General features: G+C 38.0%; 2 protein-coding genes across 2 annotated transcripts; one reads left to right on the top strand and one right to left on the bottom strand.

Moving 5' to 3' along the window:
• Window positions 1-2,566: 2,566 nt before the first annotated feature.
• LOC104222704 (protein CHROMATIN REMODELING 20) lies at window positions 2,567-46,802 on the top strand. The gene is made up of 25 exons (XM_009773976.2): window positions 2,567-2,882; window positions 2,971-3,033; window positions 3,129-3,224; window positions 3,299-3,391; window positions 4,042-4,232; window positions 4,323-4,575; window positions 9,607-9,720; window positions 9,976-10,059; window positions 18,030-18,494; window positions 18,976-19,274; window positions 19,897-19,987; window positions 20,060-20,275; window positions 21,938-22,057; window positions 22,610-22,776; window positions 26,031-26,172; window positions 30,497-30,646; window positions 30,726-30,781; window positions 30,859-31,162; window positions 36,316-36,451; window positions 36,944-37,002; window positions 37,215-37,438; window positions 43,218-43,421; window positions 43,504-43,582; window positions 43,663-43,931; window positions 46,086-46,802. Exons 1-25 carry the CDS (start codon window positions 2,739-2,741, stop codon window positions 46,507-46,509), a joined length of 4,443 nt encoding a protein of 1,480 aa, XP_009772278.1. The 5' UTR covers window positions 2,567-2,738; the 3' UTR covers window positions 46,510-46,802.
• Window positions 46,803-46,991: 189 nt separating this feature from the next.
• LOC104222703 (hypothetical protein At1g04090-like) lies at window positions 46,992-50,387 on the bottom strand. The gene is made up of 2 exons (XM_009773975.2): window positions 49,873-50,387; window positions 46,992-48,796 (listed from the first exon to the last, which is right to left on the bottom strand). Exons 1-2 carry the CDS (start codon window positions 49,982-49,984, stop codon window positions 47,190-47,192), a joined length of 1,719 nt encoding a protein of 572 aa, XP_009772277.1. The 5' UTR covers window positions 49,985-50,387; the 3' UTR covers window positions 46,992-47,189.
• Window positions 50,388-52,804: the final 2,417 nt, after the last annotated feature.

Raw genomic sequence — 52,804 nt, 5'->3', positions numbered from 1 at the left:
ATGAAGAATATGAGATGCAAACACTTATCAAAAGAAGGAATTACACAATATACCACCTAAAATGAATTATCAATCTAATGTACCGCCAATTTCAACCCCATAATCAATAAATTAAAAGAATGAGACTTTGAGAGAAATGAGGAATAAGGGAGATGACCTCTATGTAAGGAATGAAAGAAAAATACGTTGCAATGGAGGATTCAATCGTGGAAAATGCGGACTGGGAAGTGCTGAAACGACGAAAATCGTTTTTTCTTTTTTAATTCTAGAAATATTACTTTTATATAGGTTGGGGCTAAAGTGTAATAAGTAAAGCATTAGGGATAAAATGTAAACTTCCCCCTTCACTTTATAATTAACCCAAATCCCATTTAAGCAATAATTAAGCAAGAAGGTCATTCCTACAATAATTAAAACTTGAAGGTCAATTTGCAATATCACGTTATAAAAAGGATCAGGTGGCCAGAGGTCCTAGTTTCATTCATTATTTGGGTGCTATTTTGGTTCTCCCAATACCTACGTAAGCTATGCGGGAATTTATATATTATTTGACGTGGAATAAAATATGAAGTATACTAGTATTATCAACGCATGAATTAAATCAACTAAAATGACAAAATATACCCTATTGATCTTATAACTAATTTCTTTATTACAACAAATTAAATATTTCATTACAAATAATTCCTATATTATGATTCTTACATTATTAATATATGCATCAATTCATCCTTTACTACGTTCTACTTACAATCCTTACATTATTAACTTTGAATCCATACAATTATTAATTCATGTATTTTTTAAAGCTTTATAGAATGTCAGGATAAAACTTAAATAATTTTTGAGGGAATGCCATATCCTTGTAATTTTTGGAGATGTTATATGGAATGGACCAATTGGGTGGTTTAAATTTTTTCCCCAAAAAATTAAAGAAAAATAAATTTTGAAAATTAAAGATAATATTAATCTTGTAGCCTATTTGGCCAAGCTTTCAAAATATGCTTATTCTATTTTTTGACAGAAGTGCTTATCGAAAAAATACTTTCATAAAAAAATATTTTGTGTTTGATTACTTAATTTGAAAAGCATATTTGTTAATGTTAGAGCAACAATTTGTGCTTGTCTAAGGTCCTAAAAATATTTATGAGGAAAAACTACTTCTTTTAGCTTTTGAAAAACAACTTCTACTTGCTACTCAAAAACATTTAACTTTTCCTAAAAGTTTAGTCAAACACAAGACCACATTAAACATCATCACAATACATAGGTTAAGTGAAAGTTCACCCCTTGCCATGTCCAACTCTATATTCAACATAGTGTTTGATCTAATGCAAATTTAAGATGGGAAACTTATGTATTATTTTAAGGAAAAATTTCACATTAGAACAATTGGGTTCCATACTTTTTAATTTTATAACCCATATTTCAATTTATAACCAACTAGCCCAAAAAATTCAACATCCAACTCCAATAGGTTCTCAAAATTACTATTTAATTTTTGAAAAGGATTCCTCAAACTTTTAAATTAATTTTCAAATCAGTAACTTTGACTCAAATATTAATTCAACAAATCAAATTCATTTGAGTGGTGAAAATTAGATTTTTAACAAGCTTAAATATGTGAATTTAAATTTTGAATTTGATTTTGTGAAAAATTTGGAGTGGGAGTTATTTAGACATGTTAGAAATAGTATAAGGAGGTTGTATATAAAATTTGAAGTCATTTAGTGGAGATTTGGACCGGTTTTGAAGAAGAATTGCAACTGAAAATCGTGAAAGAAGTTCGTCTACAAACGCTAGTATAAAGGTGTATAATAGTGTATAAGGTGTGTTTCTACACTCATATACACTATTATACAAGATTATACATAATTATGCAAAAAACTGACTTCGTCTTCTTCCTTGCGTCTTTTCTGGAATTTAACTCAAATCTTGCTCAAATTTACTTCAAATCACTTCAAACTTAAATTTTGAACTCCTTTTGATATTTTCCATCAATTGGAACAATACCCAATCCAAACAACTAACAAATTCAAAAAAATCCATTTTCAAAAGCAAAGCTTTGAATGGCCTTCAATGGTGGACTTCAACTATTTAATTTTCTTACACTGCAAACAAGTGACACAAGAGGAGAAGCAGAAAATACACGGCACCTTGAAGCATATGTAGAAGATGTGAAAAGAAGAGAGTGTGAAAGCAATGGTTGCGAGAACAAAGAATTAACTCCATAGCTTTTAGAAGTAATGATTGTAAGAACACAAATTTTGAATTTGCAAGTGCTTTCAAAATATGTACAATATGGGCTAGGTAGGGTAAACTTAAAAACATGGACCATTTTTTGTTATGGCGTGGAGTGATGTGTATTTCCTTGTAATTCTTTCTTATTTTAATTGTAATGAAAGAGTTAATAAAATAACGGTTGAACATAAGCTTGATTTGATAAATAATATTGTTAATTAAATTAAATATTTTAAAACTTCTGAGATCGCGTGTAGAGTAAAGTAGAACAGTAGAACGAACCCCAAGATTCCGCTAAATCTCGAGTGCAACGACGTCGTCCGCATCAAACGATCTTTACCAAAAAAAGGCAAAAACCCCGTTTTCTCGTTTCTCTTCTTACCCTGCTTTCAAGGCTCCTCCGCCTAAAATCCAATTAACCAGGAACTGTCCTCCTTCCCTCGATTTTGAAAATCAAGAAAAAGTTAATACTCCGGACAAAGAGAGAGAGAGAGAAAATGGAAGATGAAGAGGAAAAGCTCATTGAAATGGAAGAACAACAACAAGATGTAGTAGAAAAGGCTTCTCCTTCTGCGTCCGATGATTCTTTTATTAACGATGATGATGATTCTGATGATGGCAATCAACAATCTCCTCCTGAGGTTTAGCATTACCCACCCCTTTCCATATTTCTTTTTTATTTTTTGGTTTGGACGACTGATATTTTGTTTGCCTTGATTTGGATTGTAGGAACCATTAACTGATAAGGAAATTGAGGAGCTCATTGCTGAGCTTTTAGAAACTGAGAGTAAGGTTTGGCATTTTACTGCTTTCTTTTTTTCCCCTTAAAGATTGAATTTTGTGGGCTGCACTTGTCTTTTAGCTTTTTGGGGTTATGAATGTTATAGGCTGCAGAGGCTCAAGAGGCTTTAGAAGAAGAGTCAATAGCTAAAGTGGAGGCTGATGTTAGGGCTGAGTTGGCACAATCTCTTTCAGGAGATGAGGTACATTTTCAGTCTTCCTCCCCCCCCCCCCATGTATATAAAGCTATAAACCCCTTTAAATTTGGTCATTGCAGTTGGAAAAAGCTGTAGCTGATGAAATGGCAATCTTTAAAGAAGACTGGGAAAATGTTCTTGATGAACTGGAGACTGAGAGTGCTCATTTGTTGGTAATTGCTTTACTGCTTTTCTGTTAAATGGGTTTGTTGATTTTCTCGTTATGAATTAAATCAACACTGAAGGATGACTACAGGCGTAAAAGGAGCTTTACCCGCTTTGTTTTCAAACTGGAATATCTGAATGAACACAAATGAATATCTTTTCATGCTAGTTCTGATAATAGCATGCTTAAGACATTTAGTTTACAGCAATTATGTATTGGGCAACGGGTAAAGAACACGGAAACAAGAGCATTAAAGGATATCGTTTGCTTTTAGTGAAGTTGATAGGGGGACCTAGCAGTAATTTTATAGTAATAATTTTTTATCACCACTACTATTTCTACTACTACTACTACGTCTACTACTATAATTATTATTATTATTATTATTATTATTATTGTTGTTATTATTGTTATAGTGCCAGTATTTGGACCAAAGTGCCTAACATTTACTAATACACTAGGTACCTGTACCTCCCACCAACATAGGTATCAAGTAACATTGTCTACAATGCTTAGGCAAATAGGAAGAGTTCACCTAGTGTCGCTTCTGCTGAATCCAAATCTTGGTTCTAAGTTCCCTACTTTTTATTATTTATGATGTTTGGAGCTCTTCATTCAGGTTTCTGCTTAGTTTTGTTCACATGCTGATATTATTAGGAGCAACTGGATGGTGCTGGTATTGAACTCCCTAGTCTCTATAAGTGGATAGAGAGTCAGGCTCCTAATGGTTGCTGCACTGAAGCATGGAAAAACAGGACTCAGTGGGTTGGTTCTGAATTGACAAATGACATCACTGGAGCAATTGCTGACGCTGAGAAGTATCTTCAGATCCACAGGCCTGTAAGAAGGCAAGTGACTCTACCTATCTTAGTATTATTACTAACTCAATGGTAAACAAGTCGTGTGTTCTGACTTCGGCCACTGTCTTTTTTGGGCAGGCGGCATGGAAAAGTTTTGGAGGAGGGTGCCAGTGGTTTCTTGGCAAAAAAACTTGCTGGAAATGATGGCAGTGAGACGCAGGGAGGGAGCAGTGATGTTGATTGGGGCTCTTTCAGCAAATTATGTTCTGATAACTCGTCATCATCCATGGGTACCATTTCATTTGGCAGCAAAGATTGGGCCTCTGTTTACCTCGCTAGTACACCACAACAAGCTGCTGAACTGGGACTAAAATTTCCTGGAGTGGACGAGGTGAATCAATTTGATTTGATTTTGTTATGATTTGTTGAGGCACGTCCTTCTTGCACGTTTTCACATTTTAATACATGAATAACATTCTTTTATTTAATTTTCCTTGCATGGTTCAATTGCAACCTCTATATCTTACTGAAGTTGCGCCTGAAACTTGACCTTTAATCTTCCTTACCCTCGCCTGGTCATTCTTTATTTTAATACTGCTCTAGCTCACTGGAGTTGCCTCTTTCGTTCTTCGTTACCCTCTTCTACCCAATAGCTTACAAACTATTACAGAGAGTGGCCTTTCCACTTAACACCACATGGCCAAAGGAATGTTGACCACAATTCCCAGTGCCAATGAGCAATGTAAGAAAATTTTGGTCTCATGAGCATAGAGGTCTTTGAGCGAGGATCTATATATAGACCGGAATCATTGATGCTGTGCAGCCAAAAGAAGCGACAATGGAAGGAAAATAAATGTATATTGCTGAATATTGTGGCAGTTAGTTTGAGAAATGCTAAATGCTACAAAATCATTGGTGTAGGGAATTTGACCAGGATTTCCCATCTGGAGGTGTAAACAAGCTGAGCCGAGTCAGAAAAAAAGAAAAGCCAAGAAAAATTTAGCTGGCCCGAGCTTGAGTGAGCCAAATATTTAAGGCTTGAGCTTGACATGGTGCTATATTTGAACATCTCATGTTTCGGTTTCAAAAATATAACACCATCAGTGTAACCAACCAAGGTCTAGCAATTTTTTCAATCAACCATAGTAGAACAAAGACCAAAACTAATTATCTTCTTATCAGCTACTCCTAATAAGAATAAAAATCTTAGAATGTATGGCTACTCTTCTTTAATTCAAAGGAGCTACCGTCTTAGAGATTTTGAATATAGATGGTGAAGAAAGCGAGATGCTGGGAGGGACTTTGCATCATCAAAGGAGGCATTTAGTGAGGAGAGGCATGAGAAGGTAGCTCATGGTGTTGTTGTGACGTGCAAAGAGAGGAGCAAATGATGGTGTACTGATAAAAACATGTTAGGTTATTTCTTTCTTTTTGCCTAATCGTAGGAGTCCAACCTTATTTAAAAAGAGGTGCAGTGAAGCAATGAATGAGACTAGGAGTCGAGAAGTTGAGTAGAAACAAGGTCGCTATTATTGTATGATGTGCAAGATTTTTAAGATGAAAGAGATGATGCCTACAGTTAGTATCGTGTTGGGTGTACTCTATCTAATCAAGTACTTTTTGGATTTCTATTTATGGAATTTCTTTTATTTTTATGTATTGAGATAATGATTGGGGAGTTGTTGATTGTGGTATAGAAGAAAGATTGTAATTGAACAAAAAATTGAAGCTCAAATACGCCTATATCCTTTCAACTTCAAACTGCGTATTTTGAGGTTCGAGATGGTTGTATCCATCCTCTAGCAGCTCGAGCTTGAAATGGTTCAGTGCAAGCTTGGCAATCATTCAATCTGACTTGGCAATTTACACCCCTAAGAACAATTTCCTTCAAGGGCTGGTGTATAGTTTGTTAATATGGAAGTGATTAATTACATGACATGTAAAAGAAAGAACAACAAAGGAAGGCAAAAGCAAGAAAACAATAGAAAAAGAAGCACGGGTCTGGAAAAAACATTGTTGATTGATCTCTTCCATACTTAATATCAATGTTCTGCCATATGCTTCATTTCCGTACTGAACCTCCACAACCATTTACAAAGCAAACTTTTTTTTTGTGTAGTTTGAGGTTCTTCACCCCTAACCAACCTACTTCTTTAATACTGCACACTGTACTTCACTTCACTAAATGACTCTTTTTTGCTGAGTAGCCGTCCCATAGAAATTCCCTTCTGATTTTGTGAATTTGCTTCGCCACTTCTGCTGAAATGGGCAATAAAGACGGTAGATAAGCGGAGATACCATCTATCACACTATTATTCAAAGTAAACCTCCTACCAAGAGACAAGTATTGCTGCTTCCAGGGGGCTAACTTCGTCTCACACTTCTCAATAACTCCTTGCCATACACTTCTGTGATTTTGTCTTGCACGCAATGGTATCCCTAGATAGGTAGTAGGGAACTTCTCAAGTTTTACCTCTGCCAAAACTCCAATGTGAATTTCAGCATTAACAGAGAGGATGAAACTTTTGGACAGATTTACTTTCAGGCCAGTAACAACTCTCAAATGTAGTATTTGCTCCTTGTCTGCTTCACATAACAACATGGTGTCATCGGCATACAATAATTGAGATATTTCTACCTATCTTCCATCTGAAGTAAAACCTTTAATCCATCCCTTTTCAGTAGCATTCTTTAACACACTGTCTAAAATTTCCATCACAATGGAGAAAGAGTATCACCTTGCCTTAATCCCCTTTGTGACTTGAAATATCCTTCTGGACTTCCGCTAACCGAGATTGAAAATCTCATTCTAGAGATGCGCATCTTAATCCATTGAGTCCACTTATCACCAAATTCATCCACTTTAGAATCTTAAAGAGACAAGACCTACTCACGTGATCATAAGTTTTTTCTTAGTCAAGGTTGCATTGATACACCCCAGATGTACCTCTTTTCCAGTTTTGATCAACGTCTTCATTGGCCAATAAGCATCCACTTTCTGTCTTCCCTCAGGAAGCCTTTTGGCTTCCAGACACGAGCTTATTCATTACCTTCTTTAGCCTCTTGGTGAGGACCTTTGCAGTGATCATATATACACTTCTAAGCAAGCTTATAGGCCTGAAATCTTTAATGTTTATAACATCTATCTTTTTAGGAATAAGAGCTATAAAAGTGGCATTTAAGCTTCTTTTGAGTTACCTTTTCGGTAGAACACGTCAAAATTCTTCATTATATCTTCCTTTACTATGTGCCAACATCTTTTGGAAAAAGTCATATTGAATCCATCCGGGTCTGGTGCGCAATCCACCATTTTCACCACCTCTACCTCTTCTTCCGGAAAGGCCTCTGGATTCACATTTTGATGGCCTCCATTTACCTTTTAAGAAAACAAACCTTGATACAAATCTAGGATCTGTTCTTTAATTACCTTTTTATCTTTAGAGGCACTGCCTTGCACTTCAAGTATCTCAATACAATAGTACCTTTTGCGCATTTGGTAATCTATTGGAAAATCTGCATTTTATCCCTTCTTTAATCTACAAAAATGTTGATTTTTGCTTCCATGATATCTCCTCAGCTCTCTTAAAACTCCTTAGTTAATAATGTTTTCCCAGAATTTACAGCAGCAACACCAGCAACAACACCATTTTCTGGTTCCTGCATCTGTTCCATTTCTTCTAAATCCTTCAAAATCTGATTCTTTCTAACTTCCGATCAATGTTTCAAAAGCCGAGGCATTTTATCTATCATAGAGCGAGGCAAAAACCTAGAGACTATTTGCATTAAAATTGTAGAAAATTGTAAAAGTACTAATAATATATATCTGTATAAACATGCTAACATGTGTATAAACTTGATAATTTTTTTCTACAAGGAGAAGTGAAAGGGGTAAAGATGTTTTACACCTATAACTGACTATGATCGAACATACTTAGAGTTGTAAAAATGATACTCTAATTCCTAGTAGGTCAAAAAATTTAAAATAAAAATATTATAAAACCTAAATCTAGAAAACAAATCACGAATACTCATTATAATACAAACAAAACTTCAGGAATAGATTTTCCAAAACAATATCTAAACTAGAGTGATACCAAAATTAATTCTAAAATAAAAAATAACTTTGAAAAGAATAAACTAAAGAGAGCCAAAAAAGTAAAAAGAAACTTGAGGAAAATGAGGCATAAATAAGGATGATGCAAGCGTGGAAGCAGATCAAGCGTTGGAGGACAAAGCTCTTGCTTTTTATAGTTTGTGCTTTGAAGGCAAAAGGCCGAAGAGTATTTGTTACTCAGTAAACGACAAAGAGAAATGATTTTGAAATTAGGGTAAGCAATTAGAAAAAGCCTTTTTCTGAGATGGAATTTCTTTTTTGAGATGGGAGTTAGAAAAAACCTTTGCCTTTTGAGGTTTTCCAGTTTGAAAATTTACTGAGTTAACTTTGAGTTTAAGTATTAATAAAAGGAATTATTAAGCAATTATGGCTCTATTCTGAATAAATTCTCTGGGGTGTAACCCAATGAATGCCCAGAAAGTTGGGACTTACGCCTAAGAAAACGCCCAGAAGGCTGGGACTTGCGCACCCACAAGGCTTGCGCCCCACGTGTATGCCGCATTGCGTTTTTAGTGTGCCTCGCTGTAGGGCTAGCCCGTAAAATGCCTTTTAAAACACTACTCCCAATCTTCCGTAGACTTCTTGATTCCATTCCTCAAATCTTCAATATTTTCTATTTTCTTGCTAAAATCAGATCTTGCCTGCATTGAATATCGTAAGACTTCCACCAACTCCAGTGATTACCAAGAATTTCATGCTCTAGCCACATTTTCTCGAATTTAAAGTATACACTTCCCCTAGAAAGATATTGTTGTTTTCTTTTAATATATTTTTACTGAATTGGGGAGTCCTAGAAAGATATTATTGTACAAAATAGATTAATAGATTGTAAAAACGATTAAAATTAGAGTATAAAAAAATAATGAAAGATCATTTATAACGAAGCAAATGATATCAATTTAATCTTGCAATTTTATAAATTTTTTATTTTCTATTTGATCTCTGTCGGAAACAACTGTCTACCTCACACAAGGTAGGGGTAAGGTTTGCTTGCACGCCACCCTCCTAGACCCCACTGTTGTATTATTTTTTCTTTGGTCTATTTATTTTGAGATAGCCTTGATGCTACTTTGCTTTTGCTTTTCATAATTGTCAAGTGGGAATTTATGAAATTAGTTCCTGATTTATACCAGCTTCATGACAAGTATATCTGTAAACTTACATGGTATATGAAATGCCAAAAAACTTTTGCCGCATAATCACAGTTTTGAGTTTTATATCATTTTCTTTACTTCAGAGGGTCTTTGTTTAATTTGCATGGCCAACTAATTAAAAAGTGCTTTGGTCGTATATGCGATTCAATCTCAGGTTGAGGAGATTGATGATATTGAAGACAGTTCTGTTGATCCATTTGTTGCAGATGCCATTGCAAATGAAAGAGAGCTAAATCTTTCTGAAGAGCAAAAGAGGAAGTATAAGAAGGTCTGTGAATGGTATATTCTAGTTCTTTTCTTTGACATTGATACTTCATTTCTTGAAGATATGGAGCCGGATGAAGTGTTCATTCACCTTTTTTCCCCCTTCCTTTTTACCACTCTTTCTTTTTCTTTTAAGCACCCTTTAAACGACCATTTGTTTCTTCTTCAAATTCTCTGCTGATGAGAGGTAACTTCTGCTGTTATAACTGGGCTGTCGATTCAACTTATGACAATTTTTTTTTACTTCTCTCTCTTCCAGGTTAAAGAGGAAGATGATCTAAAAATTGATTTGAAGCTTCGGAGACGTTTAAAACAAAGAAGACACAGGAACATGCAGAAATTGGTAATGAGCATGCTTTGAGCTCTCTTTTTAGTATCTAATAAGTTTCTTAAAGTGTTATTAGGAAAAGATTTCTGAAAGTGTATCATTCGCGAAGGACTTGAGCCGTTTTACTTCAGGGTGATCTGTTATGAGCTAACAATATGACCCTCTGAAAATTCACTACTGCCGCGGGGGATATCAGATAGACTTTATGTCACGACCCCAACCAGCGTTAAGTCAAGCATGGTTCACCTAGCCACTTGGCCATTTTTGGCACAAAACTCTGATAGTCTCCTCTGTGCTTAGAGCATTCTGATAATCATGTTATTAGCCAATCACAACAACACAAATTTTATGCACCAATATCATTAGCTACAAACCAAAGGTACTAACAATTAATTTTTAATAATCAACTGACACAAGACTCACAAAATCAGTTCTATAATCTCCAAGAATGATTAGTGGAGCATAATTCTAGAGTCTAACAAAATAATAGAAGATACTGCCCACACATTACAAGTTAGGCTTACTTTGATAACTATCTACTAGTTGTCACGCGGTTGGAGTAGTACTAACCATGTCAACTAGTGAATAATGATGATGAGAAGAGGGGGTTAGTCACACTGACAAGTGAGTGGATAACTCAACTATAACCGTTTTATCATGGATAAGTATATACATACATATAACATAAGATTCTGGTAGTAAAAAGTTATTAGTGGATGCCTTTGAATATGCTCCTAGGCACGAGTTCCGTCAAGGAAAATGACAGACCATATCAAAATGGGGGAATGGAGATGGAGGAACAAACTGCTGATGCTTGAATGGTGGTCGCCGACAATAGGCTGTTATTCGGCTGAGGCAAAGCTGGATTGGGTTTGGGTGAGATACTGGTGATTCCTCTTCACATGTGGTCCTAGAAAATCTTCCTCATTGGGGATAAATGTGGGAGATGGATTGAAATGGAGGAGGAAACTTCTCTCAGGAATCATTTAAAATAGGCTCGAATCAAAGTGAAGGGCCTATTCGAAAGAATCCCAAAAGTCAGAGAGGTGGAGAAAAATGGCATAATTTTATGTGCCGATCTGGTGTGAATCGCCGGCGACCTGGTGCAGTGATGAAATTACATCAGAGATTTGAAATTTCTAGGGGTCCTAACCCTAGAAATACAACTATGGGTCTGGAAAGTAAGAGGCACGTGGCTCAAGAGTCACGTGACATTGAGGTGGGACCTTCTTTTAAAAAAGGTTCACATGCTATTGCCGAGTCATCTAACGGGCCTAGTAAAATTAAAAGTCCCTTATTTCTTTCACTAAGCCCATCCCGACTTCTACTATAATAAAAAACAGATTCTCAGTTCTCTTCCCAGGGGATAGACCCGACCCAATGTTGGAAGAACTCTATGCAATTCATAACTCAATGGACATTGTTTTATCAGAAGATCCATCTGAGACAGAAGATCCACCACGTCTCTTAGATGCAACAGAGGAATTGGCTTTGCATGGTGGATTCGAAGAAGAAGGTCAAGCTTTAGAGGGTGGCGAAATCATTTCATTCCTTTCTCTCTTCTACCCAAGAATTCCCTACAATTGTCAACGTATGAAGATCAAGAGCCATTGTCTGATGATGAAGTAGAACCCTTGGACTCTCAATTTCTAGAGGCGGAAATGGAAGCTTCCTTATGGGTGCACAAAAATGTTTTGAAGATGAGCAAAGCATACTGAGTTAACTTTCAGGGGTGCGAGGGAGAAGCTCCGTCTCTCTTCATGAAAATCGATAAGCGCAGATTAGAGATAAGAGAGAAGCTGCTTTAAAGATAGTATCGACTCCAAAAAAGAAGAAGGGGAGCATGGAAGTTCAGAATCTGGTGTTCAACATGAATTTCCAAGTCCAGTACAAGAAGTAGGGGGAAATCTACCTTCAATTATTATCAATGAAGGTAAAAGTTATTTCTTGGAACTTGAGGGGATTAAACCGAAGGGATAACAAATCTATTGTCAAGTCTCTAATTGAGAGTTGGAAGGCCGATATCTACTGCTTACAAGAATTGAAATTGGAAGGAGATGTGAAGAGTTTTGTGAAACAAATTTGGGGGTTCAGGTGGGTCAAATTTGGCTGTTTGAAAGCTAGTGACAATATAGGGGTATCTTGGTTTTCTGGGACAGTAGGTCCTGAAAAGGGGAAGTGATTAATGTAGGTAGTTATTCTATCACTGTTAAGTTTGATGCCCAGGGCTATAATTTCTCCTAACACTTGATTGGAGTTTACTCTCCGCATTGTAGACTTGAAAGAAGGAACGTTTGGTGGGAAGTTGCTGCTTTTAGGGGATCTTTCGATGGTCCATGGGTTGTTTGCGGAGATTTCAGTGTTACTAGGTTTATGGAGGAAAGAAGGGACAACAACATCATATCAAGAGCCATGATTGAGTTCTCCAATTTCATTGAGGAAGTTGAGCTCTTCGACCCTTCGCTTTTAGGGGGAGTGTTTACATGGACCAGGAGCAACAATTCTCATATTCCTTCTAGAATGGACAATTTTTGTTCTCTTCTGATTGGGATGAGAGCTTTAGGAACAAAAGGCAGTCCGTGCTTCCCAAACTTGTCTCTAACCACACCCCCATTTTGCTTAATTGCGGTAACCGGGAGAACTCTAAATCTTATTTCAAGTTTCAGAACATGTGGTTGGGAGTTGAGGGCTTTAAGGACATGGTAGCATTGTGGTGGTCATCCTTCAATGTTAAGGGAGACCCCACTTTATTCTCGCCCAGAAACTCAAGCTCTTAAAAAGCAAATTAAGAGATTGGAGTTTACTGCAAATTAAGAGATTGGAGTTTAACTCAAGTAGGGAACCTATCAGCTTTGAAAACTGATTGTCTTAATAATATCCTGGTACTACAAATTGCCCAGGAGACCAGTAATGTCTGAAGACGAAATGATATAGTTGGCAAGCCTCACTATGGATCCAGAAGAAATTGCAAAGCATGAGGAATTATCCTGGAGACAAAAATCAAGAGTACAATGGTTGAAACACGGGGGGGCAAAAACACAAATTTCTTCCACAATGTGGTAAATGCTAATAGAAGGTTCAATGCAATCCATAGACTCATCATTAATAGGGTTCATGTTTAGGATTTAACTACAATCAAAATTGAGATCCTTAATTTTTACCTGGATAGCGAGTCAGAATTATGGAGGCCTGAGTTCAACTATAGTCAATCCCCTCAACTAAATAACTCAGAAGTGGAGTGGTTGGAGCGGGATTTGATGAGCAGGAAATTTTGGATGGGCTTAAAGCATGTGCAGTCGACAAAGCTCCTAGACCTGACGGATACACCATGGGTTTCTTCTTACACCGTTGGGATGTACTAAAAGATCTGGTGAATACTTTTCAGAATTTTCATTTACAAGAATATTTTGAGAAAAGTTTCAATGCTACATATATAGCTTTGATTCCTAAGAAGGTTGGTGCAGCTGAGTTGAAGGATTTTAGACCTATTAGTCTGATTGGCAGTGTCTACAAAATCATTTCTAAGGTGCTGAAAGACCGAAGAAGGTGGTCTCTAAACTTGTGGACTCTCAACAGATTGCCTTCATCAGAGGCAGGCAAATCATGGATGCAGCTGTATAGCTAATTGAATGTGTTGACTCCAGAATTAGGGGGAAAGATCCGGGGCTGCTGTGCAAACTTAATACAGAAAAAGCTTTTGATTACATAAACTAGAATTACCTTATCAAGCTGTTGAAAGATACGGGTTTCGATTGCAAATGGATTAAGTGGATTCACTTCTGCATTAGTAATGTTAGATTCTCCATTCTTGTGAATGGCACTCAAGAGGGGTTCTTTCCATCTCAAAGAGGATTAAGGCAAGGAGACCCCTCTCACCTTTCATCTTCATTATTGCCATGGAAGGTTTGAATAGCATGATCAAGAAAGCAAATCTTGAAGGTTGGCTGAGAGGCTTCAGGGTGCTCAACAATGACAGAAGTAGTCTGGAAATTACTCACTTACTATATGCTGATGATTCACTGGTTTTCTGCGATGCCAAAGTAGAGCAAATTACACACTTGGGGTTGATTCTTACTGTGTTTGAAGCTGTGTCAGGTTTACATGTAAACTGGAGAAAATCCCATTTGTTCACTGTGAACGAGGTTCCAAACATTCAAAGACTAGCATGATTTTTAGGTTGTGAGGTGGGGACTCTACCTACTACATATCTGGGGTCACCTCTAGGGGCTGAAAATAAGTCTCAACAGATATGGAATAGAATTGTGGAAAGGTGAGAAGAAACTATCTAATTGGAAAAGCAATTACTTGTCCCTGGGAGGTAGGGTTGTCCTGGTTAATAGTGTTCTAGATGCTCTTCCCACTTGCATGATGTCTCTCTTTTCCATGCCAGTCAAGGTTAATCGACGCTCTGAGGAGGAATTTCATTTTGGCAAGGAAACAAGAAAGAAGAAAAGTTACCACCTGGTCAAGTGGGAAGCTCTCACATGCAGCAAGAAGGAAGGGGGCTTGGGTATTAGAAACCTAAGGCAACATAACAAGAGTCTTTTAATGAAGTGGTTGTGGAGATTCCCTCTGGAAGACCAAACCCTATCGAGGAAGGTGATCAATGAAAAATATGGGACTGTGGGCAGTGGTGCACAAGTTATGTTACCGGGAGTGAGTGTTTGGAAATCAATAAGTGCCCTATGGCAAGATTTTGCTTCCAACATCAGTTTAAAAACTAGGAATGGCATGAAGCTCTCCTTCTAGAATGACGATTTGATAGGAAATGGCCCCCTCAGGATATTTTCAGCTTAGCACAACAACCTGATGCAACTCTAGCTGAAACTTGGAGCCCACAAGGTTGGAACCTAACCTTTAGAAGATTTCTGAATGATTGGGAAGTGAGTAGAGGGACTGATTTCCGAATGATTGGGAAGTGAGTAGAGTGACTGATTTCCGAATGACTGGGAGGTGAGTAGAGTGACTGATTTCTTCAGTCTTCTACAAAACTTCAGGGGAACTACTGAACAAGAAGATAAGCTGGTGTGGGTCAGAAGCAACAATGGTATCTTTACAGTAAAGTCAGCATACATGAATTTAATCAGATGTGACCTGAACTATGGCCTCTGGCATTGGAAACATATTTGGAAGGCAAAAGTCCCCCTAAAGGTGACAATTTTTTGCTGGTTAGTAGTCAAACAGGCTGTTCCAACTCATGCAAATTTAATGAAGAGAGGAATACAACTATGCTCAAGATGTTTTTGTGCGGCAATAAGAATGAGACAATCAGCCATTTGTTCATTCACTGCCAGGTGACTAGCAGATTGTTGCAGCTGTTCATGAGCATGAAAGGCCTAAGCTGGACAATGCCTAGGAGAACTGATGAGATGATGGCAAGCTGGAATGGCTCCGGGATAATCACATGCCAAAAGAAGTGGTGGAACATTGTCCCAGCATGTATTTGGTGGACCATTTGGAAGGAAAGAAACTCTAGATGTTTTGAAGATGTGGCAAGCCATGAACAAAGGATTAAGATGAATTGTACATTTTTGTTTTATTTTTAGTGTAAAGAAGCACTTGTACAAAATGTAGAATCTCTAGTAGATCTCATAGACTCCTTGTAGCTGTTACAAGATTGGTTTTTGTCTATTTTGGGTCTTGTAACTTGTTACTCCTTAGCACAATCTTTGTGCTAGGGACTAATTTTATTTTAAAAAAAAAGTATATACATACATATATGATATGAAAACATGGTCAATTCGTATCAAAGTAACATGGGGGTACAATTCAACATAACATAATAATTGAGCAACAAAAGTAATACTCTGCAATTTAATTTAAATAATTTTACATCTCAAACTACAGAGGAGTTTCTAAAGCTAGAATAGATATCAAACCGTCAATATGGTTGTCAGCATAGCCGTCTAGCGAAGCCTATCACACTTGTTGCTAGTTCTTTTCATCCTAATAGCGAAGGTGCAACATTATATCATTACTGTACAAGGTGCACCAGGTAACGAAATTAGTCGCTAGATAATGGTCTTTTAATAAGGCAAAATAATTTTATTGATATTGGGAAATTCCAGTATACAAGAAATATACCAAAAAGTAGAGACCTTACAGTAAAACTTGGTTCTCTATGAAAGTCACTCTCATCTATACAGGTCAAAGTTCAAGGTTGCACCAAAAGGAAACTAGAGTCAACAAGCTATTTCTCATATAAACAAAATTATTCTCTACCCCTTCGAACGCCCTTCTATTTCGCTCATGCCAAAGTACTCACATAAGAGCTTGGGAGACAATATCCCATTTTGATGGTCTTCTACCGCTTCAAACGCTCTTCTATTTTGCTCATGCCAAACTACTCACATAATGGCTGGCAAATTCTCATTTTGATGATCTTCTTTTCCTACTTTTGAAAGTCAAATTGAATGATGCTTCCTTTGTATCCTGAACCAATTCAAAACCATCCACCACAAGCGCGCTGCATCCGCATCTTCTCTGACTCATCTATACACGGTTTCTCCCTGCTGATTTTCTTGCTGCCAACCACACAAAGAAGCGCACTGTCGTTAGGTAACGATGTTGCTACCCATCACAAGTATCTCAATATACATACATGATACAGACGTATAAACATGTACACGCGCATTCTTTAAAGATCATTTGGCCATAGCATAATAACATAGAATAACCAAAGATCATATCTCATGTGAATATTTGGCACTTTATACATCATAATGGAACTCATACTATCAAAATATTTTCTTTCTCAGCATATCATTAATATTACTGCTTATCCCAATTCAATTAATCACTTTAATGGAGAAAATTTTAGAAGCATATTATAGTTGAAAAACACAAGCTAAGAAAGAGACACCTCTCACATTTCTAGTTTCCTTTGTCATGAACGTGGTGCTAGTAGGCTAACCGTTTGCTTGTTCAGCAATTAATAGTCATTTTGTATGAACTTAAGTGTTATTTATTTGAAAAATATCACATCTACTTTGGACAAGCTAGTCAAATTCCCAATTGTTTCACAGTATATTCCATTAGGGCGAACTACCCATGGTTATTCCAATTTCGACATTAATCCACAGTTTCCTATTCTTGCGTATCCTTACAAAAGTTTTCTTGAATTCTCCCAATTTCATCTATCTGACATTGTGAAATATTCAATTTTAACTCATTATAGTTGATCATATCCATAATCTACTTTTACACATATTAATTAAATAGTGAAACCTCCAGCTTTAATATTATAATTTACCTCTTGATGCCAAGAACCCGAAGAAGCTTGTTATTGAGAATTTGTCTTCTCCCTGAAGGCTGAAACTTTGAAGTAGGTAGGATTTCTGATGGTGGAATCCCCTTTCCAAATCCTAAAGTTTCTTTTTGTCAATGTGATGGTTTGGAATTTGGAATTCTGAAAGGCATGCATTGGACTAACTCTTAGCATTTCTCTCCTTTTTTGATTATCGAGAAATTTACGAGGGCCACTGGTTCACTGTTGGCATTCGGTGGATGGTGGGCTAGTCATTCTACCCTTCTCACACTTAAATACCAAGTTTTTGTCTGTGACAATATTCAAACCCATGACGTGGGCGTAACCCACACATCACGAGTTACGCTCTTACCCTAGACGAATGCTTTGCGACTAGTGTTTTCTCTCTTCTTATCTTCTAAAATTAAGACTGAGGAATGAGAAAATAAGAGTTCTAGAGTAGCTAGCATTATGCGACCTTCGTAATTGGACAAAGGAAAAAGATTGAAAGTTAACCTGAACTTTGTGTTACTCATTTGAGTTTGTATATGAAATGTGTACCTAAGTGATGTTGGTGAAGGTACCGAACTACTATGCATTATGCAAAATCTTCTTTCAAATTGTAACAATAGTTGATTACATAAGATTGGCTATTTAATATTCTTTGATCCCTTCATAGTTTTGTGCTTTTCCTCTTTTAAATTGTACTTCATGTTGTACACTTCTTATGTCCAACCAGGAGGAGATACAGGAAGATACAACAGATGACATGAACGGTTCCTTGTCTCAAGATGTTGACTTTCACACAAATAGGTATTCCACTATTGATGACGGGGATGTGCCATCATCAAAATGCCTACCTGAAACTGATTCTGAGGCCAAAGGGTTGAAACGTGTACATAACTCTGAGGAAATGGAGGCTCAAAGTAAAAAGCCTCGGATCATTACGCTAGATAGTGATGAGGAGGATCTTCCTGGGGAAAAGTTGTCTCCTACATGCAGTTTGAGTGAGATGGGAGATCAGTCCAATCCACAAATGAATGGAGATGATGTGCTTCCCATTAATTCTCTTCCGGCATTTAATGAGAAGCAAAATTTTCGCTGCACGGCTTGTGATAAATTGGCTGTTGAACTACGTGCACATCCTCTTTTGAAAGTTATAGTTTGCCTGGACTGCAAAAACTCAATGAAAGCAAAGATGCAGGTAAAATATAACCATCCCTGCTAAACTATTGAAGATAGTTTCAAATATATCCAAATTATGTGTCAATAGCATCTTGAAAAAATTAGGTGCATTTCTATTTACATGTGTTATGAGATTGCTGTGGTGCTGGCTATTTGCAATCACGGCTAGGCACACCTTTACCTGTTAATTTTAACTAATGTTCTATGACTTTAAATTCTGACAAATAACAAGATGTAATTGTTAGAGTATATACATTCTTCTACGTGTAATTAATTATTTTACTCGTTATATTTCTTGTATTTGTAGTTATCTCTCTTATCTGTAGTTATCCCTTTTCCTTATAGCTGTAGTTATTTTATTTACTTGTATCCTATATATACTTTACCTGTACATCAATGAGAAGATATCAGTTAATGGTTAATTTTTTTTTATCAGTCTTGTTATTTTACAGTAATGATTCACGCTTCTCTCTCTCTTATGTCTTTTTAACGTTGTACAGGATGTTGATTGCTCAGAATGCTACTGCAGATGGTGTGGGCGTTGCAGTGATCTCTTAAGTTGTAAATCGTGCAAAAGGTTATTTTGTAGTGTGTGTGTAAGGAGGAACCTTGGTGAAGAAACTTTATTGGGAATAAAAACATCTGGTTGGCAATGCTGCTGTTGCTCCCCAAGTATCCTGCATCCATTGGTTTCAGAGTTGGAGAAGATCATGGAATCTCAGGGATTAGTAGATTCTAGCACAGACACAGATTCAGATAATTCAGATGCTTCAGATGCTGATGTCAATGGGCATAGAAGGTACACCATATACTTGATAATCATGTAAACTGTGTATCCTACACCCATTAAGTTGCATATCTTTAGGACTCGATCCCAATTTATCCATATGGCATGATCATGGCAATGACTCAATTAAACTCGTGCAAGATTTGTGCATGAGCGGGCTACTCTTTAGTTTCATCAACTCTTAACATGTAGCATATTGATATTACGAAAGAAGTTGCATTCTCTACTCTCTAGATCATAGATTCTTTTGAGCAGTTCCACAGCAGTCTTGGAAAATGCCGTCTCTTGCTAAGCGAAAAGTGACATGGGAACTGCGACAAGGGGAGTAGTAATGCTTGATCTTTCCTCTTCTCCTTCTCTATTTTTTTTCCTGGACAGGTGATGATGCCAATGAGAAAATTGTTACTGAAGCATTTTGTAGCAGTGTTAGTTTGTATTGTTAAAGAACGGGATTTTCTGCCTCATGTATGGAGGTCTAAATACATTGCATCCAAGTGGACTTAAAAGTTTTATCTTTGTGTCTGTGCTCTGTAATGTTTGATTAGCCTCCTTATTTTCTAGCACTTTACCATTTTCACCTCTGTATTACAATATATACCGAGAATAATGGAAGGACTATGTTTTCTTGCACCAGCACGAAGAGACGACGAAAAAAGAAAATTAGAAGAATCCTTGATGATACTGAGTTAGGGGAGGAGACAAAAAGGAAAATTGCAATAGAAAAGGTAAAAGTCCAAGCGATGTGTTCTGTCACTGGTTCCTTCTCAAGGCATCTATTAAAACACACATATTTTCAGGAACGCCAAGAACGCCTCAAATCTCTGGGTGCAAAATATTCGAGCGAGACTATGTTCATGAATTCTGGGGTTTGTTGCAAAACCTCGTATGAAAGTGGTAGCTTAGAAATGCTCGGTGATGTTGAAACTGGTTACATAGTTAATGTGGTGAGGGAGGACGGGGAAGAGGCAGTAAGGATTCCACCCAGCATCTCAGCAAAGCTGAAAGCCCACCAGGTCACCTTCTATGCAGTTGTTCGTCTCGTGTGTGTTAAATTCTTGCTCTCTGAAGTAGTATACGGATTTCACATTGTGACAAATATGATATCTGAATTCTTCTGAATCCTGTGAGTAGTACTTTGATGTGTTGCACGAATGAGAAAGTTGACTCTCTTTTTCCCTTTCTCCTTCATCAACAAGATCTGCTCTCTCATATCTACTTTTTGTCATATCCTTACATATAGAAGATAACATCTCACTTTTGGCATCGTACTTGCTTGTACATCTGTGGATCATGTGGCTTGCCAACATGTCACCCTAAGGGCTCTTAGGTATTCTGAGCATTTCTTAAGGTCGTCTTCCTCTTTTCTGACTCTAGGTCCTGAAAAGAATATACTTTTTAAGACATGCACTCAAGGAACAAGTGTTGTTTGTTTTGTTTTCTTAAACTGAGTGAACTGGATTGCTTTGTTATTTTATTGAACAGACTTCTGTTTTGCATAACCTTCAGTTTATAGTTTCTGACCTGCCCTGTCAATCTCTACTTCCTTTGTCTTCATTGACAAACCCACAACAATCACGATACGTGTACCCTTTTTTCTTTTCTTTTAACTGCATGTAGCCCCCCCCCCCCAAACCAAACCAAACCAAACCAAAATGTACTTTAGAGGAAACAAAGTTGAAACTCCTTTTCGGTCTTGTGTTCTTTACCTGCTAAAAGCTACATTAACCAAGTTCTAGGGCTTTGGTCTAGCGCTAAGAGCGTAGCTTGTGTTGTGTGGGTTAGGATGTCACGGTTTCAAACCTTATTGCTGACATAATTCTTGTGTTTAAGGGGAGAAGGGTAGAGGGACGGGCCCATTATCTACCGAGTTCAAACCTCACACACCAATCCGTGGAAATTTCTCGACTATAAAAAGGAAAGCTACATTAACCAGATCCTTCACTTTGATGACGAGCGTCAGTAGCACGTTTTGATGCCAGTATGGGTTCTTTGTCAGATCCTAGTACTAGTATTGATTTTGTGTTTGATTCAGTCTAGGTCTATGCGAGTTTGATCCTTTGAAGTTTGCCACGGGCAAAGAAGTTGAAGAAAACTAAGATAGTGTAGATGGTGAAAACGTGTTATACCTACTATCTAAGTTGCTCAGACACGGGTGCGGGTGTCCGACACGGGTGCAGAGCTAGATGTCGGATCCTTCAAGATGTAATTTCTAATTTCTAAAATTCGGGGATACGCATCCTAGTATGGATACGGGTGCGGGTATCCAACTAAAAATAATTTAAAAAATAAAATTATCTAGCTTGTAAAGTGGATTTCTTTTTATTCTCAAGTTGTAGATATATAAAGGATTGATTTCCTAGGTCAGGTATGCTATTTTCTTCAAATTTACCCTAGTTTTGGTTCTGATTTCGGGAATCAAATTGTATCTGGTCTCAAAATCTTCCGTCTGTCGTGGTCAAAGTACCCAAAATTGTTTGACTAGATCTAGTACAGATCCCATGTCCACACCCATACCAGTGTTGTGTCGACAGGGGTGCGGCACCTAAACTGCAGTGTCGAGCAACTTAGCCTTTATCCTCCGAACTCATTATATGGCTCTTGATTGTTTATGTATTGTTATTTGTACCATAGAAAATCTCTTATTTAGTATTGGCACCTAACTTTTATCATTGTAGGTTGCTGGGATTCGTTTTATGTGGGAAAATATTATTCAATCTATCAGGAAAGTCAAGTCTGGAGATAAAGGCCTTGGTTGCATCCTAGCTCATACTATGGGTCTAGGCAAAACATTTCAGGTATTACATGGCTGAATCGCATTATTGTATTTCTGTGACCTAGCTCCATTTCTTGTTCTGATTCTGACTAATACCTCAGTTTTGTGTCCTAAGGGTACTGAACTTTCAGAAGTTTCTCATCTTCAAATTACTGTATGATCATATGTTTCTTAACACTGCCTTGTGCCACATAGTTTCACTTGGAAAAAATTGGGAGTGACATTAGAAAACTTTGTTTATTGTTTCAATCAACTTGTGTTGATTTTACTTGTTTTTTGCTGGCAAGTTTTAAACTGACAGTCAGTTACACTATCTAGCCATCTAGAATTTTACTTGTGTTGCATTCATTTTTTCTTGTTTTTTGCTGGCAAGTTTTAAACTGACAAGAGTCAGTTAAACATTATCTTGCCATCTAGAACTTCAATGTATCGGATTGACTTTCACCTGAAATATGGAAATGAGAGGGAGTATTCTCGTCAGTTTTTTTACTTTCAACTGATGCTTAAGAAACTGGAAGAGTTCATTATTCTGTTAGCCTTTGTGGTTAATCTTTCTTGTAAATTGTTTCTACAGGTGATTTCTTTCTTGTATGCCGCTATGAGAAGTGTGGATTTAGGATTGAGAACTGCTCTCATAGTCACGCCTGTAAGTGTTCTGCATAACTGGCGACAGGAATTTATAAAATGGAGACCATCAGAATTGAAGCCTCTCCGTGTCTTTATGCTTGAAGATGTTCCAAGGTTCCTCTTCTTTTAAATCATCACGAGGCTTGTACTGGTGTTGTTTTGTCCATAATTCAAGTCATATGATTTTTTCAAGCTTGTTAAATCCTCTGAAATAATATCTTTGAATTAAACTTAGCAGCAGACTACTGTATGTTCTTTTAGGTTTCTATCAAGGAGCTTATGGATGCTGTATGTATTGACGGAGTCAATTTGTCTCATCAGGTTCTGTTTGTTGCTCTCTTGTTTGGCCACTTCTTCGTGGAGCTATCTAGAGGTAGTCAAGTAGTATATAGGCTATTTTTTGATGTTTGGAAGATGGAGTGAGCTGCTAGGCTGCATCTACCCCAGGTTGTTTGCGACGTAGTTCCAGTACACTTGGTTGGATTATCAGCACATGTGGCGTTTCCTGGAGATATGTGTGGGTTTTCTGGAGATGTTATATGTAGCATGTATAAAATGTTGAATGTCAAGATCTTGGTGAGCAAAGGTGGAAGGATTCCGGTGTCAATGGTAGTTGATGATGGGGAAATCAGGTAAGTTTGGATGTTCCCGGAACTCTACGTTGAAGCCCTTCATGTGGGAGGAGGGAAGTTGATGGAGAAAGAGGGAGCATGAGAAGGGGTTATGAGGGAGGGAGGGAGTGCGTGAGGAGGGGGGGGGTATGAGGGAGGGAGTTCTTATCGTCGGAAATTATGGTGAATCGGCTAGTAACAATTACTTTTTTGAGAATCGTTAATATGAATGATCTATAACAATTATGACTTGGATGAAGCTGGCGGGATCTTTTATTAGGAGAGAAAAAGTTACAAAATAGGCTAAAAGTGCCTTTTGGATGAGGAAACTGATATGGAGGAATAGGTTTAGCAAAGGGAAGAGGGATCATGTGCCTTATGGTTGGGCTATAAACACTTAATTTTGGTTTAAGTTGGGGACTAGGGAACCAATCCCCTTTTTTTGCAGTTGCCAATTGAGAAGGAACTAGCAATTGCCAATTGAGAAGGAACTAGCAATTGCCAATTGAGAAGGAACTAGCAAGGTAACAGGAGACCTGCGATTGTATTGAGAAGGGGGACATGACTGCTCAATCACCTTTAATATCTCATAGTTAGTTGTCACAACTACTAACACTTTTGATTTGGAGGTGAACTTCAATTGATTGACGTAGAGTGGAGAGCAGAGGGTAAAAGAGGGTTCCTATGGAAGGGAGGCTTCAACTACGGGATTCTTTGGAGTGATGTGGTGACAAAGTACGTTGAGAGTTTTCACAGTTTTCTCACCTCTTATCTGCCAACAACACATTAGTTTCTTTTTTGTGATGCAAACATTAATCAATTGGATTTTGTATGACCGTTTCTTATATGGTTCTGGACTTCCAACAAAGACCAAACATGGAACTCGATGATTAAAAGAGTTTAAGAGGGGGCTAATAGAGTGGTCAAGGAGGTACCTGCCTAAAGGTTGGAAAGATGTATTACTTAGGAGTACTCTATAAAGCGTTCCAATGTAGTCATGTCATCGCTTCACTATCTCATCATTACCCCACGTATATCGGAGAGGCTCCAAGGAACTTTTTGTGGGACTCAACAGATAGGGTTTAGGAAGCTCCACGTGGTCAGTTGGAGGATGTTGCGTCTCCAAAGAAATGGAATGGTCTACGGATAAATATCTTTGAGTTTTCAGCAAGGCCTATTAGGAAATGGTTATGGAGATTTGAGGTTGAGGACGCTCAATCTAGTAACATGAAAGCAAAAAAAAAGTGGAATTGTTAAAGGGGGACGGAGGATTAAACATATCACCCTGCTATTTGGATAGGGTCTTTGGAGGAATATTAAGGATGGAAAGACTTATGTAGGACATCATGGTAAGAGATGGAAACAAGATCAAGTTTTGGAATCACAATTGGTGTGTGGAAGAGACTTTGAGACTCACATTCCAGATATTATAGTGTTTGAGCTAAGAGGTGGTGACATTACATAGAGAACGAGTAAGAGTTCATTGGGACTCAATGATTCGGAGGAATCTGCACGACAAAAAAGTAGATGGAAAAGTAGCTGAATTCTAAGGTCAAGTTGAAATGCCTGACAAGCAAAGTACATCACATGCTAGTTAAGACTCGTGAATGTGGAGAGTGGAGAGAAGTGAATCGTTCTTAGTGAGACATATTATCATAAGATCTTGGTTACAAAGAAGTTGAGTTTTCTGCTCTAATTGGTTTGGATAAGGGTATCAAAAACATATTTTTTTATTTGGCTAGCAGCGATGAAAGCGATCTTGGCAGCTGAGAGTTTGATGAAGATGAGGATTATGCATGTTAAGTGGTACTGCAAATATTTGGGTGAAGATGTGCACGACCTCCTCCTATATTGTCATGTGACAACTAGTTTGGTGGTGGGAGGTTTTAACTTGGTTCACATTACAAAAGGCGATGTAGGGCAAGGTGAATGAGATACTATTCAGTTGGGCTTTTATAAGAAGGAAGAGAAGACGGTGGGCGTGGAATGTTGCTCCACTAGCATTTCATGTGCATTCTGTGGGAGGAGAAAATATGAGATTGTTGAGGAAATACAGTAAGACTATATGTATAGAGTAGCCTCTCAGTCCTAGTTTCTTTTTGGTATATGCATGAGGTTCAATTTTGTATTGTAGATTGGGTGTCGTTTGTGTTAAATCATTTTCTTTATAGATTCTTTACTTTTTAGTATACTACTTGTATACACGAGATTCATCATTGTTACTACAATTATTACCTTATAGAAAAAGGAAACCAAAAGGTTATAAGTAGGACTAAACAATTTTTTCCCTGTTGTCCTAGGAAGTGCAAGTAGCACACATTGAGGATAAAATGATAGAAAGTTGCTTAAGATAGTTTGGTCATGCCTGAATTGACCTCTAAGTGCACCGGTCCGTAGGTGCGGAATGATGGTTAGTGAATATATTTTAAAGAAACGAGGTAGATCTAAAATCACATAGAAGGAAGTGTTCGCGAAAGACTTGCATTCTCTTGGAATCAATGTAGACTTAGGGAAAGATAGGGCACAATAATAAAGAAAAAGATTATATATATATACCAATTAGTTGGGAATATGTTTTCGTTATGTGGTATCTTAGTCAACTTTACTTTTATATGATTTCTTTGCATGCCTTGTTTTTCAATCGGCAAATTGTTAGGATTATTTTTATTGGAGTACTGTAAACATTCTTTTATCAAACCTCTGTCAGTCATTTCGTATGTGGTATCTTAGTCAACTTTACTTTACCTCTTTTTTCAGGGAGAGAAGGGCCGAGTTGCTAAAAAAATGGACATTAAAAGGTGGTGTATTCTTAATTGGCTATACTGCTTTCAGAAATTTGTCACTTGGGAAGCACATAAAGGATCGTCACGTGGCCAGAGAAATTTGTCAAGTCCTTCAGGTAGTGGTTGTCACCTTTAGAAGTGATAATTGTGATGGAGACGAGAGGGAAACATTCTCTTCAGTTACTTCGTTTTCATGTCCTTTTGGTTAACCTTCATGGTGCTCTTTTCAGCTAGTCTGTGTTGAGGTAGCGATCATGTTTGGAGTCTAATTTGTGTGTGTGGATTTTTGTAATTTATCTCGCTGTCCCTACAATGGCCAAGGCCTGTGTGTGACTTAAGCGGGGTTGCTAGCCTAACTTGGCCTCACTTTTAATGCCAAGCTTTGTTCTGAATTCCAACTGTTAGGCAGTAGGAAATGCTGTGCGGATTTGCCTGGGGGTGCGTTTGCTTCTACCAAGAAGCTCTATCAGGTAGAGCAAGCTTGTAGGCATGTGCGGAAGTTGTGTTATCATTGCTCTGTAATGAATATAGGAACCTTCTGATTTTACATATCTAGTATTGAAAAATTATTAATGACGTAAGTTTTATAATTTTATTGTAATAATTGAGGATATAGTGTTTCCTCTCTTTCTTATATATTGTTGAAGACTCAATTAATTGAATAAAGTGTGCTCTATCTAATAGCTTAAGCTTTTAGGTGAGATGGTCACACACTTCAACATGATATTAGAGCAGGCAAAGGCCCTGGGTTCAAGTCTCATCGCTACCATTATAAAAAATGAATTTCCACGTGCTTGACCAATAAAAAAAAAATGAATGAAGCCTGCACGTGAGGGGATGTGTTGAAGAGACAATTAAATCAATAAAATGTGCTCTCTCTAATAGCTTAAGCTTTTAGGTGAGATGGTCACGTGCTTCAACATATATTGATTGTTTTGAAAATTTAGATGTTGTAATTTATTTTGTATTAGACATAATTAGGAACAGGTAATGCTGTAATATATTTCTCCAAATGGTAGCTTCCTAGAAATGGTCCCAAAAGTCTAGAAACAAGAGTGTCATTCTAGTCTATGCTTTCTTATTGTTTCTTTTCACCGAGGCATGTTTGTCCTCTTCTTTTACATTTGCCTATTTTAGGTAGGTCTTTATCATTTTCTTCTGTTTATCTACTAACACAACCTTATATAAAGGGTTTCTCAACCTTTGTGTTGTAGGCAGTGAGGAGTTTTTGAAAAGTTAAATTTATTTTGTATGTCTTATGATATTAAGTTCAGAAGTTTTAGTTTTCTAGAGCAGCATGCATTTTCACTACTCAATCTTTCATCTTATTTAATTTTCATATCAAATACTCCAATATACATGTGTGTATGTATAGGGTTGCTAACCTGTTACATTAGTGTAGCTAGCACCATCCCCGTTTGTTAGTGTGACTCCACCTTGTGACTGCAATGTTAGATGTTTTCAGGAAAGAAACATGGTTTCTCAGAGTAACCTGAATAGCTAGTGGAAAAATGGCATACCCAGCTATAAGGACATTATTTTTAGTGGTAGATCTGAACAGTCCTAATTCTAAGTCTCCCATTGATGAGTCAAGATTATTGATTTTAATAATTGGGTCGAAAATAGTATTCTTAGTACTGGTTGTTGGAGAAATGTTGGGCGAGACTTCAAGAGTGAGTATGGTCACTGAGCAGAAAGGAGGGCAAGGTTTGAATTTGAAAAGATCGGTAGAGATGGACGTCTCAGCAGCATTAAAGTCTTTAGTTTCCATTGGATACATGAGTTTGTGGAGGTGTGGCATGTCGGAGTCTGCGGCAAGGTGGAGTCCACTGGAGATGTGGGTGCTGGAACTGATTCTTTTGGCTATTTGATGTTGCCACTGCTGGTTTTTTGAGGCCATTGAAAGTATCAGAAGCTTTAGGGGCTTTCATCTGTGTTGCTTGTGGAAGCAGCAGGGAAGGACTGCAAAGGGAGAGGGGGGGATGGGTTGGGCAATTACCGATTGACTGGGTCCAATCCAGCCCAACATGGCCCTATTTACAAGTTCAATAGTAGGAATCTATCAACTCTCGAACCAATTCTGCCACCATCCCTTGACCAGGTATGTCTTCCACCATGTCGTGGAGGTCAATCAGAGTCAAAGTCCTGTATAAATTTCGAAAACTGCCTCATTGCCCTAATTCTCCTATTGTGCTTTGTCTCTTCATCCCTGTATCTTGTAGTGTTGAAATCATCCATAATGACCCAGGAGATCTGTAGGCCTCTGATTGCTGCTGGCTCTAGCTACATATCTTCTCTTTTACATCTGTCCTGTGGCCACGTAATCCAGAGAATGCCTATCGGAATTCTTCTATCACACTTTCAAATATGAATGAGATGGAGAAGCTGTTGCAGTTTTGTTCTATGCACACCATAGTCTTCTATTCCATAAGACTATAATCCCCTCTCTCTTTCCTGCTGCTTTTTGACACTGCTCTTTGACCCCAGGCTTGTCGAACCATCCATGGTGTCCAATCCTCCAGTTTTATCTGTTGAATCCACAAAAGATTTGGCTGCCATTTGTTGACCAGGAGTTTCTGTGTTTCTACGTTTATATGGATTATTGAGCCATCACATCCCACAAGTAGACTTTCATCTGGGGTTGTTGATTTCTTGTTACCCCTACCCTTTCTCTGAACTTTCATTGTATTTGAATTCCAATTTCTTCAATTCATTTTTGTCGTTTTGCTTATGCTATTTGGTTACCTTGCTCCCAATTGTTGGTTCCGTTGTGCCCTCCTGTAGTCAATTCTCATGCATAATTAGAAGGCTTCTCCTTCAGAACCTTGAAAGTCGATGCTCTTAGCTGCATCATATTTCACTTCATCCATCTAGGGATTCCGATCTTTATTCTCGTCTTGCATGTTTAAGCCAGCTCTTTTGCATGGTAAATATAAGGTTCCAGCGGTGTATATGACGAACACCATTCTTTTTACACAAATTCCAAAGGTACTTCTAACTCCCACTTGGGTTGCATGCCACGAGTTGTATGTTCTGGCTTGGTTGAAATCCCGATGGCTTCTGTAGCACTCTAATCTGGTATAAAACAACTAAGCATTTGTGCTTTCTGGAGTGGTGAGATTGAGATGCAAACGGGTCAGCGTTCAATCTATTCAAATTATCTGCTAGCTGCATATATTATGTGCTATAGATCTCTAAAAACTGGTAGGTAATTTTACTTGGGACTATTAGTGGACTGTCCTCTTTACCTTGATGATTTCTTCTAATATTTTCCTTGTGGACCTCTGTTTTAATATTCTCTATCCATGTTATTATTCTGCCAGTGGCCTGGCTTAACTCCTTTATTTGAGATCTTTTCTTCCTCTTTACCCCTTGTGCAAATCTGATCTTAAGTTCAAATCGTTTGAGTTGGATTTAAGGCAGGCTTCGGGATGTCTACCTGACCTGAGGACATGGCGCCATCTCCATTCTACCTGACCTGAGGACCTGTGGCCGTTATAGTGCTTGTTAATATTCACCATGACCATCGGCATATCCACCTTGATAGGAATTTTTACATCTTCACTCCCCTGCATCAACATTTTTTTTTGAAAGGTAAAACTAGAGCAGGGATGCTTCTAGTTGAAGTCAAGCATACAATATTTTATTCTCAATTAACCCACTTGAATTTGAAATGTTGGTAATGCAAAATAAACTCCTACCGGTACTTTGGAAGTAGAAAGCACCCAAAGCAGAGCATTGGATTCTTCTTTTGCTGTTTGAAATGAATGTAGTTGATTCTTAAGGTTTATTGACTTGGATTTGTGAATGCTCCTCCATGCTCTTAGTGTTACAGTTTTATAGTCCTCTCCATTCCATTCCATTCTTTTTTTTTTATTCCTTTGGTGGAACTTTCTTTTCCTTTTTTGGTTGAACTTCTAGTTGATGCTAAATTTTTTCTCATCTCATGACCTAAGTTGCTCTTACACGGGTGCAGATGTCCGGCACGGGTGCGGGGTCGGATCCTTCGAGATGTAATTTCTAAGACTCTGGAATACGGATCCTAGTATGGATACGGGTGCGGGGATCCAGCTAAAAATTATTCAAAAAAATAAAAGTATCTCTAAATTATGAGAAATTTTGTGGAATACTTGCGTATAGCTTGTAAAGTGTGGATTTCTTTTTTATTCTCAAGTTGTAGATAAGTAAAGGATTGATTTCCTAGGTAAGGTACGCTATTTTCTTCAAATTTACCCTAGTTTTGGTTCTGATTTCGGGAATCAAATTGTATCTCGTCTCGAATTCTGCCCTCCATAGTGGTCAAACTATCCAAAATTGTTTGACCAGATCTAGTACGAATCCCATATCGACACGGGTGCGGCACCTAAACTGCCGTGTTAGAGCAACTTAGCTCATTACCTATTTTCTGAATTCATTGTTAAAATATCTTCCATTTGTCAGGACGGGCCTGATATACTTGTTTGTGATGAGGCTCATATTATCAAGAATACCAGAGCTGATGTAACTCAAGCCTTGAAACAAGTCAAGTGCCAGAGAAGGATTGCATTAACTGGATCTCCTCTTCAAAACAATTTGATGGAGTACTACTGTGTAAGGCAATAATGAAGCTATTATATTTGGTACAGACGTTTATATGGAATGTAGTCTCATTATTTTGATGTCATGACAGATGGTTGATTTTGTAAGAGAAGGATTTCTTGGCAGCAGTCATGAATTTAGAAACCGGCAAGGCGTCTTTTCTTTTCACTGCACTTTTTCACTTTCCTCTTTATGTGTTTTGATGATATTACTCCCTGATGCAGCTTTCAGAATCCGATAGAAAATGGTCAACACACCAATTCTACAGCTGACGATGTTAAGATTATGAATCAGCGGTCTCATATTCTCTATGAGCAATTGAAAGGATTTGTTCAAAGAATGGACATGAATGTCGTAAAGATGGATTTGCCGCCAAAAACTGTCTTTGTGATGTCTGTAAAGCTTTCTCCTCTACAGCGAAAATTGTATAAAAGATTTCTAGATGTTCATGGCTTCACAAAGGACAAGGTCTCCGGTGAGAAGATAATGAAAAGATCCTTTTTTGCCGGGTATCAAGCCTTGGCTCAGGTACTTTCTTATTTATATGTTTCTTAATTTACTGGTTCTTTTGGATGAAATACAACAACAATAACAACATGGCCAGTATTATCCTACAACGTGGGGTCCGGGGAGGGTAGTGTGTACGCAGACCTTACCCCTACCTTGTGAGGATAGAGAGGCTGTTTCCAATAGATCCTCGACTCAGGAAAGTATAAGCATCACATTAATGAAAATATAAACAAGAAGGAACAATACCAAAAAGTTCTATAAAAGCAGAATAAAAACAAGATTACAAGGTGATCAACAATGAAATAAAACAACGGTTAGTCATAAAAACTTACTACCAACAGAAAGCGAGACTGCATGCCAATACTAATGTTATAAACACTCTAGACTACCTACTCTACTACCCTAATCCTCGACCTCCATACCTTCCTACCAAGGGTAATGTCCTCGGTCGGCTGAAGTTGCGCCATGTCTTGCCTAATCACCTCTCTCCACCTCTTCTTTGGCCTACGTCTACCTTTGCGTAGGCCCTCCAATGTCAACCTTTCACACCTCCTCATCGAGGCGTCTGTGCTCCTCCTCCTCACATGACCAAACCACCTAAGCCACGCTTTCTGCATCTTGTCCTCAATAAGGGCCACACCCACCTTCTCGCGAATAACCTCATTTCTAATCCTATCTAACTTAGTGTGCCCGCACATCCATCTCAACATTCTCATCTCTGCTACCTTCAGCTTTTGGACATGAGTGATCTTGATTGGCCAACACTCAGCCCAATACAACATCGTTGGTCTGACCATCACTCTGTAGAACTTACCCTTAAGTTTCAATGACACCTTCTTGTCGCATAAAAAATCGGAAGCGAGTCTCCATTTCATCCATCTCGGCCCAATATGATATGTGACATCTTCATCAATCTCCCCATCCCCCTGAATAATAAGACCTTAGGTACTTAAAACTTCCTTTTCCTAGGGATGACCTGCGAGTCCAGCCTAACCTCCCCTTCCCCTCCTTGAGTCTCGCCACTAACTTACACTCCAAGTATTCTGTCTTGGTCCTGCTAAACTTGAAACCTTTAGATTCCAAGGTCTGCCTCCGTAACTCTAATTGCGCGTTCACACCGTTTCGCGTCTCGTCAATCAATACATTATTTTGGATGAAATAATGTATATTAAAAGTCCAAAAGTTCAACCTAGCGGTAAAAAGCTGCAAGTGATAGTACCAACCTTTTTCCATTGGGAGAGCTGGACACAGAGCCACTATCACATACTTATCCATCATTGTGCCACAATGGAGGAAAAAAGAAAGTTAAAGCAGGAAGATCCCTGGGAGATGTGTTAAGCTGGCGTTGTTTAATGCATTTATTGATGATGGAGGGTAGTCTAATTTTGAGGACCCTCTACCTTCAACCATATGATTGGAGTTTCGAGTCACCATGGAAACAAAGTGGTGGAAAGGGCCACTACCAGGCACCTGGTTCAGATGGGATTTTGGGAGTTGGCTGGGGGACGGGGGACAGTTTTACCGTATCAAAAAAAGTCAACATCTCTTCTAGCAATATTAATATATGCTTATTGCTCAGTGTTATCAAAAGCAAAAAGTGCAAAAAAGCTCCAAGGTACATCAGGGCTTTAAGCGCAAAGCCCAAATAGAGTTGTGTTTTTAATGAAGTAAGGCGCAAATACAGAAAAATACAAATATGCATGTGTAGTCCAAGACTAATAATTATAAGCATGAATAACAAATATATAGATAAATAAATTAAAGTTTTCTACAATAAAGTGAAATATCAATTATTTAGGTTTGCCTCTTCACGATTACGGAAACGCAGTTACATAAAAAAAAAGCATGCCTTAGAGCCTTGATGACAAGGCTAAAACGCCCACTAAGCAATGCGAAGCGCTCAACATGTTTTGAGCCTCGCTTTAGGGCTTAAGCGCGCCTTAGACAATAGTGCTATTGCTCATGTTAGTGTTGTTCTATTTACTATATTTGCAGATTCTTAATTTTAACTGAATACCGTAAAACGAAATTCTGAGGTCAATTCAGATAATTTTTCTATCTAAAGGTAAATTGGTTGGATCGCCTTTCACAAAGACAAAGGTGGAGGAATCAATTTTACAAGTTTTAGGTTCCTTGTAAGAAGAGCGAGGATCGTAATAATTAGCCTTTAGTTGTAAACACCCTTTTGGCTTCCAGCATAATCTTTGTGCTGAAGATTGTTTTAAAATACTGGAAATGTTACTTTGTCACTGGAAAGATAGAACATTGTCATTCCGTTTGCTGTGGACCCTGGCTGCCAGGCTAAATGATAACTTCTCTGAATATTTATCATACGTTACAAATCTTTACTGGATAAGTCAAAAGTTTTTAAGAATCTTGATCACTATTCATCTCAGAGGCTCGTTATGTAAGATGGAATCTCGTCTAGACAAAGTAGGATCACTTGATTTCATAAATGTATTTCTTGTTCAACACAATCAGAATATAAAATAACTCAATAAAGATAACTACTACCTTTTTTAATAAAGTGAATTATATTCATAGTGAGAATGCTCCTGTATACAAGAGGTTTACCAAAAGTAGAGAATCTATAGCAAGATAAGATTCTGTTCGAAAGACATCCAATCTTATATACAAATAGGAACCTCATGGATGCACCAAAAATACAATGAAAACAAGAGGCTATTCCTTAGATGTGCAAATTAAGCTCATTCCCTTCAGAAACTCTCCAAATCCTCTCTCGCCATGCTACCCACATAAGTGTTACTGGAGTAACATACCCACAATCGACGTGTTCACCTCATCCTCTAAGGTCCAACCAAATAGTGCATCATTCACCATACTTTGTCATTGTCTATTGTATTCAAACCATCATAAAAGCTCCTATGATAGGGGCGATGTTACCTGGAAATGCAGTAAGAGATGATCCCCGTACTTTCGCGAGTGTTATCTCATGAAGCACCAATTGACATATATGATTCTCCTCTTTCTCAAGTTCTCTGCTTTTTGAGTTGCAACCTTAGCCTCCAACCCAGAAAATAGGCACACCTTTGTTGCCTCTCTAGGCATCAATACCGACAAACAAGGAAAAATCAACTTCTCTCTAGCTAGTAACTTTCATCGGTAACTTTTTGCTGTAACTCCCATCTGCAGGAATCTCGGCTCTCTACTAGTAATCTCTGAACTTGTTGGACAATAATATCCTCTGGGCACGAAATTCTATAGGTGTTCGGAAAAGTGACCTTCAACACTTTGTCGCCACACGATCTCTCCTCCCATGAAACTAAGCTTTCCCTCGTGCCCCATCCTAAACGAGATACTTCTACTAAACTCTTCTCGTCACTTCGTAATATTCTTCGGTTGCTGTATCCAATAGGAGCAATGATTTTCTTGGTTCTCCCTCCCCTTCTATGGTACCATATTTGTCCGTTGCATGCTCCTCTGTTCAAATCTCCAAAGCTACTTTCCTAAGAAGGCCTTGTTAAAGATGCTTAGATTTTAACGTTAACTACCCCACACTAACCTGGTAAAGACGTAAAAAATACATAACTCAACGGTGTAGATTTCCTATAAAATCTAGTAATTCTCCATGCAAGCGCAGTGTATGCTTGTGATGATGATCGCAACTAGGATAACTGGATAGTTGTGGTAAGTTGAAGGTTAGCATGAAACCTATTTATTCTTGATGAGTTCTCTAAATCTTGAGTAAGAGGACCTGGATAAAGCAGAGTAATTCCTAGGATTTATATGGCCAATCGCAACTATTTGGGGATTGAGCAGTAGTTGATTGATTGTTGCGTTTTAGCTTCATTTCTTTTTGTTGAAATGTGTCGCCATCTCATCTAAAAGCTTAGCTGTTGCATCAACCATACTTTTATTTACTTAATTGTATCTTAAATATGCCCTTTCATGTGCCAGCTTGATTCTTTTTGATGAGTCAAGCGCATTATAATTCTTTTTGATAATGGGTGGTAGTAAGTCTCGAATCTAGAACCTCTGCTTACTCTGATACCATGTCACGAAATGGAACTTGAGCCTAACTCAACCTCAAACGTTAGCCTATGAGGTGAGGATTGCCCAAAGACCATATTAGGAGGCAACAACCTATCTCTCAACTAATATGGGACATTTAACACTGCGGCATGGTTAGGCCTTCCAATTGGAGCATAGACAACATAACATGGAGGCCCAACATGTGACACACAATAACATGGATGGGTTTGCTCTGAACTTGTTGAAGTTTGTGACCATCTCATCTAAAAGCTTAAGCCGTTAGAGAGAGCATACTTTTATTTACTCTATTATGTTTTCAACACTCTTTCCACGTTTTCTTGAGCCGAGGGTCTATTGGAAACATCCTCTCTACCTCTCAAGGTAGGGGTAAGGTCCGTACTCACTACCCTCCCCAGATCCCACATGTGAGATTATACTGGGTATGTTGTTGTTGTATGTTTTCAACACTCTTTGTAAATAGAATTTCTTATTTATCAAAAAAGAAAAAAGAAATAATAGAAGTTCCTTTTTGTTCTTTTTGTTTCTTGTAATAAATATACGACCGACATGAAAGTAGGTTTACCATGGTGAATTCTATGAAACCTGAGCAGATAGTCGGACCAGGATAAAGCGGAGGAATACCTAGGATTAATATAGCCAACTTTAACTATTTTTGGGATCGAGCTGTAGTTTATTGATTGTTGGTTTTTAGCAGCGGTCATCATGTTTTCTTGTTCGTTTTTTATCAGAAAAGAAAAGGAAATAAATAGAAATTTCTTTTTCTACTCTGTTTCTGGTAATGAGAAGCCTCGATGATAAACATCCATCATATTGGAAGCCTTGATGATGAACATCCATCATTTTGTAAGGCTGTGGTTGGTCTAAAGGATCAGCTCCAGATGGATTTCTCGGTCATCAAAAAAAAACATCCATCATTTTGTAAAATAAACAATATAGAGTTTGTTTGAAAATTGAACTTTTTGGTGTTTTTGGTTACTTAGCGGCAGTGGGTCTTCTATATATGCATTGATAGGTTTGGTTATATGTGCGCGCACAGACACAGATAAATATATAAATGTATGTGTGTGTTTGTTGGTGGGATGTGTGGGCTAGGACTCTGGGTATGTGTCTAATGCTTAACTCCTCTCTTTGATTCTGTCGACTAATACTGAATATAGATATGGAACCATCCTGGGATTTTGCAACTGATGCGAGAAAACAGAGCCTGTAGTAAGCCTGAGGATGCTGTTGAGAATTTTCTTGCCGATGATTGCTCAAGTGATGAGAACACAGATTATAATACTGTTCCTGGAGGTACCTTTTGTTTCCCCTCACTCTGGATAGAATGTAACAACTATCGATGTTTTATCTTTCGGTAGTTACAAAATTAAAGGATCTCTTTTATGTGGAGCCACTAGTATTTTGATATGCAGCTGTCTAGGCATCCAGAGGAATCTTTGAATTGAGCTATCGTGCAGTTGGATGTGTTTCTGATAAAAGTAAATTGCATATTAATTTATACTGTGATAGTGTTGATTCAGTAGATCAATTGGCTGTTCTGCATTATATGTTGAATTTGCATACAGTGTCTGCAATTGACTAAAAGTTACGGAAATATTTCACCTGCTCCTGTTCTGATACTAGGAGGAATATCTGGCTTCTATATTTGTTTCTGTGGCCTGCTTTCAATGTGTTCAGGATAATAGATGACATCCGGTCGTATTAAGCACTTCATTAATATTTTATCAAAATGAAAATTAGCCTCTCTTTCATCACATATGGATATCTGCCTGTCAATTCTTGCAGAGAAGCTGAATAGCAACAATGAAGCTCTCAGAAAAAATCATAATGGCTTCCTTCATGGGGTAATTTCCTGCTTCCTATTTGCTGACTTCTGTAATTTTGTTAGTATGGTAATTGATGGATGTGCAGGAAACTCTTGCCATCTGTCTGTAATTTACGTTTTGTTTTGTATCTACAATTCAAGGTATATGTGGTGGTTCCATTTGTTTCTACAGTTTTATTAGTTTTTTTAAATGTCATCATTAATATCTTAGTTCACTCTTTCATTTTACAGGATTGGTGGAGCGATCTTCTAGAAAATAATTGCAAAGAAGTTGATTATAGCGGCAAAATGGTTCTGCTACTCGACATCCTGACAATGAGCTCCAATGTTGGTGACAAAGCACTTGTGTTTAGTCAGAGCTTGTTAACTTTGGATCTCATTGAACTATATCTTTCAAAACTATCGCGCCCAGGGAAAAAGGGGAAGTACTGGAAGCGACGGAAAGACTGGTACAGGTGTGTATGCCTTGTTTACCTCTTGATGAAAATTACCTCATTAGTTTTTTTTTTTTTTGGTAAGTAAAGATTTTATTTACCGGATAGCAATATGTACAAGCTCACAAAAAAAGAAAACAAACTGAGACTGGACATAGCCCCAATCTCCACTTCCTTATCTACTCAACCCCGTCTTACTAGCATTGACTAAGGATAGAAGTTAAGAGCTTCAATCTTCCTAGCTAACTTACTTTTCATGGATCCTCTACACACTACTTCCTAATGATCTGCCTTGTAAGTACCTCAGTTGGCCTATTCTTCTCAGAGCTTAAGTGAGAAAATTATTGTTGTGCGTCATTCCAGCAACTTCCGGGAAGAAAGACCTCGTGTCGTGCAATTTTCCGGCGACTTAAGAGGTTGTCCGTAACCAAAATCACTTTCCGTTGGTGTTGTGCAAAAACCAACACCACCACAGGGTTCCGAGGACTTAGGCGACCAAACCCCACCAAAGGTCTCCGGCAGCCGACCACTCACGCGCCGTCACGCACGGATCGGAGCTCTGTTTTTCCGGCGAGTCTTTCTCCACGCGCCGGCGCGTGTGGCCTTTTCCCGGCCAGATTTCAATTTTTTTTCTTCAGGCAGCCTCTTCGCGTGGCCTTTCCGAGCCTACCCATCAAGTTTACATTAGATTCCGACGACTTTTTTATTTTTCGGCGAGCTACAGTGTTTCAGGTGAACAGTAACAGTCAAACTGTGATTTCCAAATAATTTTCTGACCTTTTCCGGCGTGAACATTATAATGTCATTCTTAGACTCACAATTCGTTGGATCGAATGCATTAAATCCAATCCATATGGTTTCTTTACCGGATTATATTGAGTTCCTTCAGTACAAAGCACGTAAATAGACATCTTCAGGATTAGCCTCCGTTGTTCCAACGAATAGTAGCATGAATTGTGTCTCCCAATCTTCACCTTCTGAGTCTTGGGCCATTGATTCAGGTGCATCTGATCATATTTCTGGCAACAAATCTCTTTTCACTAGTATCTCATATTCTCAATCTCTTCCGACAGTCACAATGGCCAATGGGTCTCAAGCCATGGCAACTGCAATAGGTCAAGCAAGTCCACTTCCTTCCTTACCTTTAGACTCAGTTTTTTATGTTCCTGGTAGTCCTTTTAATCTCATAGCTGTTTTCCTTACCTTTAGACTCAGTTCTTTATGTTCCTGGTAGTCCTTTTAATCTCATAGCCGTCAGTCGCTTAGCCAAATCACTTAAATCTGTTGTTTTATTTCTTGATGACCTTGTTTTTATACAGGAACGCAGTACAAGGCGGATCATTGGTACCAGACGTGAATCAGATGGACTTTATTACCTTATCCTTGCAAAATCACATGGACTCGCATCTTGTCTTCCTCCAATAACTTCTCCCGTTACTGATTCACCAGATTTATTACATAAACGGTTAGGACATCCCAGTTTGTCAAAACTTCAGAAAATGGTACCTGACTTATCTCACTTGTCTACTCTAGAGTGTGAGTCGTGTCAGCTCGGTAAGCATACCCGCTCCCATTTCCCGCGGCGTCTTGATAATCGAGCCGAGTCACCTTTTTCTTTAGTACATTCAGATGTTTGGGGTCCTAGTCGGGTTAGTTCTACCTTAGGATTTCGCTACTTTGTCAGTTTCATTGATGATTATTCCAGGTGCACCGAGATATTTTTGATGAAAAATCGATCTGAGTTTTCTATTTTCCAGACCTTCCACGCTGAAATTCAAACTCAATTTGGGGTTTCTATCCGTACATTTCGTAGTGATAATGCCCTAGAGTATTTGTTTCCCCCATTTTAGCAGTTTATGAACTCCCATGGGATTATTCATCAAACATTTTGTCCGTACACATCCCAACAAAATGGGATAGCTGAAAGAAAGAATAGACATCTTATTGAAATTGCTTGTACCCTACTCATACAATCTCATGTTCCGCTGCGTTTTTGGGGGATGCAGTTCTTACATCTTGTTATCTTATTAATCGTATGCCATCTTCAGCTATCCAAAATCAAGTTCCATTCTCTGTCCTATTTCCCCACTTACCTTTGTTCTCTCTTCCACCCCGTGTCTTTGGGAGTACGTGCTTTGTTCATGACCTTACTCCAGGAAAAGATAAGTTAGCTCCTCGTGCTCTTAAGTGCATATTTCTGGGTTACTCAAGAACGCAAAAGGGATATCGATGTTATTCTCCCAACCTTCAACGATTTCTTATGGCTGCTGATGTTACCTTCTTTGAAACCCAATCATACTTCACAGGTCCAGTTAATCACTTAGATATTTTTGAGGTGCTACCCGTTCCTTCTTTTGGAGATTCAGTCCCTATCTCCCATTCATCTTCCTCTATAGCTTCACCGCCTACAGTTCCAGTTGCAGCTCCACCACCAATAGTTCCGGTGTCACCACCGAAACCAGTGCCACCCCCTAGTCCAGTTCCACCAACTATAGCTCCAGTGCCACCACCTAGTCCAGTTCCACCAACCATAGCTCCAGTGCCACCACCTAGTCCAGCTCACCCTTCTACAACTCCACCACTCTTGACTTATCATCGTCGTCCGCCCCATCATCAGGCCCAGCTGATTCACGTCCTGCACTTGACCCTGCTAATACTGCGGACTTGTCTCCTCTTAATCAACCGATTGCACTACGAAAAGGTATATGGTCCACACTTAATCCTAATCCTCATTATATCGGTTTAAGTTACCATCGTTTCTCATCATCCCATTGTGCATTTGTGTCATCTTTGTCCTCTGTTTCCATCCCTAAGTCTACGGGTGAAGCACTGTCTCATCCCGGATGGCGACAGGCTATGATTGATGAGATGTCTGCTTTACATACGAGTGATACTTGAGAGCTTGTTCCTCTTCCTTCGGGTAAATCGACCGTTGGTTGTCGTTGGGTGTATGCAGTCAAAGTTGGTCCAGATGGCCAGGTTGATCGACTTAAGGCTCGTCTTGTTGCCAAAGGATATACTCAGATATTTGGACTCGATTACAGTGATACTTTCTCTCCTGTGGCTAAAATTGCATCCGTCCGCCTTTTTCTATCTGTCGCTGTTGTTCGCCATTGGCCTCTCTATCAGTTGGACATTAAGAATGTTCTTCACGGTGACCTTGAGGATGAGGTTTATATGGAGCAACCACCTGGTTTTGTTGCTCAAGGGGAGTCTAGTGGCCTTGTATGTCGGTTGCGCCGGTCCCTCTATGGTCTAAAGCAGTCTCTAAAGTAGTGGCCTTGTAAGTTCAACACATTTATTCAGGAGTTTGGCATGACTCGTAGTGAAGCTGATCACTCTGTATTTTATCGATATTCTGCTTCAAATCTCTGTATTTATCTGGTCGTTTATGGTGACGATATTGTTGTTACCAGCAATGATCAGGATGGTATTAGTAAGTTGAAGCAACATCTCTTTCAGCACTTTCAAACTAAGGATCTGGGCAGATTAAAGTATTTTCTGGGTATTGAGGTCGCTCAGTCTAGCTCTGGTATTGTGATCTCACAACGGAAGTATGCCTTAAATATTCTTGAGGAGACAAGAATGACAGGTTGTAGACCTGTTGACACTCCGATGGATCCGAATTCTAAACTTCTGCCAGGACAGGGGAGCCTCTTAGCAATCCTGCAAGATATAGGCGGTTGGTTGGTAAATTAAATTACATCACAGTGACTAGACCTGACATTTCCTTTCCTGTGAGTGTTGTGAGTCAGTTTATGGATTCTCCCTGTGATAGTCATTGAGATGCAGTTGTCCGCAGTCTTCAGTATATAAAATCAGCTCCAGGCAAAGGCTTATTGTTTGAGGATCGAGGCCATGAGCAGATCGTTGGATACTCAGATGTTGATTGGGCAGGATCACCTTCTGATAGACGTTCTACGTCTGGATATTGTGTCTTAGTAGAGGAGGAAATTTGGTGTCTTGGAAGAGCAAGAAACGGAATGTGGTTGCTCGGTCTAGTGCAGAAGCAGAATATCGAGCAATGGCTATGGCCACATCTGAGCTAATTTGGATCAAACAGTTGCTCAAGGAGTTGAAATTTGGTGAGATTAGTCAGATGGGACTTGTGTGTGATAATCAAGCTGCTCTTCATATTGCGTCAAATCTAGTGTTCCATGAGAGAACTAAACACATCGAGATTGACTGTCACTTTGTTAGAGAAAAGATACTCTCGGGAGATATTGCTACAAAATTTGTGAAGTCGAATGATCAGCTTGCTGATATTTTCACCAAGTCCCTCACTGGTCCTCGTATTAGTTATATATGTAACAAGCTCGGTACATATGATTTATATGCACCAGCTTGAGGGGAGTGTTAGTTTCATTGTATAAATAGTAGTAAATAACCCTAATCCCATATGTATTAGGAGTAGGACATGTATTGTATATATAGGGCTCATTGTAGCATTGTCAATTAATGAATCAATAATATGTTTTCTCCCGTGCTTTCTCACAGATACCATGTTAAGAAAATGGTTCTTGAGCGTCGCTCAACTTCAAAAGCCATCTTATGAGGTGCGGATTACATAAGACTATATAAGGAGAAAACAGTCTACTCCCTCTACTAATCTGGAAAAATCTAACACCATACTGTATGCTCAAGCATGTCAACTAGAGCATGGATAATATAACATGGGGCCGAACATGGGAAAATACAATAACAGGGATGGTTATCCATTGATACCATGTAAAGAAAATGGACCTTTGTCCTAACTCAACCTCGAAAGTTTGTTCATGAGGTGAGGATTGGCCAAGATCAAGAAAAGGACTTCTGCTTACTCTAATACCATGCTAAAGTGTAACCATCTCATTTAAAAGCTTAACCTAGTAAAGAGAGCATAATTTCATTTGCTTAATAATATCGTCTAATAGCGTTGATGTGGAACCCATCTTTTACTGTTGCATTTCTTGCGAATTCATTTCAATATCATTTGAGAAATACAATCCTTGAGAATTTGATTGCCCGAGTTTGTCTTCAAGGAAAATTTGGCCTATTCTTTGGAGAGATAAGATTACTGACCATCTAATCAAAGCAAAGAGGAACCTTTCCTCAGTTGACATGAGAAAGAAAGGAAACAAGCCCATTGATTCACCTATCGTGTGGCTCATACCTCTACATCTTTTATCTATAGTCTGGGGACTGCGGCTCATAACTACTAGCTATCCAAGCGAAGGCTCAAAGAAGCAGACAGTCTTCTTGTTAGCCTTAGTAATTAGTTTGGCTTTTCGTATTCATTTATATCTCATTCTTAGAATGGAGAAAGAGCTTCTGCACTGGAGCTCTTTTTTTGGGGGTTGTGGGGGGAGGGGTCTCTTCCTTTTGATTATGATAAATAGAATATCAAAGTTAATTTGGTAAACTGGACATCAATTAAATAAGTAGGTTTATTTCAAAGGAAGATTTGCCTTAATTAATTTATCCTCAAATTCCATCTGAACTAGAATTGCCAACGTTTCCTCTTTTTTTCACGGATGTCTTCTTTGGAACAAAAGTAACCCATTGGTTTAGAAATTATAGTTTTATAACATAAAATTTCATATTATGCAATATTTTTGTTAACTTCTTAGTCAAAGTTCGTCCGGTTTGACGACCAGGAAGCCAAATATCACTATCTTTTTGGAATAGATGGAGAAGGTTATGATAATGGGATGCTAGTGGTGAATGTTATTTTGCTTAACTTTTTTTTGAGGATGTGGTTTGTCTTCTATTTCTTGCTTTTATGTCACTACAAAAAATTTCTCCTCCTTTTGAACAACAGGATTGATGGAAAAACAGAATCATCTGAAAGGCAGAGACTTGTTGATAGTTTTAACGACCCATTAAATAGAAGGGTTAAATGCGTTTTAATATCTACTAGAGCTGGATCTCTGGGTATCAACCTTTATGCTGCTAACCGTGTAATTATAGTTGATGGCTCTTGGAATCCAACTCATGATCTTCAAGCTATATATCGAGCTTGGAGGTATGTCTTTCAAATTTGTGTGTAATAAAACACCCAGGTTTCATTGGAATATATATTGAGCCAGAATGCTTGTACATCTTAGGTATGGTCAAACAAAACCTGTCTTTGCTTACCGTTTACTTGCACATGGAACGATGGAGGAAAAGATATACAAGCGTCAGGTAAAAAAGAATAATCCAAGAAGAGCTCATGTCAGAATAGCTTTTATTTCATGAATTATTTAAGTGGATAATTTAAGCAGGTAACGAAGGAAGGTCTTGCAGCACGGGTGGTCGACAGACAACAAGTACATAGAACTATATCCAAAGAGGAAATGTTGCATCTTTTTGAATTCGGAGATGACGAAAGCTCTGATATACCTCTGGAGTTAAAGCAAGCAAGAGAACATGCTGGCGAAGCAAACACAACTGTAGATGTTGGAAGTGTTTCGAAACAAAAGTTAACCTTTCCAAATGGAAGCTCTACTTCTGACAAGCTAATGCAAAGTTTGATTGACAGCCATCATCCACGGTATGACGTTCTTTTCTTGCTTTGTCATATTAACAATTTCTTCGGAACATATATTTTGTCGTTTTCTGTGTCTGTTTTTTTCCCTTCTAATAAATTTCACTTTTTTTTTTCCTTTCTGATTCATAGTATAATAGTCTGTTTTCTTTAGACTTTGGAGAAAACATCCAAAAACCTCTGAGGTCGACTGATTAACTTTAATTAGAAAAGGTCCAATTTGTTTTTATTTGTCTAGTTCAGTTTAAGTAAGTACCCCATTCCTATTTTATTTTTTCCTTTTTATGCATAATCCTATCCATATCAACAAACTTATTGCTTGGAGAAACTGGGTGTCTGGAAGTTCTTCATAGTTCTCCTTTATCGCAGTGTTCTTTAAGATCTACTTGTTTATATGTCAACGTTGAAAGAGACCGGTAGTTTCTGTAATCAACTCGGGTGTTGTTGTCTGATTTCAGCCTTGCACCAGCTGAAACAGGAACAAAAGCACATAACAATTCATCAGCTGGAGTGAGAGAATAGGACCGTTCATCACTTTTAAATGTGCAAGTACCTTGAACTTGTTAAACTGACTTTTGTCATCCAATAAATAATATTTCCCTTTTCTACTCTTGTTTAGTTTTAGATTTTTAAGTACTGGATAGAATTACATAAATTTAGATGTGTATCTTCATGCTCATTTTGTTGGAATGTTATTGTATTTAATGAGCTTTGCAAGTATTTTAAGTTAACTATATTTTGTTGTGAATTTTGGTTTCCAAAACAAATTTTTTTCCTTGTTAGATTGATTTTGTGCAAAAAATAGAAATACAAGTTTTACTGGCTCATTTTTGTGACATCCGATAGCTGGAATTGATATATTGGGTTTTTAGGTAACTTGACTGTTAATCGTCTTAAACATTGTGCTTGTTGGATGAACAGGCAAACAATAAAAATGATTGACTGTCTTTCTCGTTTTGGATCCAATATGAGTTGAGATTCCCTAAAAGCTATAATGCAACTGACATAAGTTAATTGCTACTCTTTTTTCAACTCTATCAGATGGCCTTTCATCCAAGAATTTCATCTGGATTCTTTTTATTTGGAAAGAACCATGTACGGACTTTTGGAAAGAGGGTTACTTTTCTCGACTTTTGGCTAAGATGAACCGAGAATAGTTTAGAAAGAGAATTGACTGTATAGAAGATATCTCATTTATGGTTGAAAAAACTTCAACTGCAACTTTATTCCTCTATTGGATTACTTATTTTGCACCTGGAGCTTGAGGCAAAGGGAATAAATATAGGTCTGTAGGTCTAACTTCTCTATTAATTTATTTTGAATTGCCCATTTTTGTGATGCAACTGAATGTGTGGTAATCTAGCTTAAATATCCAGGTCCTCTTGATCTGACTTGACCTACCTTGTCACGATATCCATCTTTCAAAAGTGGAAAAAAACATAGATCAGCTGATTTCTTGGCCGACTGGGGTCACTTTGTTCCTATTTTAGTATTTGACAGGCCCCATTGGACCTTAATATTAGTACAGTGGTCCGGCTAAAAATTATATGTAACTAAATCCAGGCACTAATGCCCCTACTTAACCTATGAAAAAAGAAACGATGAATTTTACCAAGCACCTTTGGTTCTCTCATATGTCGAGCTCATAATGCACTAGAATTTTTGAGCAAATGCTTTTTGTTCTCGGAGATTCTCCATATTTTACTGCTCTAGTTTCGCCAATAATTTTGCAGTTCTTTCACTACTGAGCTGACATGTTGACTGCATATGTTTCCTCCAGAACCAAGTATACCCCACCTTTAATACAAGTGTTAGCTCTCTCTAGAAAGACCCACATTTTTGACTTGGGGTTATATGATGAGCTGCTGCTTCTCCTCTTTTCTGTTTTTACTTTCTTTAGGTGCTCTCTTTTTTATTTTTATTTTTTATATTAATGCAGTGGTTGTCAGCTAAAACCATAACCTACAATGTCTAATGGGTTAAAGGACATCAAGGCATCTGTCCCTACTTGTATATTTGTTAGGATGGTCTTTTGCAGCGAAGCATTCAAGCTTTTGAATTTTTTTCTGGGTGTACTTTTTTACTGGGGCAACCTATTTTAGTCGATAAGTCACTTCGTTAATAAAAGAAGAGCGTTTAATAGGTTACTCGTTTCTTCAGGTGGATTGCAAATTATCATTTGCACGAGAGTCTCTTGCAAGAGAACGAGGATGAAAAGCTATCAAAAGAAGAGCAGGAAATGGCGTGGGAAGTGTATCGGAGATCTATTGAATGGGAAGAGAGGCGAATTTCGCCTGATGAGCCCGTAGCTGAGCGTCAGCATGTCTCTACTTCTGAATCATTGCCAAAGCAAAAGCCAGTGGTTTCCACCGCCAGCCTTTTGCCGCCAGAGGACAGTAATCTTGTATTTTCAATGGGGAGTACAAGATGCCGTTTGGTGCCAAGGAAGTGCACAAACTTATCACATTTACTTACACTTAGAAGTCAAGGAACCAAATGGGGTTGTAGCACTGTTTGTGGGGAATGTGCTCAGGAGATAAGTTGGGAGGGCCTTAACAACAGGGATGGCAGATCAGCAAAGTGATGCTGTCTATGTATTTATACTAATTATCTTCTTTTTGTTTCCAACTTTTGTTGCAATTCAATATAATTTTAGGGGTGAATAGCATTCTGTTTCATGTTTCAGCCATAGTTGGATGAACAATACTCTTTTTTGGATAGGGTAAGGGAAGGGAAGGGAAGTGCCTTTTTGGAGATAGGCCTTTTGTAAAGTTAAAATGTTGTCATCAATTGTATTTTGACCACAGAGAGGAGAAAACAAACTGGTTGTAGCGCTTGTCGTTTTGCAAAGAAGAAAAACCCTCTTTTTCTGCTCCACTTGCAGCAACAGAGCATGTCTGTTTAGTTGTGCATGTTTTCTATTCTATAGGAAGGGAAACTTCTTATTCTGATTTCAGCCTTCAGTGTGCTGATTTATGCTGAATAAATCTTGCGCGACAACTTGAAGATGGATCTTAATTAGTTTGTAGATCTTGAATTTGATTACTGTGAAAAGGACATTAATCATGCAAATGAATGTTTGCTCTTAACATTTAAATAGAATTGGATAATCCATCAATATAGATACAATGGATACCTAAGCTGGGATTTTCATTAACCTCCAGTATAGGAACTACTAGCAGCTTTCTCACAATCCAATGTATGCAAGAAATGGTGGGGATTGGACCAATTCACTAATAGGAGCACAAACACATTGCCTACCCACTACCATCTTTCATCCCCCAACCAATTGTCCTTTTCCTTTGGTCCTGTTGGCCCTGCTTCACCATATAGTTCAGTTGGAAATAACTCAATGAGACTCTCCACAGAAAATCTCATAAAAAAGGGCAGATGCTTGATTATTTTTTCAACTTCTGATCGCCCATCGTATATGATGGTTGGACCCCATTCCCTCATATATTGCAACCATGGTGGTTCTGAAACAACTCCCTCTCCAAGGTATTCAGCAGCAATAATTTGATATTTGCTACTAGAGTCTACATGGTATTTGCTACGTGCACAATCGTTCCTCACTCCAACCCCGAGTTTAGTAGAGCCTTGAAGATAGCAGCCGGCATGTGGGAAACTTGCGTGGCCATTTCTTGATGCATATACAACTGACTTGTTTCCCGCGATGAACTCCAAGTTGCAGGCGTCTAGCCATTCACCACCACTATGCTCCGAGAAATACACACTCGAGAGCTCACCAGAAAAGTTGCTGATACGGAGTGTATAATGCTCCCAATCACCAACATGCTCTCCTACCTTATTCAAAGCAAAACTCAACAACCCAATCTTAAGGGTAGCCGGTCCATTGAAAGGGCAGAATATCCACATTGCAATATCCGTGAAGGTTCCTCCTAAAGCTGGTTTAACATGAACATAGAGCTCTGCACTCTCAATGTTCCCACATTTGACATTGGTTCGATTTGCATCATCCTTATTTGGCAAATCAAGCCAATATTCACCATCATTTTCTCCACCAGCAGGCAAGTTTGAGCCTTTAGAGTCGATGGCTGTACCACTATTCCTCCCATCTTCGTAGAGGAGAGCTCCATTAATGAAGAACCACGGGACTGAGGAGGGCAAATAAATCTCATCTGGATGAAGATAAACTGTCGGTCCATAGTGCTTGATGAGCGCATGGATCTGCTCAAGATTGGGCATGGCATGTAGGGAAGAGTCGAGATTTTTCAAGCATGCAATATTATCGAGTTCATCTCCAAAACTGAAGGTTGTACTGCAGAAGAATGTACCAACAGAAACCCCTTTACACAGCATGCCCCTCTTGCAAGGTCTTGTTTTCCAAACTTGAAATTGGTCCCTCGGGAAAATGGAATCTGAACTAAACATCATCTCACATGCCTCACATTTTGCTGTCAGGTCAGCACGGACACATCTAACTTCATCAGGATCAGGTTCATTAGGCTCAACAGAAGCCACGAATCCCATAGATTTGTAACCAACTGGTGCATTTGGCATCCAAATATAACCGCTTCCATTGTATTGGGAGTCTGAACTCCAAATCAAAGTATAGCTCAGAGGTTTTTGAAGAGCAGGAAGCTTTGAAGATGAATCTTGGACATTGTCTTTTGGGTTATGATTCACAGATAAGTCTTTGGCAGCAAGAACATAGCCAGTTAAGTGCTCACCATCTGGCTGACAGTAGTGACCGAGGCTTGAAAATCCTTGTGGAATTTCATCCGGCTTATAAAAGGAGAAGCAATTTGATTTCCCAAATGATGGGCTGCAACCCCAAATTTTCTTGAACTTGGTGATTTGAACAACTTCAATTTCACCTAAGCATATTCTTCCTGTAGCAAAACCTTTGCCTACAAAAACAGCACCTGTCCATTAGCAAACTGAGCAATTGTTGCAGCACTTCCGCATAAAGCTTTTTTCATGGAATCCCCTTCTCTCTATTCTTAAGAGTTTTTCTTAATAATGTTTATAATATGCATATTAGAAGGATTTTCTTCAAAACAAATGAAGAACCAGCTGCCATTAAAAGCAAACAAGAACAAGAAATCGACCCCCATCCCCTGAGCCGGCTGAAGCAAAGAGGAATCAAAGATCAAACAAGAATCTAGAATCAAATAATGCTCATTCACACCTATATAAGTCCATTACTAGTTGGATTTCTTATCTGCAATAGCTCTAGTTTTTTGTCTAATATCATTCAAACGGAACATATTGTTAGTTAAAAACATAGGAAAACACAATCAATGTTTCCTAAAACAAGGTCCTAAAATAAAAAAATGGAGCAGAACCAAGAATTTAATCCAAAATTTGGAGGGAAAAAAACATAAAACTAATTCTTCAGCGTGCAGATTTGAACTTCCAAGTACTCACTATTCCCATTCCAGCCAAACCTTTGACCAAGTTCATGAATAAAACACCATATTTTTCCCATGGTTTGACCAAGTCTTAAAGAGAATAAGCAGGAAATGAACAAAGACTTTCTTTGTCCAAAGTGAACCTTCTTCCCAATTAGTCAAACTCAGAATTAAGAGGAAGAAATAGAAAATTAGAGCTCCTGGAGCAGAAATTTTGATAGTTAAAAGTGATAATTTCATTTTCTTGAAACACCTCCTATTAGTGACATGATCTTCTGCTTCAACTAAAATAATGGAAGAAAATAAAGAACTCTACAAGAATTGAGTTAAATTAAAGTTAAAGGAACCATCTTTTTTCTTTTTCAAATAAATGATCAATCATCAAATCCACCATTTCTTGAAATGTTTTAACATACAATGCAAAGAGTTACTTATTTCTGTGTGTGAAAGAGAGAGAGAGGAGAGAGAAAGGTCAACGGAGAGACTAGTGACAAACATACAGCTTCTCATGAAAGAGAAAAATAAGATGACAAAATTGAGAAAAATACAAAAATCATTTGAAGCAGATATACCTTGAGGCCATTTAGGAAGGGGTGAAGGCAAAGAAAATTTCTGAGGTTCAACTGGATAATGATCATCAGTGTCATTGTAATTGTCCCAACACCAACACTCCCTCCCAAACATACTTCTTAGCTTTTTCCTCCCTCTTCTCAATCACAACACAAAAATGGAAAAAAAACTCCAGAACCCCACAAAAATATTTTATCAAGAATTTGCTCTCAGCTAATCAAGAAGACATAAATAAGAGAAAATTCAGCTTGGTTTGGGGTGGTAGAAAATTCAGCTTGATCAATAGAGCAGTCTTTCTCTCACTCTTTCCAAAGCCTGTTTTATGGAAGATCAAATTCTCATCTTTGTATGTTTGGCAACAAAACAAGAAGATGGTTTTTTCGGTGTAGGGGTTGAGTAAGCTGGAAAAAAAAAGGGAGGGGGTGTTGGAGTAAGAAGAGAGCAAGTGGAGAAGACAGAAAATATAGAAGTTAGGACTAAAATAAAGAGGAGAAAAAGTAGTTCTACTTGCCTTTGTTTGACGTTGCTTTGTACCTGAAAGGTGTTCCAATATGTGGGGGTGGAGAGGGGGTGGGTGTAGTTAATTTATATAAGTATTACTCTATTTATTATTTTCTCTTTTTGTCAGAGGTGTCAGTTCACTTTATTTGTAGCTATCAGGAAATATCTTCTCCTCGCTTCGGCTTATTTTGCTTGGTAGATTTAAAAAAAGACTATATAATTTGGGATCCTTTAATACTCTTTCCATTTCAATTCAGATGGTGCAGTGGGATGTCGCACAAATTTTAATTTTTTTTTTTGAAACATATGATTCTAAAAGCTTAAAAGACAAAAGTTTTGCAGGACCATAATACTTATGTGGCTATAAAAACTTTTATTTAAGGATAAAGTGGGTAAAATGAAAAGTTTAAAATTAAATGGTTTCTAAATATAAAAATGTGTTACTCTTTTCGGTTCATAATAAGTGATCAATTTGTTTTTAGCACGCCCATTAAGAAAATACAAAATTCTGTACAAAAATACCTACTATGACTAAACTACCCCTAATTAAACATTTAATGCAAGGAGTAAGAAAACTTTTTAGGGATATGTACATAGGGGTTATTTTGTAAAAACAAATTGAATTCTTTCTTGATTACATAACTGGACACTTATTTTGAACCAAAATGAAAAAATAAATTGGTCACTTATTGTGAACCGGATGGAGTATTCTTTTTGAAATGGACTAATAAGAAAAGTATGTCATTTAAATTGAAACGAATGGAGTATAAGTTACCTGGATTAAATGTGTTATAAAATTTTTTATTTTCTTAAGTGCAAATGTTTTTCATATTTGTACAGGTAGACAAAACAAGAATTGGGAGATGTGATTAGATATGACATGACAGATTTTTTGCTTAGCAAGAAAATGACCCAAGGTATGAGAGCATGAATGTCGAGGATCAGGATAGAAGATTAGTAGGTAGTTGAATGATTTTTCTCTTTCTAAGATGGAGCATGAATCTAATTTTTTAGAACATCTTATCTGCTCCCTCTTCTCCTTGTCGTCATTATTATTATTATTATTATTATTATTATTATTATTATTATTATTATTATTATTATTATTACAACAACAACAATATAATAAACTCACTGTAATTTTACAAGTGGGGTCTGAGGAAGGTAGTGTCTACGCAGACATTATCCCTATCTTGTGAAGCTAGAAAAGTTGTATCAGATAAACCCTCAGCTTAATAAATAGGAAGAAACCAACAATAACAACCAAAAAAGACACTATATATAATAACAAAGATCTAAAAATAAGAAATACAAGAATACTGCTAACAATATTAGCAATAATGACACAACATGGAATAACAAAGATCTAGAATAATACTAATACTACTGATAAGATTAGGAGAAACTCTCGACTACCTATCAACCTACAATCCTAAATCTCGACCTCCGCACCTTCCTATCGAAGGTATGTCCTTGGTAAGCTAAAGCAATGCGATGTCCTGCCTAATCACCTCTCTATAATATGTCTTTGGCCTACCACTATCCTTATCAGATCCTCCATAGTCAACCTCTCACACCTCCTAACCAGGGCATCAATGTCTCTCCTCATTACATGCCCGAACCATCTCATCATCGATTCTCGTAATTTATGTTTCATAGGGTCCACTCCCACCTTGTCCCCGATAACTTCATTCCTAATCTTATCTTTCATGGTTTGCCCAAACATTATAACAAACTGATCGGTCATTTTGTGTATTTGAGCTCCATTTTCCCTTTTGAAGATTCCCGTATGTGTATTTGTGGTTTTAGGACTTGCGAGGTTGGTTAGTTTAATTTTGGGAAGGTTTTGGTTCGATTTAGAGCCTTTGGTTCTTGATTTAGAAGCCTAAGTTTGAAATGTTGACTGAAGTTTGACGTTTGTGAAAACGATCCTAGAACAACATTTTGATTGCTCTGTTAGGTTCATATCATGATTTTGAACTTGGGCGTATGTTCAGAATTGGATTCGGTTGTCCCTAGGTTGATTTGACTTGTTCTGCAGAAAGTTGGCAATTTGAGGTTTAGAAGTTCCCCTAAGTTTGATCATAGTTTGACTTTATGGCTACCGGGTTTGGAATTTGGTTTTGGAACTTGGAGTATGCCTGTTTTGCTACTTGGAACTAGTCTGCTAATTTGGTGTCATTCAAAGTTAGTTTGATAGGACTTAGACGCTTGGTTACAATTCTAGAATTCTTGAGTTTCTTTTTTAATTCATGTGTTTTGATGTATGATTCATGGTTCTAGATGTTATTTTCGTATTTTGATCATGCTAGCGAGTTCGTACGATATTTTTAGACTTGTGTGGATTTTTGGTTTGGAGCCCCGAGGACTCAGCTGAGTTACGGACTTGTTTCAGAATGATTTGGACTCAATTCTCGGTTGCTGGTGTGTTGA

Source organism: Nicotiana sylvestris, chromosome 5 (assembly GCF_000393655.2).
Source record: "Nicotiana sylvestris chromosome 5, ASM39365v2, whole genome shotgun sequence".
Taxonomy (NCBI): Eukaryota; Viridiplantae; Streptophyta; class Magnoliopsida; order Solanales; family Solanaceae; genus Nicotiana; species Nicotiana sylvestris.
Note: the sequence above shows the minus strand (reverse complement) of the source record. Positions and strands in the feature narration are given on the sequence as shown.

Coding starts and splice junctions, on each gene's coding strand:
- LOC104222704 (XM_009773976.2), top strand. CDS start 2,739: ATGGAAGATGAAGAGGAAAAGCTCATTGAAATGGAAGAACAACAACAA. Junction 2,883..2,970: donor ATCAACAATCTCCTCCTGAG/GTTTAGCATTAC, acceptor TTTGGATTGTAG/GAACCATTAACTGATAAGGA. Junction 4,576..9,606: donor AATTTCCTGGAGTGGACGAG/GTGAATCAATTT, acceptor ATTCAATCTCAG/GTTGAGGAGATTGATGATAT.
- LOC104222703 (XM_009773975.2), bottom strand. CDS start 49,984: ATGTTTGGGAGGGAGTGTTGGTGTTGGGACAATTACAATGACACTGAT. Junction 48,797..49,872: donor CCTTCCTAAATGGCCTCAAG/GTATATCTGCTT, acceptor CTGTTTTTGTAG/GCAAAGGTTTTGCTACAGGA.